Below are 72,089 nucleotides of genomic sequence, written 5' to 3'. Positions count from 1 at the left end.
TCAACAGGTCAGGTAGGCCAATGCACCCCTCTTTGTGCTGTAAATTCTATGTAATTTTTACGTAGTATGGGAGAATAATTTTTTATATTCACGATTAACTAATAAATTTAAAATAATCATTTTGTTTATACATTTCATGCGTAGAACAAAGATGTGAGCACCAACTAGCAGATTGTGCTTGGGAGAATTGAAGCATTTTGTGGTGGGAACATGGAAGTTAAGAGACTGTTGCAACTGTACGATTTAATGGAAGGCAGTGTGTAAAGCAAAGCCAATAGCTATGTCTTTGCACAGTTATTGAAGCCCATTTTCAGTGGGCAGGGTGGGATAACATTCTCCTAAAGTGTTACTGTTTCAGTCCTTACACATGTGTTATATATAATTATTACATCTTTTAGGTACTTGTCAAAAATTGTGTTTTTCTTAAAGAAGGTTTCTGTTTGAAGTTTTAGAGGGTCCAGTAAAACTACAAAGTCACAGGTTTCTTTGGCACTGATGTATCTCTTAGTATGTTAAATACCAGACAACGATAATATAAAATAGAAATAATTCAAAACAAATAATGGTATACATGCAAAAGCTTTTCTATGAACTTTCAGAAAACTTACGGCCAGCAACTTGTATTTCTTATAGAGACAGGAACATATTTTTTAAAAACCCAGTTGGTTTCAAAGAGCTGTAATCCAGAGTGAATTAGATAAAAGGGCAAATAAACATAGTGATCAAACTTTGTACAAGTTAGATACAAAAAAGTGGCTTGCTAGTCTTAGAACTATATAGCCCTTACTTTACTGTTGCTGGGTCAAAATTCAGAACTCCTCCCTAACAATACTGTGGATGTACCTATATCACATGAATTGTAACTAAAGCTCACTACCACCTTTTCAAGGGCAACTAGAGATAGTAATAAATGCTGATCTAGCCAAGGACTCCAGCGTCCTGGGTATGAACTTTTCAAAAAACTTAAGATAGAAAATACCAAATATTTGGTATTAAGTAGGTTCTTAATGGAAAAAAAAAGTGGGCTGAGAGGCTTAAGAAAGGTATTTCAAGGCAGGGAGCCCAGGCAGTCAAGAGGCATGACCACTAACTTGATGAGGTAGGAATTTGGGAAGGTGGGAGCAAAATACATTGCTCTCAGAGTGCTCATTTAATATACAAGGCGAATTTGGTGCTCTAATTGTGCCTGTGAAAGGTTTACTGTCAGTAGGAAATGGAAATTAAGTTGTATTGTAGCGTTCAAAAGAGAAATAACACCGAACAACAAGAAGAACAGCAACAATGTGTGAAGCAACAGCATCTTTTACAAGAAACAGTCAGCAGTTGTCAGTGTTCCCAGATTCTCGGATAGATTTCCAAATTGCTCCTTATTGAAGTTAGGACTCAGATTCTTAATTGTTATGGTTGTCAAATTTCTGATCTCTTGAAAGAAAAGGACTAATCTGAACCAACTTGGTTCACAAAATAATCACAATCTCTGCTAGGAATTTTGCAAGAAGATATCTTTCTGCACAAGCAGAGTTAATTAAGAACAATCCAGATGTGAACGAGTTAAGAATTAGTGACAACCTACTTTAAGAAAAATTGAAAACATCCACTTTGTATGAAACTGACCTTTTGTCCTACATATAGGTGAGGTCGTTCTGCACATGCACAACAGCCATACACCATCTCATTGTCCCTTGTTTGTCAGGAGTTGTGTCCTGCATCTTCCAGAGTTTGAATAGGTGGTGGTTTGGCAAGATCATTCTCACCTACTTCCTAAACATGATGGGAAGCCCGGAGGTGTGGCTCTGAGGTGTAACAAAGTCCTTCACTTCAGAAAGCATGACTTAATGGTGTGAACCATTCTCTCAGCGAGATCGTTCGATCAGGGCAATGTGGCGAGGATGGTCACATGGTTCACACTCCATTTGGCACACATGAGCCTGAAGGGTCTGCCGATGTTCTATAACACATGGTCAGAAATGACTGCTTCAGGTGCTACAAAGAGACTGAATATGACACTTAATATGTCTGCTGCAGATAGGATAAAGCATCCGTTACCCTGTCTGACAACTGGAAACATCGAGAAATAATCAGTGACTAAAATAAAGTTACTTCCATTTACAATAGACAGATTGTTAGTGATTTTGCATGAAAGGACTGACAGAATTTCATGTGGATGTGGAGATTCTCGATGTTGCTATATTTGGTGGCTCTGACGTGCTGACACATCCTCACTTGACTTTTCAGCATTAATGTCACCATTAATCCCTGATCAACAAAGCATTTCACATACTTGTTGTTTCACATATGCACCACGGCCATATGTTCTTGGTGTAATTACAACAAGATGTTCTGGTGGAAAACTTCAGGAACAAGTACTTGGTTTCCTTTGAAAAAACACCTATTAAGAAACCAAACTCATTTCTGTTTGGGATACTGAATACTGATAGAGCAAGCTGAACAAAGAGACTTTGGAGTGCAGGTTCATAGTTCCTTGAAAGTGGAGTCGCAGGTAGATAGGATAGTGAAGAAGATGTTTGATATTCTTTCTTTTATTGGTTAGAGTATTGAGTACAGGAACTGGGAGGTCATGTTATGGCTGTACAGGACATTGGTTAGACCACTGTTGGAATATTGCTTGCAATTCTGGTCTCCTTCCTATCAGAAAGATGTTGTGAAAGTTGAAACGGTTCAGAAAAGATTTACAAGGATGTTGCCAGGGTTGGAAGATTTGAGCTATAGGGAGAGGTTGAATAGGCTAGGGCTGTTTTCCCTGGAGTGTCGGAGGCTGAGGGGTGACCTTATAGAGGTTTATAAATTCATGAGGGGCATGGATAGGATAAATAGATAAAAGTCTCTCCCTGGGTTGGGGGAGTCCAGAAATAGAGGGCATAGGTTTAGGATGAAGGGGAATGATATCAAAGAGACTAAGTGGCAACTTTTTCACGCAGTGGGTGGTCGTGTATGGAATGAGCTGCCAAAGCAAGTGGTGGAGGCTACTACAGTTGCAACATTTAAAAGGCATTTGGATGGGTATATGAATAGGAAGGATATTGGAGAGATATGAGCCAGTGTTGACAGGTGGGACTAGATTGGGTTGGGATATCTGGTCGGTGTGAACAAGTTGGACCGAAGGGTCTGTTTCTGTGCTGTACATCTCTATGACTCTATGACTCTATAAGTGTTTTATACCTTAGCTTGAAATAATTGGATTGTGTGTGTGATAGATTTTCAAATCTGAATGCAATTGGTTTAAATCTTGCATGACACCTGATCGTAGATCTAAAATGAAATGTTGACTTCCATAATAGTCCTTCTTCCTTGAGCCAAACAACTATTGTGCAGTTTTCTGCTGACAACTCTTGTTCAAGTCTTTCAGATCTAAGTTGATTCTCCCCCTGCTATACACATGGTAATTTTTCTTTGGGAAGCACTCTCAATGAAGATACTTTGTCAAAAGAGTTCAGACCATAGGGTGCCAAGAAGTTGAAAAATCCAACATATCTCTATTGGTCTTCTTTGTCTTGTGAGTTAGGCATGTGTCTTATTTCTTTGAATTTATCTGGTCAGGATGGGTTCCTGAAGATATAGAGAAAAAAAATGATGTAACTTACATTTACCTGCCATTCATCACAGTGAGTTGATGCGCTTCTTTGGTTTTTCCCATTCTCACAATACCAAGCATTATAATCCTGTCCAAACACTGCTCAAATAAATCCTGACCAACAGATGAACCAAAAGATAGTCTCTAAAAGCAATGCCTTCGAAATCAATTTGTGAAGATAGTGACTTCCTTAGATTCCTTGACTAAGTGAATGTTTGGCATCCAGATTGGAAAGAATTTCACTCCTGTGAATTAGGGAATACAATCCCTCTAACGTAGGATCTTGTGTGGCCCTCTCTTTAAGGAGAGGTTTAGATGTCTCAGATTTATACATGTGCCATTCTTATTTAATATGCACTTCATTGAACTACACCAGTCTCTATAGTAATCAGCATAATTGTTCATGCCATTGCAGTCCGGATGTGAATGTTGCACATTCTAGGAAGGTTGGTTAACAAAATTACACACTGCGATACTGCATCACCTTTAAAGCTTCCTTTAGTGTTAAAGCTATTCAAGTACAACGAGAGTCTTATTAGTCTTTTCTGCTATTATAATTAACATGGTGATTATTTTTATTTGTTCAAAGGATGTCGGTTTCGCTGGCTGGGCCAACCTTAATCAAGAACCCATCTAATTCTGCCTTAAATCCACTCAGCGACTTCACTTCCATTGCCTTCTGTGGCAATGAGTTCCACAGATTCACCACCCTCTGGCTGAAGAAATTCCTCCTCATCTCGAGTCCTCAACCACACCCCATATGACAAGCCCTTCATCCCCAGGATCATTCTTGTAAACCTCCTTTTGAAGTCCATATAGATCATGACCACCACTCTGCCCTCATCAATCCTCTTTGTTACTTCTTCAAAAACTCAATTTTGTGAGACATGGTTTCCCACACACAAAGCTAACTATCCCTAATCAGTCCTTGCCTTTCCAAATAGATGTAAATCCTGTTCCTCAGGATTCCCTCCAACAATTTGCCCACCACAATGTCAGGCTCACCAGTGTACAGTTCCCTGGCTTTTCCTTACTACCTTTCTTAAATAGTAGCACCATGTTAGCCAACCTCCAGTCTTCCTGCACCTCACCTTTGACTATCGATGATACAAATATCTCAGCAAAGGGGCCAGCAATGACTTCCCTCACTTGTCACAGAGTTCTAAGGTACATCTAATCAGATCCTGGGGGTTTATCCATTTTTATGCATTTCAATATGTCCAGCACCTCATCCTCTGTAATATGGACACATTTCAAGATGTCACCACCTATTTCCCCACATTCTATATCTTCCATGTCCTTCTCCAAAGTAAACACTGATGCAAAATACTCATTTAGTATCTCCCCCATCTCATGAGACTCCACAGATAGGCTGCCTTGCTGATCTTTGAAGGGCCCTTTTCTCTCCCTAGTTACCCTTTTCTCCTTACTGTATTTATAAAATCCTTTTGGATTCTCCTTAACCCTATTTGCCAAAGCTATCTCATGGCCCTGATTTCCTTCTTAAGTATACTCCTACTGCATTTATACTCTTTTAAGGATTCAAAGTTTGTGAGAAGATTTGTAGCTCGGGTGCTCTTTGTTGTGGTTCTGTTCGCCAAGCTGGAAATTTGTGAACTACAAAAGCAACCACCCCAACACACACAAAAGAAGTTGCATCAAGACACTGTTCCAAAGGGCCACAACATACTGCAGTACACGAGAACTGCAAAAAGAGGAAGAAGAACACCTATACAATGTATTCGCCAAAAACAGATACCCCTGCAATTTCATCAACAGATGCCTAAGGGAAAGACAATGGAATGAGGACTAGCCAAAGGACTAGCCACGTTACCATACATCAAGAACATTTCTGAACTGACAGCCAGACTACTATGACCACTAGGATTCATTACAGCGCACCAACCAATAGCCACTCTCAGACAACAACTCGCTCGGACAAAGGACCCGATACCCAGCATGAGCAAAACCAACGTAGTGTACAATATCCCATGCAAGGACTGCACAAAACACTACATAGGACAAACAGGAAGACAGCTAATGATCCGTATCCATGAACACCAACTAGCCACAAAACGACACGACCAGCTATCCTTAGTAGCCACACACACAGATGACAAGCAACATGAATTCGACTGGGACAACACTATTATTATAGGACAAGCCAAACAGAGATCAGCCAGGGAATTCCTAAAGGCATGGCACTCATCCACAGATTAAATCAACAAACACATTGACCTGGACCCAATATACCGGCCACTGCAATGGATAGCTGGAACTGACAACCGGAAGCAGCAGAGACAAACCACAATAAATGCTGGAGGAAACATCACAGAAGCACTTCACAGGAGGCTCCCAAGCACTGAGGATGTCACCTAGACAGGGGACAAAATGTCTGCAACACAAATTCTTCTAAGGATTCACTCAATCTCTCCTGTCTATACCTGACATATGCTTTCCTCCGATTACTATTAGGTTAGCTTTTATTCCAGACTTGTGACTGGAATACTTCAAACTGGGATTATTAGTCCAGTAACATTATCAAAACGCTGCCAACAAGAAGAATAAAAAAAAACTTAAATATTATTTAAATGGAGAAAGACTTCACAAAGCTACAGCACAGAAGGATTTGGAGTCCACATGCATACATCACAAATACTATACAGGTCCAGCAGGTAATAGGGACAACAAATGGAAGGTTGGCCTTTATTTCAAAGGGAATGGAATATAAAAATAGGAGCGTTTTGCTAAAAGCACACAAAAACTTGTCAGAACATACCTCTAACTGTAAACAGTTTTGGTTGGCTTATTCCAAGGGAAGCACTTCAGAGAGTTCTGGAATGGAGGGATTTTCTTTTGAAGATAGGTTGGATCTGTATTCATTGAAGTTGAAGAAAATGACAGGTGACCTTATTGAAACATACAAGATCCTTATGGTACTTCACAGTATCAATCAATCCTGAAAGGTTGCTCCCCCTTGTGGATAAATCTTAGAGCAGGCAGCATAATCTCAGGGTAAGGAATTGCCCAGTTAAAATAGAGATCAGGTTGAATTTCATCTCACAGAGGGCTGTGCATCTTTGTAATTCTTTACTACGGAGGATTGTTGAGTTTGGGTCATTCAGTATTGAGATGGACAGATTTTGAATCAGTAAGGGAATCAAGGCTTATGGGATAAGATAGGAAAGTGAGTTGAGGATTACCAGCCATAATCTCATTGAATTGGAAAGCAGACTTGATTGGATAACGAGCCAACTTTCTGCTCCACATCATAACATTTTAACAGCTAGCTCAAGGAAAGCTTAGACGAATGAATGAAGAAGTAATATTTCTGAGGATGAGCCTGATTCCAATCAGGGATTTGATTGAACTAAGAATCTTTACTTTGGATCTAAATTTACTGAGGTTGGAGTTGAAAGGGGTTTTGCCTCATTTGAGAAAGTAACTGGATAAAAGAAGTGGCTGAAACAGATTTGGTCCATAACGTTACAGAGTGTTTTGTTACATACAATTATGATTTTGTTTGCCAGTTTATCAGAAGAACAACTGAAGTGTACAAAGCTGTCAAACAAGAAATACTTGACGCTTATGAGCTTGTGCCTGAAGCTTATCAATTAAAATGTAGAACTATATTAAAAAACCTAATCAGACATTAGCAGAATTTGTAAGGGAGAAATAAATTTTGTGGGATCAGTGGCTTAGATCGCTCAAGCTGGGGAAAAGAAATGAGATTAAAAAGGAAATGATGACTGTGGAAGAATTGAGTAATAGCAGTCCTGCAGTTTAAAAACCCATCTGGATGAGCATCAACTGTTAAAACCTGAGAAGCAACAGTTCTGGCATTCTCACACACAATATCTCACACAGGCAATTATAAACAGGGAGATGGTCATGTGTAAATCAATAAGAAAATTACAGGAATAGAAAACGTGAAGATGGAAGGGGTACTATTTTCAAAAATAACAGACAGACACCAGAGTAATAAGGGACGAATGTCAGAACTAAACTGTGATGCAAAAAAAAATACCAAACCCAACTTCTGGAAGTTAAAAGGGAGACTGCCTGTAGTAGTAGTAGTAACATGTAAGGAATCCTCAGATGATATCAGGAAAGGATATAAGCTTTAAAATTGTAATGGTAGCATGAAGGACATGTTCCCTCAGAATGCACTAAAAGGAACAGATGACTTAGGACAGTCATGAAAATCAATTTTCAAAAATTGACAAGGAGTATCAGACCACTGGGAATTCTGAGTATTTTAATTCAAGAGTGGAGGTATTTTCTTATACTTTGAACATCCCAGAATATAACTGGCCCAAGCAGACAAATGTCCATGGCCAAGCCCCAGGCTATGTATGAACTGTGCCCATGATTGATGGTCCCATTGACCAACTGCGCTCCCTTCCTTCCCCCTTGCCCTCCACTTGACTGGACTGAGGACTACATCTACCCACTTTTCAATATGTCCATTTGGTTGAATAAACAGATTGAATTTTGCTGTGCCAGCAGCTGCCACATGCTGTAGTTGATGTCACAGTTTGTTGTACAGCAAAAATCCTCCTCTCTCCATTGGGATCAATCCTGATTGACAAGTGTGACAAGCAGCCTGACTATGTGTTTGCACAAAAAAGTATTTCAATATGGTTTTCCTGGGAGCCTTTGATATGCCAAAGCACTTGTTGCAAGCATTTGAGCAGGCACACAAAGTGTCCTGAATTGTAGCCTGGTCCAATCCATGAGCTGGGTACCAATCCCAGGGCACAAACTAAACTTCCTTGAAACAGCCTTTCAATGTCAGTCACTGCTGCACCCTGCAACATAAGGTCTGTACTTCCCAAGCTTCAAGTGGGTCAAAAAGATGCCATAGTGATCCTGTAGAGATGGCAATTATCATAGTTCAGTGTCTGTGGACAAATGATATATATTGTTAGTGCTCAAGGACCATGCCCTGAGATACTATTTTGTGCTCAGCAACATGGAAGAGACTATCAAACTGAATAATGGGAATTGGAACTAATAATCAAGTCAAACATATAGATGTGATAGAGAAAGGCATTCTCTGCCTTTGGAAAGGGCACCATAAAGAGATACTGTTGGAATAGATGGAAGGTTGCATTTTTACTGTATTTTGAAATCTTTCCAATTGTATTACAGGGAATACCACCTATGGGACCAGGAGTGTACTGACTGAACAAATGTTCCGGTTGATCAAGACCTCTACATAATCAATATAAAAGCACACACTAAGCAATAGAAATATAATACAGTCATTACACATATCACTATTATACTTTGTTTGCAACATGAGCCACTTGAACAATAATGCAACTTTGCCTTAAATAAAGCTTATCAGCAAAGAGCTTCTCCATCATACCCTCAACTGATTGCTCAAATATCATGAAAGTCACAATAATATATCTGATAATACAGTGAATTTGTGGTATTTGAGGAATATAATTTATGCCATTTATATTGAGAGCTGGTTCTTTTCTGTAATAAACTTCTGTTTTACTGTTAAAACTGAGGATCAGTATTGACACCCTTGCTGTTTGTGGTATATAAAAATGATTTAGACTTGAATGTGGAAGGGTTGTATGATGTAAGTTTGTGGATAATACGGAAATTGGTGGGGGTGGTACATATTGAGGAGGATAGCTTTAGATTACAGGAGGATAGAGTCAGAGTGATCAGATAAGTGGCAAGTGGAATTCAGTCAGGATTAGTGTGAGGTGATGCACATGGACAGGACAAACAGGCAAGGGAATACATGATGAATGGTGGGACCCTGGGAAGCATCGAGGATCAGGGCAACCTAGATATGGGATACTTGCCTTTATTGGCTGAGGCGTAGAGTCTAAGAACAGAGAGGTTGTGTTGAAAATGTATAAAAAGTTGGTTAGGCCACAGCTAAACAAATGTGTGCAGTTCTGTAATCCACTATACAGGAGGTATGTGATATTCTGGAAGTTGACCAGGATGTTGCCTGTATTGGAGAGTTTTAGTTAAGAAAACAAATTGGATAGACTAGGGTTGTTTTCTTTGGATCAGAGTAGACCGAGGGAGAAATGGTTGGATTGTGTAAAATTATGAGGGGCATATTCAGGATAGACAGGAAGGGATGTTTCTCCTTGTTGGAGGGATCAATGACAGGGGGGTTTAGATTTAAGTTAAAGGGCAAGAGATTTAGAGATGACGTAAAGAATTCTTTTGTCACCCAGAGGGTGGTGAAAATCTGGAACTCACAGCCTGTCAGGGTGGTAGAGGCAGAACCCCTCACAACATTGAAGAAGTATTTAGGTGCATACTTGTGATGCCTCGGAATAGGGTATGGGCTAAGTGCTGGAAAATGGAATTGGAATAGTTAGGTGTTTGTTTTTTATTGTCTCAGGTTCAATGCACCAAATGGAGGCCTTGTTTTTTGAAGTAAATCTCTATTACGGCATAACTAGATCTGCAACATTGCTTGTATTTCAGAACACCACCTCTGAAATAAAAAAAGCACACACAATATCAAGCTAAGTATTATAGTGGGATCTAACTTGGCCAGTAATAACATCAGCTGGGATTATAACACGATGCTAGTATTGTGATGGGATATAGTGACTGCCAGATCGTGAGACATTGATTCTTCAGCAGAGGTTTGAAATAACCATGATCTTTCTCCATAGATAGTTTCTGGATTCTTGAAAAGCAGATTGATGGGATGAAATAAGGAAGGACAGTCCACAGTAACACCACTTGCAGCTTGCACTTCATACCTAAAAGCAGGATCAAGATGAGGTGGGAGTTGAGAAGAGTCAGAAGGCAAGAAAAAAAACATCATCCTGGATATTCATGGTGATTCTGACACAGTGGCATGAAACCACATGATGCATTTTATGCAGATGACTCAAATAATGCATGCTCAACTGTCCCACATTCGTTCTGGCCAGGTCCTGAAGATACAGCCCCCTTGTGCTGCAAGAGAAAAGGAAGAATGTCAGTGAGTATATTTCACTGTATTCAGGTGCACATCATAGATGAATAGCTGGGCAGTAAATAGCAGAGTGTGCCCCTCTTTACCCATTGATTTCAGTTTTGTTAGGGTGTCTTGATGCTATACTTGGCCAAATGCAGAGTTGATGTCAAGGGCTATCACTCCTAGCTCACCTCAGGAATTCAGATCTTTGTCCATATTTAAACCAAGGCTGTAATAAGGTCTGTCACTGAGTGGCCCTGGAGGAACCCAAATTGGGCATCATTGAGCAGGTTATAGCTGAGCTGATGCTGTTTGATAGCACTGTTGATGAAACCGTCCATCACTTTACTGATAATCGAGAGTAGACAATGAGGCAGTTATTGGTTAGGTTGGCTGATGTGAAAGAGACTATGTATCTAGGTCCTGCAGATGGATGAGCAATAGAGGCATGGCACACTGAGCACCATGAGATTTTGGTGAAAACACTATGTAAAGATCCATTCACTGACTGTGACTACTTGTACAAGCCATTGTACTTCATCCAGTACCATAGCCAGGTTCTCAGACAAGACTCATAGAATTGATCTTGCTGGACGGTTGCTCCAGTCCTCTCCAAGGTTTGCCTTGAAAGCCTCCCAGATTCTCAAAGAAACATGCCATCTCTCCTCATTTCTCAAGTGCCACATCAGTAAACCCAGGAGTCTATTGATACTCCATTTGCCGAGTATTTGCATTGATCTGAATCAACCAAGAAAGTCTGCAGCAGCTTTCATACAGTTAGTACCAACTTCCCTTAAAGATGTGCAAGCTAACTGAAACATATTCTTGACACATATCCTGTTGGAACCTCTTTTAAGCATGCAGTTTGTCAACAGTACATTCTACACTCTGTTTCTCCTTAAAGTTAATTAAATTAGGAGAAATATAAAGCTTTTGTCTGGCCTGCCTCAATGTGATAGGGTGCCAGACAATTGCACATTGATGTCCCTACACTCAAAAATGGGGCTTCCACAATATTTTCATCCTAACTCTACTAATTACTTTAAAAATACATGAAATTGGGACTAATTTCCAGAAAGTGCCCATACAGCAAGCAACTCATTGTTGAGAACATTCTTTTAAAATATATTTTTATTGAAAAAATAGACTTTTTAATATTACAACAAACACCAAACAATACAATTCAAAACAGTACAAAAAAAACACAAGTTAAAAAAACCCACCCTCGTTTACAAATGAGAGGTGGGGGGGGAGGGGGGAGGGATTGGCGGGGTTGGTTTGGATATCCAACCTAGCAAGATATTCTTTCTTGCGTGGAAACTGAGGATATTGAAAAGTTTTTTCTTATGCGTGTCTGCAGGGAACAGGAAGAAGAGAGATAGGGTCCTTCTCCACCTAAAATCCTCTCCATTGCACTCTAATATGTTTGGTGCCTACCACAAGACCACAGACAATAGGTAAGAGTGCCTGTACAGACCTTTCATTTGGGACATGTTGAAGATACCCTGGTTTAAATTTTGAAAAACAGTCTGAAGCCAAGTGAACCATGTGGAAAATCTTCAACTGTAAGGCACGGATCCTATTGCAAACTGATATATTTCTTGAATTTTCCCAAACATCTTCCCATGCCTCTGAGGAAACTTCAACAATTATCTCTCTCTCCCACACCCTGCAAAGTCGATCAAACTCATCTGAGGGGGCACCTCCCAATTGTTGATATAAAATACTGACAGAAAGTATATTCTTAGCACTGAGCACCCCCCCTCTCTATGTCGGATTTGTAGGGATCAGTCAAAAATGTAGTTTTTTTAAATAAAATCCCTGACTTGATAAAAACAAAAGGCGTCCCTATTAGATAGCACGTATTTCAGTACTAACTGATCAAAGGACATCATTACGTCTCCCTCAAATAAATCGCCCATGCAAGACACACCCCTAGCTGCCCAACATTTAAATCCTGAATCTATCACCCCTGGTTGAAAACCTGGCATACCCACTAAAGGTGTAAACGAAGATGTTTTGCCAATATCGCCTTCCCTCTGCCGAGTTGCCCTCCATGCTTTAACAGTATTGATTACTATTGGGTTATGGCAATATTCCCTAACTGTCTTCATTTATCCAAAAACAGTAAATTGGTAAGGGGGCACCCTGCCTATGACGCTTTGATATCTAGCCATATTGAAAGAGGATCCTCACAAGCCAGTCACTCATGTTGGATAAAAGCAAGCTTAGTTGGTAGGTTTTAATGTCTGGAAGGTCCACTCCCCCCAATTTGTGAGGCAGTTGCAGTTTGGCTAATTTAATGAGGGGTCACTTATGATGCCAAATAAAGGAGCTGAACTCTCAGTCTCCTGAGAGTTTGTTTATTGAAAATCAGGGGGAGCATCCGTATAGGGTATAGCAAACGGGGGAGAATATTCATCTTAATAAGCAGTATCTGATCCAACCACGAGACTGGAAGTGCCTCCCATCTTTGAAGGTCTTGTTTAATTTTGTCAAATAATTGGACAAAATTGGCTTTAAACAGATGATCCAGAACTGGAGTAATCAATATGCCCAAATACAAAAAACCCCGCTGTGACCACCTAAATGGGAATCGATATTCGCCCCAAAGACCGAGTTCCTTCATAAGACCACCCATAGGCATAGCCTCTGATTTCACAAAAATAGTCTTGTACCCTGAAAAAGCGCTAAACAAGGAGATGTATTGTATCAGGCGAGGCACTGAAACTGCTGGGTTTAACAAAAAAAATTAGGACATCATCCGCACACGAAATCTTACGTAATTTTGACCCCACTTCTGGAGCTGATGTATTGGGATTCCCACGAAAGGCCTTTGCCAATGCTTCAATCAACAACATGAAACTAATGGTGAAAGGGGACAGCCCCGTCGACTGCCCCTAAAAATTTTAAAATTGTTAAAATTGCTTGATTGTACCCCATTGGTGATGATGACCACCGCAAGAGGGCCACTGTAGAGGACCTTTACCCATCTTATAAAGACTTCGCCCAAACCAAATCGCTCCAGTGTATAGAAAAGGTATGGTCACTCAACTCGGTCAAATGCCTTCTCTGCATCTAGAGAAATCACCAGTTCCTGTATTGACTGTTGTTGTCATGCATGAATTACATTAAGCAGCCTCCCAACATTATTGAAGGATCTGCAGCCCTTTATGAAGCCCATCTGATCCTCTTTAATAATAGAAGGTAACACAGTCTCCAACATTAACGCAAGAGTCTTAGAGAAGATTTTAAAGTCCACATTTAAGAGTGAAATGGGCCTGTACGAAGCACAACCCCCATGACTTTCCCTTCTTTAAGAATAAGGAAAATATTGGTCTCTCCTAGAATTGGCGGGAGACAATCATGACTGTATGAATCATTAAACATATTGAGCATCGGGCCTGACAGTATGTTTATAAATTCCTTATAGAATTCACTGGGAAGTCGGTCACTGAAGCTGCCTCACAGCTTATTGCACTTCTTGCTCTGAAAACGGGGCATTGAGAAAGGACTCTTGTTCAGGGGTCACGCCCAGGAGCTTCAGATCCTTAAAAAAGATTCCATTTTAGCCTGCCCCTCCCCACAATCCTCGGAAAGGAATAACTTAGAGTAAAATCTCTGGAACGCCACATTCATCTTTTTAGAGTCACATGTTAGGTTCCCAGACTCTTCCCTGATCATCGTAGTGGCTTGTGGGGCACTCCTTTTCCTAGCGAGATATGCTCAGTATTTGCCTAGCATGTCACCATGCTCATGTAACATTTGCTTTGCAAACGTCAGCTCCTTCTTTGCCGTCTACGTGAGCACAGAATTCAGTGCAGACCAGCGCCGTAATCCTCTGTAGTTTGACCAACGAGGGTCTGTCAAAGTAAGCCTTCTCGGCTGCCTTCAACTTTGCTGCAAGGGGACGTTGCTGCTCACCCTTCTGCCACTTCCTATTGGCGGAATTAGAAATAACTAACCCCCTAGCATTGGCTTTGGCAGTTTCCCAAAGCACGGATACACTACCAATTAAACCTGAGGTAATGTCTAGGAATGCCCAAAATTCCCTAGAGAAATACTCCACAAACTTATTATCCTTGAGGATAAAGGGATCCATTCACCAGTGCCTCGAACCCACTGTAAAGTCCTTAATCTTAACCATAAGGTACAATAGAGTTTGATCAGAGTGGTAATATACCAATCATACAAGATGCCACCAAATCCAGGATCACTGCAGGGGTCAGAAAAAAAATCAATCCTAGTGTGACATGTGTGTGGATTGGAGAAAAATTTAAAATCCCTGCCTGTACAGTGGAGATGCCTCCAGATGTCCACCAACCCTAACTCCACACACAGACCCACTAACTGTTTAGTTTGTACAGAGGGTATCGAGGGACCTTTGGGCAACCTGTCTACTGTGGGATCCATGAGACGGTTAAAATTTCCCCCTATAATGTTATGCCTGGACTCGTGACTTATCAGTTTAGAAAATGCATCTACCCAAACATTTAAGAGGATGAGCTGGAGGGCAATTAACATTTAAAACACCATATTCTTCCCTATTTATCAAAGCTCTAAGAATTACAAACCTCCTCTGTGTGCCTTTAACACACCTTAGTAACTTAAATGGGAGATTCTTCCTAACCAATATAGCCACTCCCCTACTTCTGGTATGATATGATGAAAAGTAAACTCGGTCAAAGCCATTCTGCCTGTAACTTCAAATGCTCCCTGTCATCCAAGAGTGTCTCCTGAATCAAAGCAATATCCACCTTCTCCCTTCTAAGACTCAAGAGTATCTTCTTCCTCTTAATTGGTGAGTGACTTCCCTTAATATTCCAGGTAAAATATTTAATCAAGTCATTAGCCATAACCTTCTGCAGTAACATTTAAATTCCAGAAAGGAGGAACTCAAAAAACAAATCGCTGAGCCTTAGTGTCACATGATCTGCAGAACATAAAAACTACATAAACAAAGACCACTACATTTAGTAAACCTACAAAACTATTAAAAATTGAAAACCACAAAAAACAAAAAACAAACCAATATTTAAAGTACCAAAGGCGCTGAATAGGGGAACTCACCCCCCTCCCCAGAGCGGGCATCTACCCATCCCAAACTGCCCACAAGTAGGCATCTAACCATCCCACCCACCTTCACTTCTCCCAGCTAGAGCTGCAACGTGACCACAAGCAGCAAAGAAAGTAAACATACCATAGAATACCAAAATGAATAAAACAAAAAGCTTTTAAAGAAAAAAAAGGGGATAAATACCGCACCCATCCTTTGGTATATCTTAACTTAGAAATTGAAAATACACAACTCAACTGCTGCCAAACATAGTTTAAACAAAATTATTATCAATAGAAAAAAAAGAAAACTCCAACCAGACTTCCTCTGTCTCTTTTACAAAACGACAGACATACTCAAACAACACTACTATCCATATATACTAAACTGTTCATAATTAGGTTAATTTGTCTAGAAAGTCTCTTGCCTTCACGGATGTGTCAAAGAGATGTGTGGCTCCATCTAAGGTGAACCAAAGAACCGCTGGATACCTCACGAATACTGAATCCCTAGCTCCCTCAGTCTTTTCTTGACACCCAGTCATAAGATTTTCTTTTCTGGATCACCGCTGCTGAGAAGTTTTAGAAGAGCATGATCTTTGAGCCCTCATAAATTAGGGCCTTTGGATCCTTCCCCTGAATTCTGGAAGTTTCCATGATTCTCTCCTTATCGCTGTAGTGATGGAACTGCACTAGGAGAGGATGAGGATGTTGACCCAGACCCGATCTCAGCACCGTGACCTGGTGAGCCCTCTCTATCTTCAATTCTCTCAAGCCAGCCTTCAAGTTCAAGAATTTTGTCAGCCAGTCCTCAATAAATTCCGCAGGCCACTCACCTTCCTTACCCTCTGGCAGACTGATGATCTGAATGTTTTTTCTCCTGCCCCTGTTCTTCAGATCATCTGCTTGGTTATGCAAATTACAGACCTGAGACTCCAGAGCTTGGATCTTAACCTTAGGTGAACTGGCATCAGCTTGCATCAGAGAGGAGGATGGTTAGATGCCTACTTATGGGCAGTTTGGGATGGGTAGATGCCCGCTCTGGGGAGGGGGTGAGTTCCCCTATTCAGTGCCTTTGGCACTTTAAATATTGGTTTGTTTTTTGATTTTTGTTATTTTCATTTTTTAATAGTTTTGTAGGTTTACTAAATGTAGTGGTCTTCGTTTATGTAGTTTTTATGTTCTGCAGATCATGTTCCACCCTGTGCTCAACCTCATCCGTCCTTTTTTCCAGGTCTTCCAGCTGCTGCTCATACTTCTGCAGCATGATAGAGATTGGAGCCAGCTTCTCTTCTATCTGTTTCCCCAACACCTCGCGAGATATCGCGAGCTCGTTCACCAGGGCCTGGAAAGTAATCGACTCTGATGACCCTGCAGGCTGGGCTGCAGACCTGGCCTCGGATGCTCTTCCACTCTTTTTCGGCATCTTTGGATGGCTGGAAACACAGGTAAGTTAACTTTTAGAAGTTTCTTGGGACTCCTAGATCGCCGCCAAATTTGGATCCCCTATTGAGAACATTTAACCATTACAAAGCTATATGATCAAAATGTCATTGAAAACATGTTCCATTGTTAAGTTCTTCCAAAATATTTTTACTGATGAAATTTTCAAACTTGGTTTCTTCTTTTGAATATTCAACTGTAGATTGCTTGTTTTAGCCATTGTTTTTTCAGCAGCCGATAGTACTTTAATCAATGCTTCCAAATGACTGCACAGTTTTGTATTTTGCTCTAATGTTATGAATTGCATTTTAGTCAACTTCCATTAGCAACTCTACATTTGGGTTGGGGTATGACAACTCATTAACTTACAGCTTTGCATTTGATTGTACCTCTTCAAGTATGTATTAGAATCATGGAGTCATAGAGATGTGCAGCATGGAAACAGACCCTTTGGTCCAATTTGTCCATGCCGACCAGATATCCCAACCCAATCTTATCACACTTGCCAACACTTGGCCCATATCCCTCTGAACACTTCCTATTCATATACCCATCCAGATGCCTTTTCAATGTTGTAATTATACCAGCCTCCGCTACTTCCTCTGGCATTGCATTCCATACAATCACCACCCTCTGTGTGAAAAAAGTTGTCCCTTAGGTCCCTTTTAAATATTTCCCCTCCCACCCTTAACCTCTGACTTCTAGCTCTGGACTCCCCCACCTCAGGGAAAAGGGGTGTTTACCTTTTCCACACCTTTGCGAGTGGCACGGTGGCACAGTGGTTAGCACTGCTGCCTCACAGCACCAGAGACCCAGGTTCAATTCCCGCCTCAGGCAACTGTCTGTGTGGAGTTTGCACATTCTCCCCGTGTCTGCGTGGGTTTCCTCCGGGTGCTCGGGTTTCCTCCCACAGTCCAAAGATGTGCAGGTTAGGTAAATTGGTTGTGCTAAATTGCCCGTAGTGTTAGGTAAGGGGTAAATGTAGGGGTATGGGTGGGTTGTGCTTTGGTGGGGCGGTGTGGACTTGTTGGGCTGAAGGGCCTGTTTCCACACTGTAAGTAATCTAACCCTAACCTCTCATGATTTTATAAACCTCTATAAGGTTACCCCTCAGCCTCCACGTATTCTTGGAGAATATTTCCATTCTCAAAAACAGCAACCATGAGGTCCTAAAGACAAGTAAAATATTTTCTCCATAATTTAGAACTCATGCCTGAACATGTAATACAAATTTTAGGAAATTCCAGTTTGTACTGTAATGTTGGAATTAGTCCATTCCATTTAGAACGTGAACTTTCTGAAACCAAATCCTGCAGTTTGCATGCTATTAAACACAAGTAGTACATCTGCACTTCACAGAAATGCTCAAACTGAGTGAAACATTTTTGTGCAAGTTTTAAATATGCTAAAGCCGGAAAGTGGATATTTAGAACCAAGCCATTTTAATGGTACAATAAATGATCTTTAGAAGTGGATTTACTGAGAAACAGAAGAGACTAAAGTGAGAAATGTATTTCTTCTCCAAGAAATAGAGTTCATCAGAATTCAGTTCGTCTGGAGTTGGATGCACTACTTACCTTGAACACAGAACACAGAACAATACAGCGCAGAACAGGCCCTTCGGCCCTCAATGATGCACTGACTTGTGAACTAATCTAAGCCCATCCCCTGACACTATCCCATCATCATCTATGTGCTTATCCAAGGACTGTTTAAATGCCCCAAATGTGGCCGAGTTAACTACATTGGCAGGCAGGGCATTCATGCCCTTCCCACTCTGATTAAAGAACCTGCCTCTGACAACACTGAACCATGGGACGTATATATACTACTGCTAATTTTAAACTTCCAGTATTAATTTATTAACATATTATGATGTGTCTGTGTACACAAAAGGTAATACATAGCAAAAATATTTATCATTTTCAGGTGACACTACCTTTTAAAATTTAGGGAAAGTGTCTCTCTTGGGTGTGTCTACAGTTGTGTGGAGTACCGCAAATAACAACATTTGAAACTCACTCCTACGTAAGGTTAAACTTTGTGTATATTGTGATGTAGGAGGACAAAGTGAGGACTGCAGATGCTGGAGATCTGAGCTGAAAATGTGTTGCTGGAAAAGCGCAGCAGGTCAGGCAGCATCAAAGGAACAGGAGAATCGACGTTTTGGGCATAAGCCCTATATTGTGATGTACCTGACCCTGAATACCAACTCTTTCAGTTTTCAAATGCATTTGATCAGATTTCAGCCATCAAAACAGATAATTAGTTTAATCGAAAACTTGCTCCCAAATTTTCCCATGAAAGAGTTGCAGCTATTAATCTCAATTTGTATCTCAGTGGTATTTAAAGCTTTTCCTTTCTCTCCACTCTGCATACCCATCCCTTTCCCTTTGAGTAAAGCCACTGTTTCGACTCAAAGGATACAAGAATGAAAGTTATTAATTGGCCATACCTCCTCTGGATTCCCTTTCCCTTCTTGTACTGTTTCAATTGTTTGATCCGGATTTCTCCTCAGAGTTAGCTGCCCCCTCTTTGAATGTTTGATCCAATCAGTCACTGGCTGTTTATAGACATCCAGCTGATTATAAAACACACGAGGAGTTATGTGCTGAAACAAGGACAGGTGTTGTGGATTGTCACTTTTGCAATGCATGCACTGAATTAGGGTGTCGTGTGCCTACCTATGAGCCAAATGGCCGAGGTCCAAGTTCTACTGCTCCAGAGGTGTCTTGTAATAACTCTTGTAATAATTAGAGAATATCTGCATACACTGAATTAGTGAAATATTTAAAACCATCACACTTTGTCATGCTTTAAAAACAGCAACGTTCCCAAAAGCAAATATGATTAATGAAATAACAGTGGATGTTGAATGAATATTCTAATTGCATGTGCAGATAAAGTCGCCTAACTCCTCTGACCTAAACAGTATGGAATCTTTAAAGCACATCCAAGAGAGCTTTCTGTGCCAGTACGTGGATAGTCCACCTCAAGATGGGGCAGTGCTATATCTAATCTTCAGGAATGAAATCAGTCAAGTAGTTGCCATTTCATTGGGTGAGCATTTTGGGAATAGTGACTGTAACTGTGTAGGTTTCAAAGTCATTGTGGAAAAGGATAGTGCAGTTGTCAAGTGTCCAAATTGGGGAAGGCTAATTTCAATTTCGTTAGATAGTAGTAAACATAGACTGAGAGCAGTTATTTGCAGGTACATCTATATCTGAAAAGTGGGAGTCTTTTAAAAGTATTATAGTGAGAAGTCAGGACCAGCGTGTTCCTCTAAGAGTGAAGGGTAAAGGCAGCAAGTCAAAGAAACTCTGGCAAGAAAGCATATGTTCAAAAGTAGAAAGGGTGTAGAAATTTTCTTAAAAGGAAATTAGCAGGACAAAGAGGGGTCACAAAATCTTTGTGGCAGATGGGATCAAGAAAAACCTAAGGCTTTTTAAAAGTATATTAAGAGGATTACCAGGATTATCAGAGACCAAACAGACAACTTGTATGCGGAGTCAGTGGAAATGGGTGAGGTCTTAAGCAAATATTTCTCATCTTTATTCACAAAGACCAAAGATATTGGAGCCAGGGATATCGGTTGGAACAGGGAAGTTCCAGAAGACCTTAGATTTAATAAGGAGGGGGTATTAGATGTATTAAATAGGCATGCAGGTGCATTAATCCCCAGGCCCTGATGAGATGTATCTTAGGCTGCTGTGGAGGCATGGGAGGAGATTACTGTGGCCCTGGTGTATATATTTAATCATTTGCTGGCTATAAATGAAGTGCCAGATGACTGCAGGATAGCTAATGTAGTTCCTTTGTTCAAGGACAGGTAATGACAAACCAGTTCGATTGACATCAGTGTAAGGAAATTGTTGGAACAAATTCTGAAGGACAATCAATTTTGGAAAGGCAGAAATTAATCAGGGATAGTCAACACAAATTTGTTTCAGTGAGATTCTTTATAACTAATTTAGTTCAGTTTTTTGAAAAAACGATAAAGGTAGTGCAGCTGATGTGATTTACTTGGACTTCAGTCGGGCCTTTGAAGAAGTCTCATGTGAAGGCTGGTCCAGAAGGTAAGAGCTTACAGGGGTCAAGGCAAGTTGGCTAACTGGATCCAAAATTGACTTACAATAGGAAGTTGGGCAGCTGTTGCTTATGCCCAGTTCTTGTTGAAAATGTGTTTTAGAGCAGTTTCATCTTTGCTTTTCGTTTTGAAGAAGGCCTTAAAACAAACACTCAGCTAGCATTCTAAGAAGGTGAGTGTGGATTTCTTTTTTCACACCATTCAGACAGCTTTCCTGCTCCTGGCACTTCTACTCATGAAAAGCAAACGTTTAAAGAAAAATTGGAGCTCCCATTTTTCAAGTGTTCAGACACACCAAACCAATGATAATAGACAATTAGACAACTTGACTTCATTAACTGAAGTATAGACCATAAGAGCAGGAACTGCATAAATTATTAGTTCATAGAGTACTATTTGCAGCTCCAACCACTGCACTCGCAGAGGGATGTGATTTTATGAGAGGGTATAGATATTTGCAAGTAGGTTTCCAGGACTGGAGAATTCTGGTTATAAAGAGAGATTGGAGAGGCTAGGGCTGTTTTCTTTGGAACAGATAAGATTGGGGTGACCTAATTTAAGTATATAAAATTATAAAAGATTTTAGGAGGAGTGATAAACCTTACTTCCTTTGGTTGAGGAGGCCATAACCAGAAGCATAAATTTAGGGAAGGCGGTCAGAGGGGCTCAAGGGGATTATTTTTCACACAGAGTGGTGATAACCTGGACCTATTGTTCCTGGAAAGGCAGAAACCGTCAACATTTCAAAAAGTACATGGATATTCACTTGAAACACTGTAATGTCGAACAATATGGGTATGATGATTCTGAGTCTATTCAAATAGAAGGCTCTATTCAATGCAGTTAAAATATGTTCAAAAACAAGTATGTTTTAATGTAACTATAAAGCAAAAATTGCAAGTTTTTAATAATCTCTAAATCAGAAAACAGGTATGCTGTTTCAAGCCTTTAAGGTCATTTTAAAGCACCCACTTTGCAATAGCAATGACTGGTTGTGTATTTTGAAGGTCAGAATGGAATACCCAAAGTTTGCATGTCATTTAAGAAAGGTTGTTGAAAAGGGGACACATCCTGCTTTCAAGATCCTTCCCAAGTGGAAATGCATAATTAGAATTCACTTGCACACTGCTCACAACTTGCTGACTATAAAATGAAATGCTGAAATGGTTGAACAACCAGAAGCAGAGGCAGTGTGTGCCCAATTTCCAGTCTGCACTGCATAGCCTTGCAAAATGACGCAGACGCCTCTATATATTTCAAAATACTGGTGAATTGGAAAGCCATAACTATGAAAAAGCAATCAAAACTTGATGAAATATTTTATAGCTATTGATATGACACATGTGAATTCCATGGGACAACTCAAATGTGCCAGTCTGCTGATATTTCCTTGTAATACCCATCCAAATACTCAATTTCTTTTCCTGTTCTGTCAACTCTATTATGCATAACTCAAACCAGTAAGCACTTTTTTTTTAAACCCTTTTCCATTCTGTTCAACATAACTACACTTGAAAGAACAAGTTAGTGTATCTCTGTTCAGCTTCTGTAGAAGAGCCATACAGCAACCAAAAACAATGTTTTCTGTACTCCAGTATTCATTTTTAAGAGCTGTTAGGATCTGGAAGATAAAATAAAAATCCAGATTTCAAAGTGAACATCTGTAGATGAAGTTAATTTACGACACCAATAAAAAAAAAGGAAAAAGAATCCATGTACATTTTCTACTGAGAGTAGATTTATAGCAGCTCCTGAAAAGACTTGGATGAAAGATGGTAGTAGCGTGTAGCCCTGACAGTTAAAGGTACTTCCAAAAACTTCTGCCAATATTCTCAGGACCTGCACGGATGAGAAGATATGCATTGCTTTTTTTTTTGCTGAATAATCTCTTAAGACATCATTTTTAAAAATATGTCATGGTCTGTATTAAAATATGTATCACTTCTGCTCGATCACTACTAAGCCTCATAAACATTAATGAATTTAATAATTTAGCCATGGCAAAAGTATGCTTTGTATTGTTTACAAGGTTTTACAGATGCATTTTGATAATGATCCATATTAAGTTCTTTGTAAATAATACTGATCTACATAAATAAACCAAGAGTAAGGCAAATAATCCCTGTCAACATTACTTAAAGAATTTCCTAATCAAAATTCTGGTCAATTGATCACTTCTTGCATAAAAAGGAACATGTTATGTGGGGACTGAGTCATATTTAGATGCTTGAGTTCAAGTTCAGCCCAGGATAAAAAGGAAATCTTTTATCATTCTGACAACTATCAGCAACCTGAATTATATTCAAAAAGCATTGCTGTGCTTTTGTCATTTTTGGCAAAGTTGACTTTATGGCTATCCTAAAGGGACTGGAGAATTATCCATTTTGAGATGACTGGAGTCATGTATGTGCCAGACCAAAGAATAAAGCAAGTTTGCTTTTCTCAAGTACAAGTGAGCCAGTTGCATGTTATCAATGACAATGATCCAACAGTTAACTGACATTATAATTCCAAATATTTTTTGAAAATGAATTTTAAATTCTGAAATTATCCTTGTAGGGGTTGATAAAATATTGTGCAGAGTATTAGTCCTCCAGTTTACAAATTCTGTAACTTAAACACAACACCCCATATTCCAACCAAGGCTAAGTAGTCTAATTCCAATTTCAATGATGTTTGTCTAAAGTTATTCATTAACTTGTAAAATATTTCTGTAGTGATTTATTTGAGAAACAGTTTGAGAGGGCTACTTTGGCAGCATAACTCGTCTTTATTTGTTTTTAAATTTTATTACCTAGCAAGGTAGGCGATTGTAGCTCAAGGTTTCTGTTAGCACTTCCTGGATTAGAGATTCTTTTTAGCCTAGAGGGGGAGGTTTATTTGTTTCAGTTTTACTTTGCTTTGGGTAGTACTGTGCTCATGAGAAGAGGAGAGTATAATAAAACTAAATTACATTAGAGTAAGGAGTTTGTGATAGTCCCAGTCGGAAAGTATTGGGATAAAACCCTGAAGAGGGCTTTATTGAGTTTGTTTAAACTCAGTTGGATGATGGTCTCAGGAATACGCCCATCAGAGGTTACAGTCCAGGAGTTTGAATCAGCATTTCCTTCGATCTATCGAGGTGATAGAGAAAGGAATTCCATTTGGTGTACTATAGAGGCATTGCTGTTGGATACTACACAAGGGATGTTGATTTTTAAAAATCTTATAATGGAATGTTTTGGGATTATACTTTGTGTGTTTAAAAGTCTTTTAATTTGTACCATACGCAAATAGATTAATTCATTCTATTTTATTTTATTTTTGCTTAATAAACTTGTTTTACTGTTAATACAAAATCTGCAATATTGTGTGCTCCTGTCTTGGTGAGAAACCACCTTGTAAAAATCAAACGAAAACAAAACATAATCTAGCAAACTAGATTTCAGTCTGGGATCTGAGTTGTCCAGTAATAACATCAGCTGGGATCATAATCTTGTCATATCCTGCTAAAACTATACACTTTCCTAGAGCTTCAGTCCCATCAAAATCCTGTCTAGTTGTACTAGTGATGAGAAGGTGCCAGTGTAGGACTGGGATGGACAAAGTTAAAAATCACACAACACCAAGTCATAGTCCAACAGATTTATTTGGGAGTACTAGCTTTTGGAGCGCTGCTGCTTCGTCAGGTAGCTAGTGGTGCAGGATCATCGGACACAGAATTTATAGCACAAGATCATTGTATCATGCAACTGATACGATATATTGAACAAACCTAGATTGCTATTAAGTCTTTCATCTTTTAGAATCAGTCGCAAGTTTCGATTTATTAGTATCTAAATCTTAGAATTTCTTTCACGTCACATTCCCGAGATAACTTAAGGTTTTATTTAAAAAAGGCATTAAAGGTGTGAGGTTAGAGTCTGTCTGTGTTCCAATCTTGAGTCAGAGTAGTTCTATTTCCAAAGTAGGAATTTATAAAATGTCACATGGATTGACTGCTGACAGATTGTGTGCTTTTTGAGCAAAATAGAATATATCTGCAAATAAAATTCTGCAAATGCAAATTTACCTCATAGACTTATATATATATGTGTGCATGCATGTGAGGGAGAGAGACTATGTGGGAGATAGTGTGAGTGCATGTGTGTGTCCATGCGTGCGTGCTTGATTGAGTGTGTCTGTGAGTGTGACAGAGTATAAGCCTGTGAGAGGGTGTATGCTTGGGTGTGAGTATGGGGGTATGTGTGTGTGTCTGAGAGAGCATGTGTGTGAGAGAGGGTCTGCGTGAGTGTGAGTATGTAAGGGTGTGTGTGTATGCATGCTTGTGTGTGAGGGTGTGTGAAAGCGTGTATTGTGTAGTCGGGTCACCTTTAATGTGACATGAACCCCAGGTCCTGGTTGAGGCCATCCTCATGAGTGTCGAAGTGGGCTATCAGCCTCTGCACAGCCACTCTGCATTGTTGCATATCCTGAAGTCCGCCTTGAAAAACGGTCACCCGAATATCCGAGGCTGAATATCTCTGACCGCTGAAGTAGCGTTTCCCGACAGGGATGGAACATCCCTGTCTGGCAATTGTTGATGTTATCCATTCATCCATTGTCATTGCGTCTGCTTTGTCTTGCCAATTTACCATGCCTCGGGGCATCCTTGCCTCCAGCGTATGAGATAGACAACGTTGGCCGAGTCACATGAGAAGCTATGCATAATGGTGGTATCCATGATGACACTCTGACACGTTTTGCAGTGGTTGCTATGACAGGGTTCTAAGGTGTCATGGTCAATGCTGTCCTGAAAGCTGGGCAGTTTGCTGCGAACAATGGTCTGTTTAAGGTTTGCCGGTTGTTTAAAGGTGAGAAGTGGATGCGTAGGAAAGGTCTTGGCGAGGTGCGCATCCTCATTGATAATGTGTTGCAGGCTGTGAAGAACATGTGCTATTCATTCTGTGTTTTATGATCCTGCCCCACTAGCTACCTGATGAAGGAGCAGTGCTCTGAAAACTAGTGCTTCCGAATAAACCTGTTGGACTATAACCCGGTGTTGTGTGATTTTTAACAGTTGTACTAAGGTTTCCCTACATTTATACTCCATCACCCTTACAATAAAGGCCAACATTCTATGTCTTCTTAATTATTTGCTGTATCCTCATACTAATATTTTGTATTTCATGCATGAGGACACTCTAATCCTTCTGTAATGCTGCATTCAGCATGCATTGATTGCTTTTTCTTTCATTTTGTTACAGATTGTTATACCTTCAGAGAATACTCACAAATACGTCAAATGCAAGTTTTATTTTGTAAAACTACTGTTCGGGCTGCTCATAGCTGAAACAGCACAAAATGGCTGAAAGTGGGTATCAGTTGACTTAAAATGGCGAAGGAAGAGTTTTAGCTGAAACAACAGCTTCAATAGTCTGCTGTTTGAAGCTAAAGTATAAACAAAAGCAATTGTAACCTTCATGGAGGAAGCATATCCAAGGTTACAAGATCAAGATAACACACAATGGCTCTTGTGAAATACACACAATGAACTCTGGTTAAACTGAAGTAGATGCAGCTGCTTGTATCGATATGGTTTGATAAGGTACATCCTTGAGAAATGTTGATAGAAACTCCTTTTCAAGTTCATCCAAAGTTTAGCATGGGATAGAAAGAAAGAGACTGACCTAATTACTTCAGAACTTCAGGTATACAAGCATTAAATGATTTCCTGTGGATATTCAGTCGAAGGCAGCTAGAAAAGGACCTTTCCTATGAGCAGAAATTATTGCAGTGGCCTAAAGTCTGGAAAGTAACTGAATACAATGCATTGTGAAGGCCCAAGGGTAATGAATAAGGGTGTCTGTTAAACATCATGAAATCATAAGATGAGCTAAAGATGAACTGTCAAATAATTAACCTGATTGAATCAATTAATAATACAATTGGTTTGTATCAGCCAAAGGCAGTCTAAAAGTAAATCTATAACAAGTGTATATTTTCATTTGTTCAGTGGAGAAGCCCCTCGCGTGCACAGAGATTTTCTCCCCATCGATGCACAACAATAAACACTTTGATGCTGGAAGTGAACCTGGGTGTCAAATGATTGATTTCGCCAATCTGACCCAAGACTATATTCACATTTACAAATTAACAACCTGTGTTTGGAGTCAAAAGATATAGCTGAGATTTTAAATAAGTGCTTTGCATCTGTATTCACTGTCGAGAAGGAAATTAGGGCGAGGGACTGTGATATTAATTAACACTGAGGGCGAGGAGAGATTAGCATTTTAGCAGACTTGGAAATGGATACACCCCCAGGTCCATACAAGATGTATCCAGGCTGCTGTGGAAGGCAAGGGAGAAGATTGCAGGGGCCCTGAATTAATTTTCAAATCCTCTCTGACCAAAGGAGGAGTGCCAGAGGACTGGAGGACAGCTAATGCACTACTGTTATTCAAGAAAGACGATAGGGATACATCAGGAAACTGCAAGCCAACAATTGATTGCAGCAGCTGTGCTAGGGAAACTATTGGAAAAATTCTGACAGACTCCCATTTGGACAGACAAGGACTAATCAAGGAAAGTCAGCATGGTTTTGACAAGGGGAGTTTACGTCTAACAAATTTGACTGAATTTTCTGAGGAGGTGACAAAATGTGTAGGTCAGGGAAATGCAGTTGATGTAGTCTACATCTTTTTGAAAATTGATTAAGAAGCTAACAGTCCAAGGGATTCCAGGCCATTTGGTGAATTGGATGCAAAATGGGCTTAGTGAGAGGAAGCAGAGGGCAATGATAAAATCTTGTTTTTGTGACTGGGCGCCTGTGTCCAGAGGCATACCACTGAGTTCAGTGCTGGGTCTCTTGTGGTTTGTTGTTTACATTAATGATTCAGACGTGAATGTAGGATGTACATAAGTTCGCAGATGACACAAAAATTAGTGGTGTGACAAACAGCAAGGAAGAAAACCTTAGACTTCATGATAATATAGAAGGGCGGGTCAGATGAACTGAACAATGACAAATAGAATATAATCCTGAAAAGTATGAGGTGATGGATTTTGGGACGACTAATAAAACAAGGGAGCACATGTTGAATGGTAAGACCCAAAATTAAAACATAGCACCACCTGTGCTTGGCCAAAGATTCTTGAAGGCAGCACCACAATAGACAAGGTAGTTGAGAAGGCATTTGGAATAGCTGCCTTTATTAATCAAGAGATTAAATACAGAGCACGAAAGTTATATGGAGCTGTATGTGCCATTAGTTAGGCTGCAGCTGGATTACTGTGTGCAGTTCTGGTCAGCTCACTATCGAAAGGATATGATTACCTCAAGAGAGTTCAGAAGAGATTCACCAGGATGTTGGCAGGGCTTTACCGATTTAGATATGAAGGGAGATTTAAATAGTTTGGGATTGTTCTCCTTAAATAGAGAAGGCTAAGGTGATGTGTACAAAGTTGTGAGGAGCATGGAAAGAGTAGAATCATTTCCCATAGTAGAGGGGTTAATAACTAGGGGCCACAGTTTTAAGTTAAGGGCTAGGAAGATTTGTGGGGATTTAAGGAAAGAATTTTCACCAAGAGAGTTGTAGATATCTTAAGCTAAAACAGTGGTAAAAATAGGAACCCTTAAGACAATAAATTATTATTTAAATGAACATTTGAAATATCACATAGAATAACTAGTAGCCATGCTGAGAAATGGTATTACAACAGATGATGTTTGATGATTGACATTGACATGATTGGTCAAGGGGCCTCTTCCTGTGATTAGAAACACTATGAACATCAGGTGCAAGCAAACCATGTGACTGATACACATCCTCCTCCATGGTGCAATGGCAGCAGGGTGTACTTGTACAAAACTTTTTGCAGCAACTTGCCAAGATTCCGTTGAAAACACTTTCAAACCCTGTGACCTCGAGAATATTGGAAAACAAGCCTAATCAGTACAATCCCCTACAAGTCAGATGTAATCATGACTTGGAACTATACCAATGTTCTTTACTTGCATTAGGTCAAAACCCTGGAACTCCCTTGGAATTCAATATGGCAACTCTTGAACCACATTCTCAAAAACAATTAGGAATGGGCAATAAATGCAGGTCTTGTCAGCAATGCCCAAAGCTCATAAACAAGTATTTATAAAAAAACACATTTAGAGGTCTTGCTTAGTAATCACATGTTCTTCTCATTTCCTTGTCCTGAAAGCTTGAATAAAGCCTCTGCCTGAACAGACTGAATTATGTCCATCACCACTCTCCTACTCCTTCATTAAAATAACAATTAAACTCATTGGTCTGGGTGTTTTGGATGGTGGGGTTTCCCACCCTGCTGCATAAACATTCAACAAGGAATGTCTTTCTGCCTCGCAGCCATACAGGAAGCATTAATTGTCAGGAGACAGGATTTCCATCAACAGTTAACAGGGAGTCTTGCTGCTGCCAGCCAATCAGATTGGCTAGCAGCTATGTGCTCTGAGAGCACTGGAATACTACTTGGCAGGCATGACAAGCAGTCCCCAGATCCAAAGCCCCAGAGTCCAGGACCAGCTAAGCGCAACTGGCCTCAAGGTGGGATTGGAAAGTGAAGCCAGAGGAGGTGGGGAGGGAGAGGTGAGTTTCTTGTTGGAGGGAACAGAGGTGAAAGGAGAATCAAGGGGGGGTAGAGGTCGGGAAATGTGGAAAAGAAGCTGGTGAGGGAGGCACCTGCACTCTTTCCCAACTAAAGAATAAACAGGATGAGTTGTTCCATTTCTCCACCAACCCTAAACTCTTTGTGATAGCCTCAAAAGCGAGTGCGGCAGGAAGCAGCCCATTAATGTCCAGTAATTGCCCTTTTAAAGGCCTCAATTGGGGTCAGGGTAGGTGGGTTGGCTGAGGCTATGTCCATCCTATCGTAAAATTGTGGGAAGGTGAGGACTGGGGGACGGCAGAAGGGAGGGTTTTAGCGGCTTTCCCCTACAATTCTCCATTTACCTCTGTTCCCTCCAACAAGAAACTCACATCTCCCTCCCCACCTCCTCTGGCCTCACTTTCCCATCCCACCTTGAGGCCACTTGCATTTAGCTGGTCCTGGACTCTGGGGCTTTGGATCTGGGGACTGCAATCTGATTGGCAGGCCGATAAACCTGCTAGACTTTGACCATTAGTGTGACTTCTATATCAATAATAAAGTTAAAAATCACACAACACCATGTTATAGTCCAACAGGTTTAATTGGAAGCACTAGCTTTCAGAGCATTATCCCTTCATTAGGTGGTTCCACCCGGATGAAGGAGCAGCGCTTTAAAAGCTAGTGCTTCCAATTAAACCTGTTGGACTATAACCTGGTGCTGTGTGATTTTTAACTTTGTTCACCCCAGTCCAACACCAGCATCTCCAAATCATATCAATAATAGGCTGGCATTACATTATCATCAAGTAAGAATGTGTGGAACTGGAAATCAAGTGTACCAGGGTTAAGTGACTTGAGACTCTAATTTATTCATTGGAGAGAGTTTATAAAACCGCTAAATAAATTAACTTTAATTTTTGTGGAGCTAGAAGGAATAATAGATACCCTCTCCTATGTCCATGAAATGTCTTCTGGCTCAAAGCTGCCTACTTAGAAAATGGCTTCCCTCTTAAGACCTTGACCTGCCACCCAACACAATAACAGTATGAGCCAATATCTTATCAGCAAACAGTAGCAGTTTACTATCAGCAATTGCATGAGGTCCAAACCCCAAAATGTACATCAGTGTCCCATATAGAGGGTCTATTAAATGAATGAACAGGAAATATATTTTGACCAGCAACTGATTCAGGGAAGTACATTCATCAAGGCAACAGGAAAACACATCAAATTAATGAAGGAACCTTTAATGTGCATCAAAGCATTCAGTTACCATCTTATTAACCACTTAGCACCAATCTGCACTTTCAGAGCAGCACTGTTAAATTATATGCTCAAATCCTTGATGGGGTTGACCCTACAATTTTGTCACTCAAAAGCAAGTTTGCTACCAGCTGAGCCTCATTCAAGATTTGTACTAATTTCAAGATTAAATGACAATTTACAGCAATTGAATTTTAAGACATCACATACTTTTCAGCAAAATCCTACAGAGATAATTTGTAGAACAACTTTCACTTTAAAAGGCTAACGCGATCTTGCATTCAGTATTACATTTAGTGGGACAGCCAATTACAATTTGTAATGGCAATTTGTAATGAATAACTATTATGCACCAGATGTAACTTCTGACAATAATGCTATAAAATACACTTTAAAAACAAACCTAACTCAGTTATTAATCTATTTATTAAAATCACAATTCCTTTTCTTAGCTGAGATGTATGAAAACAACAAGTTTCAATTGTTATTGGAATCTAGTATCTTGAGAAGAATCACTGACACCACAATCAGGACAGGAGATAAATAAAACAAAGACCTAACTAGAAACATCAATGTATTAATTGCAGTGATCTGTAAGGTATAATAAAATGCATTAAAAAGATTACCAGTTACACCTGCATTTTGTAATGAATACATGGAATTAATTCCAAAAAATCATACTTTACTACATTAAAGCAATATAAAAATAGTTCATGAAAACAAAATCATAACTGTCAAATAACATATACACAAGCAAGTTAATGAATGTTTTCTGAAATAGGAACAAAACTATGTTCATGGAATTAAATCAGATTGTAAGCACTTGGTTACAATTTTATTTTGCATCAAAGCTTACTGCAGATTCATCACTTCATATTACAAAACTTCAGATTCTGCTGGACAATCTGCTCTAGGAAGCTCATTACCTGAGTTTTGCGGCTGGGATTGAAAATCCAGCCATTTTGCATTTGTAAAACTGTTGAGCCGTCAAAAGTCCTGCAACTGTGTCTGTGTTTTGCAAACTTACCAAGTGGGCTGCACCTCTGAGTGCTGTAGACTGTAAGGAAAGTTAAATGGAAAATCAGAAATCAAAATAACGAAGAATTAGAGCTGGCACAGAGAATCAACATCACTAATATAGCTTGTATAAACCCTTACTGCAATTAGAATTATGATTCAATTAGAGTCATAAAGTTGATTTTCAATTTCCACCTGGAGCTGGGTTGCCCACTTAAATATTCCAATAAGATTAAAACCTTCACATTCAACCTGTTTGCAAGATACTGTAGAATGTAATCATAAAATCGATATAGCACAAAAGGAGGTCGTTAAGGCTGTTGTGCTACCTCTGCAACAAGAGATCAGTAACTCCCAGGTTTCAACCCTTTGCCTCGTGACCAGGAATTTTTTTTCTCTTCAGGTCCTTTTTCAGTTCCCTTTGGAAAATCTACTTGAACTTGCCTCCACGACTCTCAGATGATGCATTCCAGATGCTAAATGCTCACTGCATGAATGATTATCCTCATGTCACAATTGCTTCTTTTACCCAGCAACCTCTGTTTCCATTGGTTGAAGGATTGAGAAACAGTCTCCCTATCCACACTGTCCATATCCCTCATAGCTTTAGTACATTATCAAATCTCCTCTCAGCCTTCTCTTCTGCAAGGAGACAAATCTAAGCTTGCATCTGAGGTTTCTCAGTCTCAATGAGGACCAGTCTCATTAACGTTTCCTGCACCATCTCGAATATATCATTCCTAAAGTGCAGTGCACAGAATTGGATGCACTGGGTAGAATTTCTTGCATTAGCAAGAAAGTTAGGAAAAGATAGCAAAAAATGGAAAATTCAGATTCTTGATACAGAGGAAAAATAAATTCTGATTTTCACTGCTAATTTTGAATCTTGCTATTGAGTGGTAACTACCTTATTTCCAGGCATTTGTTCCTCATAATTAACTAATATCACTTCTTCTATTCAGCTCACAAGTGGCCATTGACGTGAGAAATTAGACGCTGCCAATTCTCATCATGGAAGTCGGAGCAGTTGCCTGGTGACAGCAACTCAGCACTTCTATCTCTGGGCCTTCAGAAACCCACCACCATTTCCCTGCATGCTCTATGGACACAGCTCCTTCCATGTTTTGTCCACACAAGTTGGCATTGCCAAACTGCCAACCTCATAGAAAATGAGGACTGCAGATGCTGGAGATCTGCCAATCTCACCACATCTTCATGGCTGCTTATGGACTAAATCATGCACTTTAGCCCTTCAGGATTTCATTTTGGAACTCAAGAACACTTGTAACTTATATCCTGAGGGAATGTTTAAGTTAAAGGGAGTAATTCAAGGTAGAAGAGTGGGATTTCATAGAGTATTTGGGGGAATCTGCAGGAGGAGTTCTCACAAGTGACAATCATTCTGGCCTCTACATGGAGAGAGTGGATGACCAAAACGGCATGGTAATTTGCAAAGCCATGAACTCTGAGAGTAAGTTGAGGACAAACTAACCATGATGTAAATGGAATAAATGGCAAGTGGGATGGGAAAAAGGTCAATGGGAACCCAGGAGCAGCAACTCAAAAGAGAATACGAAGGTGAGGAGATCAGCCTGTACCTCAGGTGGAGCATGCAAGTCACTCACATAGCTGAAACCTCACTGTCTTTTATTCAACTTCAACTCTGTAACAACAAGAGAAAATAGCTGCCACCATATGTAGAGAAGACAATGTAAATCAGGGATTATCTTTGGAGATGGATTGCAATTCTTTGAAATATGTGACCCTGTCGGGGAAACCCTATTCCTATGTAGCCATTGATTCACTCATGCCACCCACCTGATATTAAATTGTAATTCATCAGCAATTCATCTGTCTGCAACAATGAACATAGAAAATTATGACCTCAAGCAATCATGGCTATTAAAGAAAATTGCATTCCTTATCATGTCAAATAAATAAATGTAATCAGATGTTGTCTTAAAAGCTGTCTTCCTTGTGACCTTGGTGCTCAGGTGAAAACTGTGTTGAAAGAGGGAGCAATTACAACATTATCAGTAAGCCCAGTAGGAAGAGCAGCGTCCACTGAATGCTGCATAACCTCCAGAGAAAAAGGCAGCAGGTGAAGCTCCCCGGGGGAGGCAGAGGGGAATAAATAGATGCCTCATATACTGACTTTGCTGTAATTTTCTGCAGGAGGGTCTGTGCTTAGAAGGAATGACTGGTTATCCCATCCTGTGGCTATCAAGGTTAAAACTTCCTTTCACTTTTATGCGAGCAGCTTGATCAAAGGAGCAACTGAGGACCTGCGTGACATTTCCGAATCCTTAATTCCTAAACCATCAAAGATGTCACCAATGCCGTTTTCTACAGATTGTACCAGTTTATATCCTTCTCTTGTGAGGATTCTCCAACATTGCCACAATCCTCTAGAGGTTGGGCACTAAAGACTGCATCCATGTTGCTTTGAGAGCATCCTTGCACTGATCTATAGCATTCTTAACAGAAAATGGGGATGGGGTAGGTAAAAAGCATTGACATGTTTGATCATTCATTATCACATTCAATGGTGGAACAGGTTGAACAGGCTGATTGGGAAAATCGGCGTTTCCGGCATTATCCCTTCGTTGATTTTCCTGCTTCTTGGATGCTGCCTGACGTGCTGTGTTTTTCCAGCACCACACTCTCCACTCTAATCTCCAGCATCTGCAGTCCTCACTTTCACCTCACTGCCACCTGAACGGGTTGATTGACCTGCTCCTGTTCCTATGTTCCTAAAATGCTTCCATTCTGCCAGTGTTGAGCCACGTGTGATCATCAATGCCAGATTTTGGAGGAGTCCACCAGATACTCTCGGTGCTGCCATATGTGTACATATTGGAGAACTCATAGGTTCCTGCTTATTTCAAAGTTCCTCAGGCTATATTGGGATGGCTGCTGGCCAACAAGTGGCATCCTCTCCAAACATGGCTTATGATGTGACAAAACCCTTAAGGGGAAGATTTTTCCAGGACCATAGTGAAACAGACACCTAGCCTCTGTAGAATGAGTTTCAATACCCAGACTGCTCTGGGGGGCTTTTGCAGTATCGCCCAGAAATGGTGTGCTGTGTCATTCCGGCACGTTATACTTTCATAACTTGTGTCAACAAAGTGAGATGTCCCAGTGCAGAGAAAATGAGGGTCTGCAGCAATCTTCTGAGGATGAAAAATATAAGAGTTAGAGCATGGGATGTGGAGACTATAATAGAGCTATGCGTTGTCAATCTCAAGAAGTCAGTCAGAGCCCATTGAAACCTGGATCCAGGATGAATGTGCTATATCTGGGCTTCCTTTCATGGTGTAACCTTCTGTTGGATACATGGCAAACAGCCTCTAGTCCATTCAAGGTACATGTGGACCTGGAGTTAAACTAAAGCATCAGTCAGAAAGATATATGAATGTTGTTCAGTGAAGTGTCTTCCATAACAGGCAGAAGGATGGGAACAATTCTGAGGGATCTTCTTCTCATTCTTCCACTGTTAATTAACTTTCAGTGTTTCTGAGTTCACTGGCACTGCTGCATTGCCCTGAAATACTCAAGCATCCTGTTGGTCAGCATTTAACGTGAGAGAGGAAGTGCTTTCTGCAGCTCCTCTCAGCACATCACCTCACTAAGGGAGAATAGAGATTTAAACTCCCCATTATATATCCGTGAGCCTTGAATGGCAGTGCACTCTCTTGAAAAGCCAATAGACAGAATGAAACTTTGCCTGCAGAGATGTGTGAAATCATCACTGATTCCATACTCTCACTCACAGGCTAGGTGGAAGTGTGGATCATTTGTTCTGCACACATCCTACTACGACTCCTGCACATTGCTTTTAGTCTCTGTGTAGTTCACATTAAAGCACAAGCATGTATGATGCTATTTGCAATTAAAGAGTTGGCTCCTTATGAGAAATGAGCAATGCTGAACCATGACAAGCACTCTAATCCTCAGGATATTTGGAGAGGCTGCTCAACTCTTAGATGGATGTAACTTCACCAGGTCCAACAGTGACAAAGACACTAAAGCAGACACTTGAAGAGTGTAAATGAACCAACATCACCCCGTTTCACCTTGTCATTGATGTCAAACACCTAAGGCTATAGTGATGTAATGCAGTATGAGTATGCAGTGTTCCTCCATTTATGATCTTCACCAACTGGGGTTCCTTCCTCACTATAGCGTTTTGAACTGACTGAGTACCATCACCATCACCATCACCACCCTCTGCTGAATGATGAATGAGTCTTCGTTCTCACTACCACTCCTTTTCATACTTACTGGAGACTTCCTTTGGTGCCCCTCACTGACTAGGGATTCTCCCTCATTGTATTCCCTTTAAAGTACAACTCTGTGATAACTGGCTAACTTCTCTGAGTCCTTTGGAATTCATGCAATTCAACTCAGGTGAGCAGAGCATGGGGAGAAATCTTTGCAGCACTGCTTGTGGACGAGGAGTCGTAATCAAAGAGTGAACAACCCACAGGCCTGAGCTCCCAGTAGCAGCTGCAGGTTCCATACCTATAGTTGCAGCCTATTCCTCAGCCAAGGCAAGTCAATCAATTAGAACAATGTCCTGAATGGGGATTCTGTCAAACAAATAGGCACATATTGTGAAATTAGAATCCACATTACAAGAAAATCCACACACATGGTTTAGCCCTCAAAGTCCATCTGTTGCTCATCAAATCCATCCCTGTAAAGATAGAAACCATAGAATCTTATTTAACAGAAAAAGCTTCTGTAAAGAAGTTCCAATTTAGTTCTAGAATCCTATTTTCTCCCAATAAGCCTGTAAATTGCTTCTCTTCAAGAACATGTTTAATTGCCTTTTGAAAATTAAGAATGAAGCCGACTTCACTGTGCTTTCAGTTTGTGTTTTCCAGATCATAACAACCATGTATATGAAATTAAAAACACACAACACCAGGTTATAGTCCAACAGGTTTAATTGGAAGCACACTAGCTTTCGGAGCGCTGCTCCTTCATCAGGTGATAGCGGACGACACTATCACCTCCACTATCACCTGATGAAAGAGTGGTGCTCCAAAAGCTAGTGTGCTTCCAATTAAACCTGTTGGACTATAACCTGGTGTTGTGTGATTTTTAACTTTGTACACCCCAGTCCAACACTGGCATCTCCAAATCATGTATATGAAGATATTCCTGCTAATTTCTCCGCCTTGTCCTTCTGCCATTTTTAAAAATCTATTGTCTCTGATTATTGATCCACTTGTTTGAGGAAAGAGGGCAATTAAGAAACATCTTAATTAAGAACTTATAATTTTGGTTACCTTTATTAAGTCAACCCTTAACCTTCTCTGCTTAAAGGAGAACAATTCCAACTTCTACTATCTCATCACGTAACTGAGCTTCCTCAGTGTTGTGGTTGTTAGATTTTACTTTTACAATTTTTGAATTCGACCAAATGCAATAGCAATTTAATAGTAATTACAAGCTGGAAATTACTATCAGGCATATTGACTAAAAAGTACTTAATGCAATTTTGTGGCATCCTTCCCATCACGAGCTTTAGACAGGTTTCGATACATTTAAATTTCAGTGCTAAAATAGCAAAGCTTAGTCAGTGTTCACTTGTTAATATAACAACATGATTTCTAAATTTAGATTAGTTAAATTGTCCAGATAACTAATGCAGAAAGACAATTTAGCAAACAACACATTCCAATGTTCTTGGCTTTGAAATTGTTCCTGGAAAACCATATCAAAAATACACCGATGTATTCGCTGGCATTGAATTGAAAATGAAAGCTTAAGATCATAGAATCCCTACATTGTGAAAGCAGTCCATTTGGCCCATCAAGTCACCATCACCCCATGAAGAACATACTGCTTCGCCCCACCCCCCACCCCCCTGCATTTCCCACAGCCAATCCACATAACCTGCACATTTTTGGACTGTGGGAAGAAACTGGAGCAAACTCACACAGATGTGGGAGAATGTGCAAACCCCACACAGATAGTCACCCGAGAGTAGAACCGTACAATGGTCCCTGGTCCTGCAAGGCAGCAGTGCTAACCACTAAGCCACTGTGTTAATCCTGTTTTAGTAATTTTCTTAATCTCTACATTTTTAATTACACTTCATCCCAATTTTAATTTAGGGTGCTGTCTTGTGTCTCGACGTATCAGCAAAGAAATTAAGAGATTTAGTGTCATGCTCGTCAAAATTTACTGGACTGGGAGATGTAAGGTCGACAACTCAAGAGGATATTGTAAAAAAATCTGGCAAGAAAACTAAGTCAACTCCTTTCTGCTCAAATTACAATTTTTTATGGAAATATAGAATAATATGCATATGTATCACAAAATTGCATTAATAATTCTATTTGTAAATACATTTACCCACATTATTTTGCAAAACTTGCATTCTGAAGGTTGAGTTTCACTTTATAGCTAGTGTATTAAGCTTTTCAATCTGTGTTCTGTTATTTCACTGGTAGTCAAAAAAATGAAAAGTAGAGGATATTAAAATATACAAGACATAACTAAGTGACTTTTGGATTCAGATTTCCTTGTTTTAAGATCAAAATCAAATACATATTAGCATGTATGATAGGTGAGGACTGGAGAAAACTTAAACATTTTCTTAGATGTTGACACTTCAGTTCAAGAAAAGCACTTAGTCCACAAAAAATAGATTTGCTTCTCAGAAATATGAGCTAGATAAATTATGCAAGAGTAACATAGCTTATGCTAATGATGAAAGAAATTATAGCCTAGAGTTGCAGACAGTTGGTCTGCAATAATGTTGGTGAACACACAGTTTGATGTCAAAATTCTGGGTGTAATCTGGGTAAGTAACTGATGTACATTGAACTTTATGTATTGAAAAGCATGCATTTTCTCCTCATATACATAAATGTAACAAAAACTGTTTTTAGTCTACAGAACGAAACCTTATAATATTGATTAAATTCATGCAGAAGATGCTATAGGTACATTCTTATTAAGACATTTATTTAAATAGGTCAAATCTAGTGGACAGAGCATATGTTTTAGTGAATTTGTTAGTTTTAATTGTGGTTTTTGCCACTATTCTAGGATTCTCATCCATAAATTCCATCTTTCTAAATTTTGCTGCTTTTGAACCTTAGGCAGTATCTTGATAGAACCAAAGTACCAAAAACTGCACAATGGATTCACAAGCCTCAAGACTGGCAAATTGAAGGTGGTAAGACAAGCGAGGCAAGCAGTTAAAGGGCTAATGTGAAAGCTTGCAAACTTCTCTGTACTGGGTCTGCTCCAATGTTCCAAGGAATCACAATGCAAGCTCAAGGAATAACACCTCATTTTTCACCTAGGCACTTGACAGCCTTGAGGTTTCACTACTGAATTCAGTAATTTCAGAAATTGGACATGTTATGTCTGTACTCCGTTTTTCTTCCATTCTCTGCTCCCCCCATCATCCACCCAATACACTGACAACCTTGTCTAGTTTGTGTCTTGTTTACTTTGCACATACTACATTTTGTTTTCTTTCTCCATTAGCAATCTTTTTAGGTTTTTTTTGCTCTAGGTCGCTGCCTCTGTCAATAGAGTAAAAACAAAATTTATTTTCCAACATCTTCAGTTCTGAAATGAATCAGACTTGAAAGGTGAACTCTGTTTCTCTTCACAGTTGTTGTCAGACCTACTGGGTTTCTATGTGTTTGTCAGCATCCACAGACATAACGTGTTCAATTCTGAACTTATTGAACTCAGTATTGAAACATTGAGGCTGTAAAGTGACTAGGTGAAAAATGAGGTGTTGTTCCTTGAGCTTGCATTGCACTTCCTTGGAACATTGCAACAGGCCCAGTACAGAGAAGTCCACATGCAACAGTATTTTGCCTTTATTTAAGCAATAAGAAAGAGCTGGAAATGACATCTTGCAGTACCATCAAACTTCAGTCAATAGAGAGGGGACAAACTCCTTTAGCCCTGAGAATTACTCGGATATAATCTGTTAACGACCAATGCTAACTCAAAAATTGAACAGTTTTGAGAGTGCATAAAAATGTGCATAGCAGGAACTATTGAATAAATTTTGTAAAATATAAGCATGCACAATGCATTTGAAAATGTACCAGTAAAAGGTAGCCTTTAAATTATATGATGTAGAAGCAGAAACCAGCTATTCAGCCCATCGAGTCTGTCCACCATTCATTGAGATCATGCCTGACCTGATCATCTTCAACTCCACTTTTCTGTATAATCCATATAACCCTTGGTTTTCCTACTGATTAGAAATCTGTCCACCCTGGCCTTGAATAAATATAAAAGACCAGCCTCAACTTGACAGATCAACCACCCTCTGAGAGAAGATATTCCTCCACATGTCTGTTTTAAATGGGTCACCTTTTACTCTGAGGTTTCACCCTCTGCTCCAAGAATTCCTCAGTAGAGGAAACAAACTCTCCATGCCTACCCTAACAAACACCCTAAGAATCTTACAAGGTTTCAATAAGGTCTGCATTCATCCACAAACACTGAAAAGTACAGACCCAAACTATGCAACATCTCCTTCTAAGATAGTCCCTCCATATCCAGCATCAACCCAGTGAACCCACTTTAGATTACCTCCTAGTATATCCTTCCTTAGATAAGGAGACTATGACGCTTCATAATCTTCTAGGTATGGTTTCACTGATGCCTTGCATAGCTTTGCCTTCCTACTTTAATACTTCATTCCCTTTGAAGTAAAGGCCAAAGTTCCATTTACCTTCCCTATTATTCCCTACTTGGCTGCTAGCTTTTTTATAATTCATGCATGATGTTCTCCAAATCCATCTGTACTGCAACTTTCTCCATTTAAATAAAATTCAACTTTTCTATTCTTCCTTCCAAAGTACAAAACTGCACATTTTCCCACATTATGTTATATCTGCTAAGTTTTTGATTTTATCAGAGGAACACTGTTAATGTATACAATTTGGACAGACAGCAGTTCATTAAATACAAAGAAATTTCTCTGCCATCTTCAATGATTTATGCACCCTAGGTTCTACTCTTCCTAAACCCTTAGAATTGTGTCTTGTATTTTATATTGCTTCTTCTTGTATTAAATTTCAGGTGCCATGGGTCTACCCGTCCAGCCTAAGTCCACCCACAGTTCATAATAGTTAAGTTTTATATTATGTGTAAACTGCAAATCCTATCACTGAAACAGCCTTATATCCATATGCTAGAATTTATTATAAAAGTTGGGATACATTGACTCCTAGTTGATAATTATCTAATTAGACATTGTCAGTGTGGATATGTGAATGGCAAATCATATTTGACAAATTTGTTGGAGTTCTTTTTTAGATATTACTAACAAAATTCCTAAAGGAGAGCTGATGGACATTGTACTATTCAACTTTTCTGTTACAGCTTCATAAAATTAACCAATTTTCTTGGCCATTTTAAAGGGCACTTAATAGCCATTCCTGTTGCTGTCTGGAGTCACATGTATGTCAGACTCAGTCAAGACTCCAGATTTCCTTCCCTGAAGGACATTAATTACCAGATATGACAATTATTTTATGTTCATTGCTTGTGAGAGTAGCTTTGTATTTCAGGTTATTAATTAAGGGTAATTTCCCCTGTCATTAACCTGCCACAGTCAGGTTTAAATTGTTGTCACCAGACTATTGGTTCAAGCCTTTGGATATTGGTCCAGTAAATATTATCACTATTCTAGCACTCGTTGCCATGCTAACTGGAGCTTACTCGACCAAGCCAACACTGCAGTTATAGTTTGTTCACTCATTAAACTTTGACATGGAAGTGTAAAACTCAGCCATATTTTAGATATTTTTGAGCCAAATCCTTGGTAGAGTTTATTCTATAACTTCAGTCAAAACTGCAGGTGCACATTTGCTTTCCCCCTCTTCCTTTCCTGCATACCCACCAGCACCTGCACATTTTCTTAAGTTCTCTTGCTCTATGAAGATCTTAGCCATATAGCACTCACTAATGTAATTGGATCATGCTGAGTGACATTTAGAACCTTTGTTTGATCAACGGATAGTGATATAATAGAGGAGAGCTATAGGAGAAGTGACCTTTTTCTCAATAAGATGCTAAATGATTTAGCCAGTTTCATTTGCCTTACCCACAGATCCCAAGTTTGCTAATGGACAGCAAAAGTGTAATATATCAGGGTAGGTAGCAGTTTCTAATTCCAACTTCAAATTATTGTCAGCTTTATTCTCCTATAATTGTTTTGAAGTTGGTTCATATATTCACACATCATTCATTCCAACAGTAGTTACATTGATAGTGGATTGTGAGTAGAATTAAACAATGCAACTCTGCAAACAATAGACTGATTTTTGTCACAAAACTACTTAATCTGAAGAGTTCAGAATAGAGTGTGCAGATCCATGGGTAGCAAATCAGTGGATAATGAGGTGTGAGTGCATTGGAAATTTGGCCTTTTAAAGTCCGCAATTAAAAGAAAGGAAAAACTGAGAGGCCCAAGAATTTCTTCAGCTGGAGAGAAGGTTTCAGAGCGAAATCTGTATGCAGTGTATATAAAACTCAAATATAAAACTAAGAGGAAGAGTTGGTTGCTAAACTCACAAAGAATAAAATTTAAAATATCATCAAGAGTGATGGATTATTATTGTTATTGTATCCAGTCCAGAAGCAGAAAAGAAGGTGGAAGTGTAGTGATGTAACAAGGTCAGCCAGGTTGACCTGATGAAGAGTCATCTAGACTCGAAATGTTAACTTGCTCTCTCTCCATGGATGCTGTCTGACCTGCTGTGATCTCCAGCATTTGTGGTTCTAATAGAATATGAGTTCCCCAGTTGGGATGTTAATCAGATTCAATCAGGGACCCTTGACAAACAGATTAAAAGGAGGATTACCAGCGATTCAGGCACTCTGCACGTTGACTCTGACAAAGCTGTGCCAGAGTCAAAGACTTCCCACGTATAAATAAAGGATGTTTTGGTGATAGAAAACCGGCCTCCGTAGAATTATTTTGGTAAGAATTGTTTTCTAAACATGAAAGCAGTATGCTATACTGGATGGACTTGGGCATTGTAGAGAAATGCACTGAGATAAAAGGAAGGGCTTGCTTGACATGGAAGTAAAGAACCTTCTTGGAAGTAACTTCTAACAATGGAGGAGATAGGAGAGCTCCATTTGAGACTAGGAAGTTGAAAAAGACATTTGATTGAGGAAGAAGGAATACAGGCATCAAAGGGGTAATAATTGGTTAGATTCAGAACAGTTTTAGCAGTAGATTTTCAACCTATGCCTGGACAGAAGAGTGATGGTGACAATAGCTGCACATTATGCAAACTACAGTAATTTTAGTTTCCATTCCAAATTTATACTACCAGCTTTACTCCATACGACATTAAATGTTTACCTCAAAATCTTGAAACAAGTTTAAAAAAACAAGAATTTCACTCTTTCATTGTTCATACATTGGCAGAAATCAAGATGTGCCTTTGATGTGAAATCATGATATGAGACTCCAGGTTGCGATTATGATAGAAGTTACAAATTTTGAATGGAATCATCACAAAAAAGTAGGCAACACTTAATAAAGAACAGTGGTGGCCAATGATATTGGAAGAATGGTATTCTTTCTCTGGCTAGGATAGTATTCATTGCCCAACCCTAATTGCTCAGAGAGTGAAGAATCAATCACATTGTTGTGGGTCTGGAGTCATATGTAGGCAGGAATAGGTAAGAATGGAAGTTTCCTTCCTTAAAGGATGTTAGTTGGCTTTTCCTGACAATGATTTCATGGTTATCATTAAAATCCTAATTCCAGGTATTTGTTGAATTCAAATTCCACTATATACCATGGCAGGATTTAAACCTAGATCCATAGAACATTATAAGTGTCTCTGGATTAATAGTCTAACGATGATACCACTAGGTCATCACCTACCCCTAAACTAATGGACATGATTCAAAGGAAACACCAACTTTATCACAGATTGCATGGTTTGAAAGGAATTTAATGGATCATTAACATAACTTTCATTAGTGATCACATGATAAATTGTTTATGGGGGTCTATCAGGAGCTTTGAAGATACAAGTCATTTTTCCTCATTTTCCATGCTCTTCAGCAGGAATTGCATGCAGAGAATGATTTGGCAGAGTTGCAGAGATTTGGAGAGATGAACAGCTGTGCTCACCTTCAGTACTTAGATCATTGACTGAGGGGTCATTGAACCTCCTCTCACATTAAACAGGGCTGATGCTACTTACAATGACACTCTCAGTCACTTCTGTTCCAAAACCTAGAGAACAGTCTAACTGGAGATCATTTCCAGAACCTCTTAGGTGGCATTAGAAAATCTAGCGACAGCCTTGTAACTCCTAATTCACAAGATAGTAGTGTCTACATTTTTCCTGGATAATGTCTTCACAGTTCCAACAAACTGAGGAAGCAGAAGGGCATACAACTGAAACATATGTATTGCCATATTAAATACTAGTGGACATCAATGGCAGGAGTAAATTTATTATAACAATTGCCCTCCAATATATCCTTGTATACTGTTTGTAATATAAATGGGAATATTCCTGAAAATTTATTATAAATAGAGCAATTGCATTGACAAACTAATTTTTGTCTTTTCTGGACATAACAGTGAGGTTAAAGATGAGATAGTATATTGTCATGAAGACTTACCCTGCTGACTCCCAGTCTATTTCAGCCTTTAAGATACCTGCAGAGTAATCGTGGCGATATCAGATCATCTGAACATAAGAAACAGGAAGAGGAAGAGGATATTTATCCCCTCATGCTTGTCTCACCATTCTATAAAAACATGGCTGATCTGCTCCAAGTCTCAACTCTTTCATGTCAGCTCTTCACAGCCCCCAACTCCTCTGACTTCTTGATATTTCAAAAATCTACCTACTTCCTCTTTGAATACTTCCAGTGATCTTACCTCCATGACTCTCTGGGACAGAGAATTCCAGATATTTTTACCATCTGGGAGAAAGTTTTAAATGAATGTCCATTGATTTTGTAATTATATCCCCAGTTTGAGGTCCCCCCATTAGTGGAAACATCTGCTCAATATCTACCATGTCAAGACTCTTCAGAATTTTGTATGTTTCAATAAGACATCCCTCATTCTTCCAAACACTAATGAATAAAGGCCTAAGCTGTTTGGCTGTTCATGATAAGTCAACCTCTTCCTCCCAGGAATCAGCCTTGTGAATGTCTCTTTTGAACTACATCTAGTGCTAGCATATCTTTTCTTCAACACAAGAATGAAAACTGTGCACAACACTCCAATAGCCTCACCATCACCCTGCCCAGTTATACAATTACTTCCTTATTTTTAAATTTCAACCCACTAGCACAAAGGTAATGGTTTTTTTGACTTCTTAACTACTTGCTGCACCTGCATGCTAATGTTTTGTATTTCATACAGAAGAACACCCAGATCCCTGGGTGTTGCACTTTTTGGAATTTCTCCCCATTTAAGTAATAGTCTGCCTTTAGATTTTTCTAAGTGCATGATCTCACACTTTTTCTACATTAAACTCAATCTACCAGCTTTTTCGCAGTCACTCAACCTATCTATATTCCCTTGCAGATTCCTTATATCCTCACTAATAAAGATCTCCCACCTACTATTGTATCATCAGCAAATATCGAGAAATTAAACTCTGCCCCTTCTCCAAGTCATTAATATAACTGGTAAATAATTGAGGTTCTAGAATTGATTATTGTCGCAATCCACTTAAAGTCTAACTTTAAAAAGACCCATTAATGTTGTCTTGTTGTCTTTTTTTGTGTTAACCAATCCTCAAACCATGCTAAAATATTACCCTCATTAACATGAGGTCCTATTTTATGCAATAACCTTTTTATGTGGCACCTTATGGAATGTATTTTGGAAAACTAAATTTACCATCTCTAATTTCCCTTTATCAGCTCTTACTTATATCTGCAAAGGTCTCTGGCTAGTTTAACAAACATGATTTCTGTTTCACCTTTCTGTGTCGTTGCATTAAGCTTTTCTAAATGCACTGCTATTTCTTCCTAAATAATGGGCTCTGGCATTTTCCCAATAATAGATATTAGACCTTCAACAGTGCTGTAACAGAACCCCTTCATTAGCTCTATGCTGGGCAGCCAATAATTCTTACATGTCAAAAGGAACTCAGAATGGAAAGTTGGAGCAAGGTGAGAAGCAAGATGTTTGTGGTCACACAACATGCAGCTGGCTCAATCTGTCAGGTAACAGGATGATGGTGAGCTGCAAGTGGAGGAGCATATAGGGCAGGAATATACCATCATCAAAACTCTCAGCAAGCCTGCCTTCCCATTCTGTAAGATCATGGCTGATGTGCTCCAGGTCTCAATTCTTCTTTCAAGTCAACTCCTCATCTTGCCAATTATTTGTCCACTGTTAAAATTAAGCCAAATACTGGTTCGGAAGCACCCAAAATATACAAGAAGATCAAGTTTTCGTAAATTATCCAGCTTTTTACTGTGATGCTACCACGAAAAAATGTTTTTAAAGAGCTCTGCTTTACTAATTTTTTGTACATTACTGACGCAGTCATATCTCTGAAGGATTGATAAATCAAATAGGAAAACAAATCCATAGACAGTTTAAACCAAGTTCTGGATTGCATCCCCAAACTATCTTGCAAACAGATTCTCAGGAACATCATTGGCCACAAGGTGAAATGGAGCCTAACTTCGTCTGACAACCGTTGACCCCACTAACTGTTATCAATTCTACTTGTCCAACAGGAGGGTTGCTTAGAAATAAGTCTTTTTGCATGCAGTTCATCCTATGTTTCCAATGCGTATAAAGGCAGCACTATAATGTCAAGAGAGGTAAAAGTCATAACAAATCAAAAATTTCAAATATAACTTAGGAACAGGCCAAGAAAATAGCATCTGTTTCAAAGATGTAAGCTGAGGTCTTTGCTATATTGAAAATAGAGATCATGACACTGCATGAGAAACACAAAGTCACAGGTGAACCATGATTGAGTGAAACAGCATAATATATGCAGCAGCTGGATTAATCCCTCAGTGAAAACCAAAATCCTTAGCTGGTGAAAAGATACCTAAAGAACATTCCTTTCAACTGCCCTTCCATCACCATGTTCACAAACTGATATTGGCCCAGACAATATCCAATTTTTCTACCTGCAAAGAGATGGCTAGATTGAAAATGCCTTCAAATGAATTCATGTCAGGTTGTATTGAAAAAACAAGGAAAGGATCTGTGAGCAAAGATTATTAGACAAGTGTTATTTGATCTTCTATAGAAATCCAAATTTGGAGTTGTGAACAAGTGTAGTCATCAAGTGAAATGGCAACGTGAGGTGGTGGAATAATTGAACCAGAATTCATCAATGTAATTCAAATTGCATTTTTATAGTCGTGTGCTGCATTCTTCTGAAATAAAAGCAAAATGCTGAACATATAGACAAACCCATCAGGTATGACAGGATTCGTGGGCAGAAAGACAGAGGGTGGAATCTTATAGGGGCCTGGGCTATGGCAAGAAATGTTGGAAAAGCATCCAAGAAGTCCAGCAAGCCCTCTCAATGTCAGGAGTAAGTCGCTGCATCTTTATGCATCACTTTTGTTGTCGAGACAAGTTTCTCCCTAGGCAGCAGTCAGTTGCCTATTTAAGGGGTTTACGGTTTCTTAATGAATTTATTCATTGCACACCTCACGTCATTAATAGGCAGCTTTTTATCCAACAACTGAACATGAGTTAACGAGAGATTTCTCAACAAAGAAGTCAGGGTGGGTACCCAGTGACTTTATTTCTCACCGCTGGCTGTGAAGAACCTCTATATTGGTCACCACGCAACAGTATCACAGGGTATGATCCAAGGGCACCAGCCCCTTCGTCAACCAACACTGGCATCCAGTCATTGCCAACACATTGGGGTCCTCATGCCACCTCTCCAATCCATTTGCAGGTCATTTAGGAAGCAGAGTGCTGGATTGTACTGAAAGACTGCTTCAAGGAACTACATCAAGTTGCCATGTCGACAAAATGAAAAATGATTTTGTTTTTCTCTTTATACTATAACTTCAAGATCATTGCTACGACTTTGTTAAAGTCTATTGCAGATAGGATACTCACAATGAGCCATCACAATGCCCTTTTACAGCAAGTGTACTTTACTTGATACCATATTTGTGCTGATAAAGTAGTTTACCAAAGCTCGTTTGTCGGAATCACCACTCTTTTTAATGATTTGTGTGTACTGTCATCCCTAAACCTGAAGCAGTAAAACTCAAGTTTCTTAAGCTGCAGTCTGTATTATTTAAAAGATCAAAGTGACATTTTAATCAATTTACTTCACATACTATTGGTGTGCATCCACGAACCAACACAGTGCAATTGCATTAGTCTGTGATTAAAATATTCATGACTAGGCTGAAGCTTCTTGTAAATAGGACGGTTCCCTCTTTCTGAACAATATCACTATCTGTCCTATCAAATTTTCTGCATCATTCAAAATTTGGAACAATTTACTACAAAATGATATTTTGAGTTGCATAACATTTCTGTTGACCATACCTCAGGTATTCCTGGGATTTATCCTTATGTCATATTCTTCCCATTCCCTGTTGTATATTATAATTACCAGAGGTGTGTCTATCCTCATGTTGGAACTCAATTGTTGGGATTTGAGTCAAAATGCTCGGATGCAGAGAGGATGACAATTGTGAAGAGGGCAACTCAGTATATGGAGGGGGCAGAAATATTGGAGGGAAAGGTATTATGCAAAACAGGTGGATGGTAGTCAACCAGAGTAACACCCTGGCTTCCAGGGGAACAGCTCATTCCCAGACTTGGCATGTCCAACTGATTTGCCTGGGGCTGGGAGGGAGGGCAAGTGGCAGTAGACTCATGTAGACTGGTCGGATGTGGACATGCGGATGTGTGCTATCTAGAGGAGTAACAGAAAATGCTACCAGGAAAGGGATATTTATACTTAGGAATGCACCCAAGCAAAGCCTGGAACTTACTGTCTGAGGAGAGCCCAGTGTTGCCTCCCAGCATCATGTAAAGCATAAGGGCACAATGGAAATGAAAATGGCTGTGATAACACCTGTGGTAAATGCTTCTTTCTGTGAGGGAGGGGGCTTCAAGTCTGTGCAACGTGGGGTCCTTCAGAGGAAAACACCATTTGGTACATACCCATAGAGTGAAGGTGAAACAGACCTGCATACATTGCATTCCTTGTGACTCTCAGGCAAAAGCCGACAGTGCATAGTTCAACTTCTCAATCCAAGCCCCTGACTATTTCACATAGAACAACAATTGAAGCCCTCTCAGATCTGGGATGCAATAGCAATGTCTGTACATTTAGAGAGATAGAGTCTGGTTACCAAGGTCATTATTATCTAAGATTTACCCACTGCCTGGAAATGGTGGAGGAGCTGCTGACTGCACATCTTGGTCCATGGAACATTATCTCAGGATAAGGGTAGATGGGTTCATAACTATCAATGTTGCATTTGCAGCTAGATAGAGACTTGCATACACAGTATGAGACGTACATAATGAGAGAACAGAACATCACTTTACAAAAGTGAGAATGTCTTTACAAAGCGGTGACACCCGTGCTAACATTGTCTCTTTTCTTTCCCTTCCAATATGTCTCAGTGCAGACCCGGGTTCTGCAGCTGGGGTAGAAGGAGCCTGCCCTACAGTGGAACCTGTTTACCTTGGAAGTTTGGTTGGGCAAACCCAGAGGCATTTGTGCTAGAGAGTTCATGTACACCAGAGACAAGTTCACCCTCCTCAGATTGACCTCCCACAGGGCTGACGGTGGCAGGCAGCTTACAAATAAAAGGCCCATTCGTCTCTGAAGTTTACTATGAGGAGACTGCTGGGTGATGTTTGTGTGACCTCACCTCTGGCTGGATGCCAATTTGCACTGCCCTGTCTCCTTGGAAGGAAGGAGCACCTAGATCCTTTTCCCCTGTCACCTTGCTAAAGCGATGGCATTCAGGGTCACTGCATATATCCAGCAGATACGGAAGGTACTGGATGTGGTCCTAGAGTGGCAGTCACCAACCTGTCCAAGCTTGAAGCAACAGGGTCCCAACTGCATTGGAGCAGCCCTGCAGCCATTGTTATCTAGTGCCCCTGATATATCTGTCTGCTCCTGTATCTGCTTGTGTATTTCAACAAAGTCACAAATCGCTAACATCATAGCAGTCCTCAGAGTGCCAGCAGTATGGGGCACTTCTCCCTCCACCAGCTGCAGAGACATAGCAGTGATGTGCTCAGCAGCAGCTCCCAACTCCAATCTAGATAAAATACCCACTAAGATGTCAGTATTGGAGTTGGTACAAGGTGTAGGAGCCAGTGTTGCCAATGCTTCCTCCAAGGCATTTGTGCTCTCTTCCTCCCTCAAAGGTGGAGAAAAGGAATCTTCACAAGCCAGCTCACTAAAACACAGCCACCGTGAACATGACACTTGTACCTGAAAGAATGGCTCAACCAAGCAGCACCAATTGTGATATGTTGAGATTAAATGCACAGTGTGGGGAATGGGAAAGTAGCACAGCAGTGGTTACTTGGTTGTCAGGACATGGATGTTTCAGCATCTCCACAGGAGTGGTCCTGGTGGTCTCCTGCAAGAGCCAACGTCCTATCTAAAGGGGATGAGGAGCCAAATGTTGAACATTCCAGCACCACGTCTGGCCCTTTCTTCCCTGTTAGTGGCCATTTTCTCCTGGAATGAGACAATTGTGTGTGACAGAATGAGATGAAAGTGTGTGGCACAGCTGGCAGTGTTGATACAGAGGGGGAAGAGTGGTGATGTGTCCTGAATAAGTGAGTATGGCATACAGGCACCATGCAGGATAGTAATTTGGGGAATCAGGATAGGTAAGAGCAAGACAGTGACTTTGGTACAGCACGGGCCTTGGTGGGAGATGCATACAGCAGAGATTGAGCGAATGTAAGGTTGCAGAATGAAGATGGTAGCACTTACCCTAGTGAAGGGGAGAAAATTATTGACCTTTTGCTTGAACTGCTGGGTTTTTTTCCAAACAGTAAAGACCACACTAATCTAAGTGGCTATCTTTGTCCAAACTGGCAGAGGCCGGTGATGTGTCCTCTTCTGGCAGTTCTGGGAAAGAAGAATGGCACCATCCCATCCACTGGGATCTCCAGGTCTCTGTCCGGGAACCAGGTGCCATGTCCAGGATTAATGTGTACAGTCATGCAGGGCAATTCCTGAAAGCCACTGCTTGACTGGGTGCACTGGCATTTTAAAAATGGCACAAGAATCAGGGCCAATTCTGGAAATCCCAGAGCGATGTGTACCTCCAGCTATGATAAATTTTGGAATCAGGCCAGCATTAGATAACAAAGGATACCAGTGGTTGAGAGAATAGTGTGAGAAGACTCACTAAGCCTCACAAAGTGAAACCATTCATGAAACTCAATGAAAATGACAGTTATCCAAAATATCGTAAGATTCAGCCCTGAGAGTTCTTTTTGTAGAGAAGATTGTAATTGGAGTTACAATGGAGAAGACTGGCTGAAATCAACTGCAAAGCATTTTTGTGAGATAGAATAATTAATGTGGTCCATGGGAAGTGTTGAGATATAACTTTTCAAAAGTGTTTCATAAGTCTGAACTTTATGATCAATGGAAAATCACTTCGAGAACACAAGCTACATTTTTACTGAGCACTGTCTTTCTCTCATCCCACAGCTTCACAGACCACAACATAATATTGCTATACATTAACAGCACAGAGGTGGAACGAGTGGAGAGTGTCAAGCTCCTTGGAGTGGTCATCTACAATAAGCTTTCTTGGAACTCTTCATGTGGACGCACTGGTTACAAAGGCCCAACAACATCTCTTCTTCCTCAGGCAGCTGAGGAAATTTGGCATGATGGCGAAAACCCTTGCCAACTTTTATAGGTGTGCTCTCGAGAGCATTCTGTCTGGATGTATAACTACCTGGTATGGCAACTGTACCATTCAAGATCGGAGACAGTTGCAGAGAGTGGTGAACTCGGCCCTGACAACCACACAGGCCAAATTTCCATCTGTAGAATCCATCTACCAGGCCTGCTGTCAAGGAAAGGCCACCAGCATTCTCAAAGATCCATCCCACCCTGGCAATGTTTTTCTACAACCTCTTCCACAGGGGAGAAGGTTCAGAAGCCTGAACACAAGCACCAGCCAGCTTCGCAACAGTTTCTGCTCTACTGTTGTTAGAATATTGAATGGACTCACAAACTCTTAACATTCAATTCTACCTGTGTTTTTGTTTTTCCCACTGTTTACATACTTAACTGTGTGATCTGCCTGCATTGCTCACAAGACAAAGCTTTTCACTGTGCCTCGGTACATGTAACAATACATTCAATTCAATTTAATTCAATTCAATTCAATACTTGCTTTACACAGTGCCCAATGTGGTCAACCACATGCTTTCTCTTTATTAGACATACAGCCAAAAAATACATGATTCAGGCTTCTTCAGTAAACAAGAATGATTAAGTTATAAAACTGAAATTTATTCAATGAAGATGCAGAATCGGTTAAAACTTTGCATTTGATTTCAGCCATTTTTCTCCAAACAACATCAGTTACAACCTTCAGTCTGAAATGAACTCAGTTTCCAATCTTCACCTTTAGGCAACCACCTTCTACTACACAGAACCCGGTGACACCTTTTCTTTGCGGATAAAGTTTATTAACTACTCAGTTTTATAGCTCCAACTATTCACCAGTCCTTTATATCTGAGTGAATCAAGTAATTCCAATGACTTGCTTAATTAATAAATTATATTAATAAATATTATATTGGATATTAATGCTATATTAATAAATCTACCTTTGCCTTAAACACATTCAGTGACCCTGCTTCCACCACTGTCTGGGGTAAAGGTTTCCAATGTCACACAAAACCCACACAGAAAAGAGTTCGCTGCTCTGTACAACAGAAGCAGGCAAAGAGTACACGTGATGGATGTTGAAGAGCTGGGAAAGTGACAGCAGTCTCCTAAGGAAAAACATCACCTTCAGCATGATAGAGTGGTGTGGCGTGGGGTGTGACAAGCTAGACATCCAGGTCCAATAGATGAGAGCTGGGGGATGCAGTGATTGTTTATTGATCATAAATTTGCTTTTGTTTAAAAAGTAAGTGGCTTGTGTTTATTCCCAGAAGCAAATGCAACATTTTGTTTGTTTTCTTCTTTGCTTTTACTGTTGTTGAATGGAACTTAATGTTTTCAACAGTTTGAAGGCTTTCCAGTACTATAATGTCCCCATATTAAATAATGAGAAGATATTAGACTGTGCTGGACACTAGGGAAAGAGCAGAACCTCCTTAGACAGGGTCCTAAGATGGGATGATGTTACAGATGGAAAACCTGGGTAGCTTGATTCTTGTCGCTGCAGTTATAATGATTGTCGATCAGAGAGGTGGTGATGTAAAGTAGCAACATATGTTTGAATCTAAGTTTCTGTGTACAATGAACTGTCGTCCCCACAACCTATGAAATAGAAGGCTTCAGGAGCACTTCTTTTTTGTTTCCCTTCCTCTATGAAATATAAAGGGCAACTCCTGGCTGGCAGCACTTGGCCAAGTGCACAGTTGTCATTTAAATATGGTGCCAGGACCAACAATCTTGGGAGGTCCCAGCAGTGGCAAGTATTCAAGCATTGCTGAATGGACAGTAGCATAACTGGGGTGCCAAAAGGCAAGGTGCACACATAATGTGACACATTTCAAGTGAACTGCTTGAAATACCTTGCTTGAGTTCAAGGAGAGAAGCCCTCTAGAAAACATATTTTTCTTCAATTTCTAGCTAGCTCACTCTCATACTTTAATTTCACCCCCTTCTTAATCTTTTACTCATTCTTTGCTGTTCTTCATATTCCATCAAATCTTCTGACTGCCATCTATTATTTGCAGAATTATATGCTTTTTCTTTCAGTTCGGTCATATCTTTAATTTCCTCAGTTAAGCAGAATTTGTGAGTCCTTCCTCTTCTTTCCTTTTCACTGGAATGTATCTTTTCTGATTATTTTGCAATATCATTTCATATCTTTCCCACTGGTTAGTAGCCGATCGAGCATATCCTGTTGTGTAATCATAGTGTTATTTCAGTGTAGAAAAACTGCAGAAAGCTGCAATACAAATAGAGTTGAGGCTAGTTTTGCAAGAAAGCTAGCACATCGGTGCAGCAGGAAATCAGAAAGGCTAATAGAAAGGTGGCCCTTATTTCAAGGGGATTGGAGTATAAGGGCAATGAAGTCTTACAGCAGCTGGTGAGACCACATCTGGAGTACTGTGAGCAGTTTTGGTCCCCTTATTTAAGGAAAGATATGTCATTGGAGGCAGTTCACAGAAAGTTCACTAGGATGATCTCTGGTATGGAGAGACTGTCTTATGAGCAAAGTTTAAACAAGTTAGAACTCTATTCACTGGAGTTTAGAAGAATGAGAGCTAATTGTATTGAACCAGATAGGATTCTGAAAGAACATGACAGGGTAAATGTGGAGAGGATGTTTCCCCTCATGGAAGAGTCCAGGACATAGTAACAGAATAAAGGGGTATCAATTAAAGACTAAGATGAAGAGGAATTTCTTCACAGCACAGAGAGCTGTTGGGGAACAATCACTGTGTATACATAAGACTGAGATAGATTCTTCATCAGTGGGGGAAATCAAGGGTTACAGGGAAAATACAGGAAAGTGGACACGAGGAATGTCAGATCAGCACTGCTCCTTTTGAATGGTGAACCAGGCTCAAGAGGCCAAACAGCCTACTCCTGTCCATATATCTCATGGTCTTATGAAATTTCTGTGTTTCTTAATTCTAAGCAAGTAGATTCATACCTGAGCTGCTGTACCAATACTATCACCCATCTCCTTTCTCTCTTGCCCCATCTTCCCAAAACACTTTGTATCCAGGAGTATGTAGCACCAGGCCTGTGGAAACTAGATCCAAATATCACTACAAACTTCAACAGACACACAGACCCAGCATTTGTCAACCAGAAAATAATGTTCATTTTGATTAAACAATGTTTCAGCCTAAGCAAATTTCTTGGGATTGGAGGAAAAAAGTGAAAACTAGTTTCTCCAAGGTTGAAACACAATTCAGAGCTTCTGTTTTGTAATCTCCAATCATGGAAGAGCATTTTCTCTAACATCTTGTCTGAATTAAGTTGATTTATAGATAGTCACTTGGCTGGATTAGGACTATACATTAACACAGTCATAGAGTCACAAGATGCATTTAGCAGAAAATCAACTCCATCAAAAATTTAACATAAATCAATATAATCAAATATTGAGATGAAAAGCTGCTTCTTTGATTGATAATTTTGAAAGATAATACAAGCAAGGAATGTATATTACGACAAGGGAAATTTTAGGATAATAAGGTTTAAAAATTCAAGCTACAGCTGGTTAACATGCCAAATTTTGACTGAATCCATGATTCAAAAAAATGCATGCATCTAATTGCCAATATAAGGTCTGAGATTTTCACCTTGGATAGGTCATTCTGTCCACGAGATCAAACTTCTGAGAGTATTTGCACTGATTGCAATTTTTAATTCTATTTAAATTCAGCTGACAAAATTAATTTACTTATAAAAAGCTAAATAAGCTGACAGCTACTTCACAAAAAGGATTTTGTTTTTTACTCCATGCTTTAGGACTCTCAACAGAGGTCAAAAATGGAAGAAATATGATCCAAGAGTTGAATTCCAACTCACGTCATTATATTCAGAAGAAAAATACTTTAACAAATGTTACAATTTACAGTGAGCAAAGGGAAGTAAACCCATTTTAGCCAGAATACATGAAATATAGAAATACAGAAAATAGGAGCAGGAGTAGGCCATTCGGCCCTTTGCACTTGCTCTGCCATTCAATACAATCATGGCTGGTCATCCATCTTTGGTCTCAACTGCTTTCTGTTGCAGAGAATTCCACAGAATTCCGCCACTCTCTGGATGATGAAATTTCTCCTCAGCTCAGCCTTAAACGACATATCTCATATCCTCATATTGTCCCTGGTTCTGATCTCCTCAATCATCGGGAAATCCTTCCAATCTTTACTCTATATTGTCCTGTTAGAAATTTATAGATTTCGATGAGAACACTGTCATTCTTCTAAAATCCAAAGAATATAGTCCTAACTGATCTAGTATCACTGCATGCATACGCCTCACCATTCCAGGAATCAGTTTGGTAAATCTTTGTTGCTCTTCCTCCATAAGCAGAACATTCTCAGAAAAGAAGGCCAAAACTGCACACAGTATTGCAGGTATCATCTCACCAAAGTTCTGTACAATTTCAACAAGACATCACTGTTCCCTATGAAGGCAAACATACCATTTGCCTTCTTCACCACCTGTTGCATCTGTATACTTACCTTTAGCGACTTTTGTACAAGAACAACTAGCTTTCATTGCCCCTTTCTCCTTTTCCCAACATATCACCATTAAGATAATAATCTGGCTTTCTGTTTTCACTATCACTTTAATGCACATCATAGTTCTACTGCCATGTATTTTCCCACTCGTTCAACTTGTCTAAGTCACACTGAAGAACTCCCAATGAGAGAATTTTCCTTTGTCTGCATCCAGCCAGCCATGATCAAGATGATTGGGTGCATTTTGGTAAACAACTTTATCTGATTGTTCTTGAGTTCTTGAGTGATATAGCACAAATCCGATCAACTTACTACAAAATAATTTTTGTTTTGATAACCAGCAAATCTTGGTTTCCAAATGCATTGAATGCAAATCAAGGGAAAATTGCCCCTCATTTCTAATCAAAACATTATCTTTCATTGTAACTTTCTATATTACATGCTAAATTTCTACACTACAGAAGCAAATCCTTTGACTCATGCCAATCAATACAAAATAAACTATTGGATGAACTATAGTGTGACACATTTGGGTAGCAGCCCCAATTACTTTACATACAAAAACATGAAAATGGTGAAAACCAATTAATTTGAATAAATGATCCAAATAAAACAGCTCAGTGGTTAGCACTGCTGCCTCACAGTGCCAGGGACCTGGGTTTGATTCCAGCCTTGGGTGACTCTCTGTGTGGAGTTTGCTCCCCATGTTTGTGTCGGCTTCCTCCCCCAATCCAAAGATGTGCAGGTTAGGTGAATTGGCCATGCTAAACTTCCCATAGTGTTCAGGGATGTGAAACTTGTTTGCATTAGTCAGGGAAAATGTAAAGTAATAGTGAAGGTGAATGTATTTGAGTGGGACACACTTCAGAGAGTTGGTGTGGATTTGTCAGGCTAAATGGCCTGTTTCTACTGTAGGGATTCCATGATTCTACAACAACTTATGAAATTCTGTCCCATTGCATTGAAAGATCTCTAAATTCACTTTCCTATAGTTACTGCTCAAACATCATTGCAATCACATGCATTAGGATGGTTTATTGTTCATCTCAAATGAAAATAACTTCAGTGACAGACAACTGCATCTAATGTTTAAATGGAATGTAAAAAAAAGTACATCCTAAGAAGAGAGTCCCTTTTACCAAAGTCATAAAATTTGGACTCCAGACTATCCAGACTTCCTGATGTTTTATGTAAATACAGAGCTAGAATCTTAAATTCTCTGGTTATGGTAGCAACAGCGATAGGAAACCAGACCTGAACAAGAATAGTCTGTTGAGAAAAAGTATTTAGATTTATTTCTGCTTGATTAATACTGAAAAAACCCTCAGTCATAATGAAGACTGTTCAGTTCATTTTAATTCACAGAGTCTCAAAGTTTGAATTTCATTACTGGTTTAAGAGTCAGTGTCGTTAAATATTCAGCAAGTTTTCAATGTATCTGAAGTGCACAAAATATGGTGATTGAACACAGATTGAGTCATTATTGCACCAGTCCTTACAGCCTGACATTATAAATGCGAGTGGGATAAGAATAGCCATTGGATTCCAACCTATCTTACCATTCGTGCTTTCAAATTACAGTATGTTTACAAGAGGCTGAAGTCATTCAGGTCATTTTAATGGCCTGAACAGTGTGAAGAGGAGCAAATTTGCCACTTTTAAAATTGACCTCTAATCATCATTAACATTTCTAACTTAGCCTGCTGCCTCTGCCTCCCCAGTGTGGCATGAGGATGAGGGTGAGGATGAGGGTGAGGATGAGGGTGAGGGTGAGGATGAGGATGAGGGTGAGGGTGAGGATGAGGATGAAGATGAGGGTGAAGATGAAGGTGAGGATGAGGGTGAGGGTGAGGGTGAGGATGAGGATGAGGGTTAGGATGATGATGAGGATGAGGGTGAGGATGAGGATGAGGATGAGTTTAGGAGGGGAAGAGGGACAGCAGTACCAAACTTGGAACAAACACTTACTTCCATTATACTAACCGCCTAACCCCAAAGAATTCTGACAGGATCAGGTATCGAGATTGAATAAGAAGCAGGAAAAACAAATTTCAATGTAGTTTGTCAACCAAAACATTTCAGATCTGTATTCTCAAATGTAAAAAGAAAATTTCCACAAGGAATGATGCTTCCTTCAGGAATGGCTTTAATACGGACAGGTAACTGTCCATTGTGTTTCTGCAGTAAAACAGGATTTCAATTTACTGTCAGATAATGCTACAATTAAAGAGAATCATACCGTATTGCATTGAATATGCCAGTTGTACAATGTCTACTTCACTTAACAGGTAGTGCATGAATGTACTGTGGAAACAAATTTTAAGCTATCAGTTCAGATTCAGGGAGGTCAGGATTTAAAAAGATAAATCAATCTAAATTTGTTTTGCAAAGAGTTTCTCAGATTTTTGTAGATTTTAGTAAACTTTTTTTTAATCACTGAAAATTCTCACCTCACTTACATGCAGTGTTTATGGAAGCCATAATGCTGCGATAGATCAATATGCTCCAACAAATGGGTTTCTGTTTCTGAATCAAGTCCCAAGACTTCACTGAATGTGGTAATCATTAACTCTAATAATGTAACTTTGACAAAGTTTTTAAAAAATCAGTATAAATTCTGGATTAAAGGAATAATACAGGGACAGTACTTGGTGCTGAGAAAGATTATTAAAATTCCAAAACAACAATCCCCTGTTTCATATATTTAACAAGGTCACATCAAATTCAAACTGAAAGAACTGCAGATGCTGGAAATCAGAAACAGAAAACAGGTGGGGGTGGGAGAGGGTAAGGAGTAGACGATAGGTGGAAATAGAGCCCACAGAGAGAGAAGAACAGTTGGACAGACAAAGGAGTGGATAACAATCAGGCTAGGAATCAGAAACGACAACAGAAATTGCTGGAGAAACTCAGCAGATCTGGAAGCATTTGTGGAGAGAAACTCTCCTACCAGCTTCTATGTAAAAAAAAATCATTTTCTGAGCTATCTTCAGTTCTGAGGAAGGGCCACTGGACCCAAAACGTTAACTCTGATTTCTCTATACAGGTGCTGCAAAACCTGCTGAGATTTTCCAGCAACTTTGTTTTGCACATCAAGTTCAAGGTGCACACATACTGATTAGCACTGAAGCATGAAATCATATTCCTCAAATTTACATCCCTGGATTTACAATTTTACTGTGAAACTAACACAACAGGATAATAAGACCATAAGACATAGGAGTGGAAGTAAGGCCATTCGGCCCATCGAGTCCACTCCACCATTCAATCATGGCTGATGGGCATTTCAACTCCACTTACCCGCATTCTCCCTGTAGCCCTTAATTCCTTGTGACATCAAGAATTTATCAGTCCCTGCCTTGAAGACATTTAGCGTCCCGGCCTCCACTGCACTCTGCGACAATGAATTCCACAGGCCCACCATTCTCTGGCTGAAGAAATGTCTCCGCATTTCTGTTCGGAATTTACCCCCTCTAACTCTAAGGCTGTGTCCACGGGTCCTAGTCTCCTCGCCTAAACGGAAACAATTTCCTAGCGTCCACCCTTTCCAAGCCATGTATTATCTTGTAAGTTTCTATTAGATCTCCCCTTAATCTTCTAAACTCCAATGAATACAATCCCAGGATCCTCAGCCATAAATGGGAAAGACGCATTCTGTATCCTGAAAAGGATGTATTTGCAAGATTGATAAGATCACTCACCCATTCTAATAATCTTTCTAAAGGACTAATATTCTACAATTTTAATGTATCGCCATCCTTCCTCATGAAAGACAGACTGCTTGGAATGGAGCTCATAGATTTGTTTGGCTTGTTGAATCTTTTCTTCTTTTATGACTGAACCTGTATAAGCTTTATTAACAAGAACATTTGCTTTTATATCAGGGTAAGATCCTAAAGGGAGAAGGTTCTCTAAGAGATAGATACCCTCAATATGAATTAGAAAATTCACTGAATGCCAAAAATAATTCATAAGACAGGACACGTAGTCACAGGGTGCTTAAGAAAAATTGAGCTTTTCATTAATCAACTATTAAAAATCTAAATAGAAACTTCTACATTTCGGCAAAAGAAAAATTATTACTATAATATACTCAGTAGTGTAAGCTGCAATCCACTTCAATTGTATTGCTGTGTAATAGTTCATTCCATATATGTAAAAGTAATAACAAGAGGGGTTGTAGGAAGAATAATAAATCTCCTTTACCCTCCCAAATCCCTGGAGCTGTTTTGTTGCAATTGCAAATGGAGATTAGGCTGTAACAGCCATAGGATTTCAGAAGATCATGACATTAAGCTATTGATGCTGATAGGAAATTGGGACAGAGACAAGCTGCGACTGCAACTTATAGATGAAACACAAATGACTGCATCATAAATCACCGCAAAGTCTTCTCGGGATGGGGGAATGGCAGTGGAACAACAAAACTTAAAGGCTGGAAACAATTTTTGAATGTCAGCAAACAACACGTGGCAAAATAAAAACACAAAGTGCAGGGAATTCTCAACAGGTTATGCAGCACCCTTAGAGAAAAAAAGAGAGTTAACAGCACAAATTTAATCCAGCCTATCATAATGGGAAACATAATGGGTCCAGTTAATCCTGGGAGAAGGCACACATCTGTTGTCTAGCAGCAGGAAAATCTCTTGCAATTAAACTGGATGTGGGAATGGGCCAAGGTGAGAAATTAGTCGATCGTAGTGGAATGTCATTTTGGTACATTAGTGACACGACTTAGCCCTGAACCCATCAGAATTTATGATGGCTCAGGAAGAACGTCTGAGCGACAGAGCCCCCAATTCCTCAGTGAAGTCAGCCAGGTAAAAAGTATTGTATTTGCCTGTGGCTGCCTTAAAGGGAGGAGTGGGGATCCCCTTTCCAAGATAAATATCGTCTGATTGAGGGACTTGACATTGGGAAGGGGGTAGCTACAGAGTCACCCATGTTCCTTTGCCTCTGAGCTCTCATCCCCAACCTTTTCACCCCAGTGATCCCTTCCCCAAGACCAACATTCTGCCCTCAGTCACCCGAGTTTAAGGATCCTGTGGCAATCCCTGGTGACGCACCCAGTGGCAATGTAGGCAATGGAGAGGTGTCGACCCCAGGGTGGCCAGTAACCCTCAGGGATGGCATCTCAGCTGTAAGGTTCCTAAATCATCAAGAACATCTGATACTGAACACTTGGGCCTCTCACATGGAAGCTACATGGGGGTCCCATCAATTCTCCAACCACTGGTTGGGACTCACATCAAAAACATTAAGCTCTGCTAACATTCAGATCTGCAATCTTTCATCAGAGCTCAGACATGAAATATTAATCTTCTTTCTTTCTCCATGAATGTGTGTGTCCAGAATTTTGTCTTTATTTCAGATTTCCAGAACTTGCAGTTTTTTTTTGCTATAGCATGTTACAGAATCCTTGTTTCACCCAGGGGGTTTGAATACAGCTCCTGTTAATATTGCATATGGCCTTACAAAAACAATATAAAAATATAGCTAAAAATCAAGGATAACTTTCAGTGAACTTGGGCTTGTCAAGGATGTGTTGGATTGCATCCTGCTTCCTAGCCGGCACATAACAAACAAAAACTATAAGACCAGAAGTTATATTAAATTGTGATTGGTTGAGTCAAAGATTTTTGCTCTTGATATTTTTAAAATCCTTGGTCACCAAATATTTTACCTCATAGATACTTCTTCAGAATATACTGTAATCCAAAGAACACAATTTCTTTGAATTCTCTTCTTTTCAACATTCAAAGCAGGATCAGATTTTATCGGTAACCGGATGGAAACTGTTTGAGATGAGTAACCTGATGAACCAAAAAGGTCTTTAGTACCTTTAGCCAATAATTTTAAATCCCAAAATAAAATTTTCCCACCTCAAAAAGAAATATAGAAGTGGCAGCACTGTCATCTCTCACAAGCTTTTTGAAGATCAAGTTATTACCACAGTGTGCAGGGGGAAAAAAAGAAAAACTACAAACAGGAACAACCATTAGAGCAGAGAGCAGTGGAAAAGTACAGAGAGGGCATTCGTATGGGAGGACCAAAAGGGAAAAAATGCTGTACTTGAATAGAAAAGTAATATACCCAGGATTAGACAGACAATTAGGAAAGATCAATTATTTCAATTTTCTTCAAATATAAATCTATAATTTTCTTAGTGTTATCTAGCAGCTATTGTTGCTGGCTACAAACAATTAAAAAAAAGCACAGGTGGACTCAATATTCATACAAAATTGTGGCACTTGTATAAACTGGCAACTGTAAAAATCAAGGTAATATATTTATTTGAATGACCAAACAATTCCAGTCACGACTGGACTCAAAAGGGCGTCCTGCTGACAGCGGATTGCCCTTCAGTTTGAAGCACCAGAGTCTTCCACAATGGAAAGTGAAGACCAATAATGGTCAAGTCACTGACAACTAAACATCTAATTTCTCAGCTGCCCAACCTTACATCCAACGTTAAAGACAAGGCTGAGATGAATCTGATGGAAGTGCAGAGAGACTATTCCCACTTATGAAAGGATGAAGAACAAGAGGGTGCAGATTTCAGTAAAAGAAGTATAAGTGATGAGGGAAAACTCTTTTCACTCAGTGAATGTTTAGTGTCTGGAAGGTACTGCCTGCAAATGTGTATGGAGGCAGGTCCCATCGAGGCATTCAAAGGGAATGAGATAGTTATTTGAAAAGGAAGAACGTTCAGGTTTATGGGAAGAAGTCAGAAGAGTGGCATGAGATGAGATGCTCATTTGAAGAGCCGGTGCGGTGTCATAGCTCACTGAGGCAGTGCACTGGAAATCAGACCCCATTATTCCAGGAATCATCACAAAAATTAAACTTTTATCAAAGTACGCCAAAAATCCACAACTTAATTGTCAGATTGGACACAGAGAGATGGAAAATATGGTCTAGGTTTCGGTATTTAACAAGAGTTAAATACCTTTTCCATTAGGTTTGCAGAGATGATCCTTTTGATTGCTAGGACTTGTTGTTCTTCAGTCATCAAGCACTTCTCATTTCATTACAGCACACACAGAGTGTTACAACACGGTGGTGAACCCCTCTGTTAATTAAACCAAACATCCAGAAAAGCTCAACCCATCTTGTAATCTGTTAAAGTATGAGTAATAGAGAACTTCCAAATTCCACTATTTAACTAAAATAACATCAATTTATTTTTTAACTCTAAAAGTGAACATTAAACAATAATTCACAACTCTAAGCCCCCCTTTCATTTAACTGCTTATTATCTGCCTCCAGCTCTATAACATTATGTTGCTCCAATAAGACATTTATTAAAATTACATGAACTTAGTTTCAAACCACACAGCTGCTCTCATCTTCTGTGTCTTCCTTCTTCCAACTGAAGGTCTCCCTGGGTCTCCTTCTTTTTTTTTATTGGGAGAATGTTACATATGAAATGGTACCTTTGATAGAAAATGATACCTAATTTCTTGGAGAGCAATATGTTAGCTCTCCATGCATTTCTGTCTCAATGGCAGTTGCTCTCTGACCAATTTTCAAAATGCCCACATATTATACCCTGCAACATCAGATTGTCTCAATAGACAATAGACAATAGACAATAGGTACAGGAGTACAGGAGTAGCCATTCTGCCCTTCGAGCCTGCACCACCATTCAATATGACCATGGCTGATCATCCTTAATCAGTATCCTGTTCCTACCTTATCTCCATAACCCTTGATTCCATTATCCTTGAGAGCTCTATCCAACTCTTTCTTAAATGAATCCAGAGATTGGGCCTCCACTGCCCTCTGGGGCAGAGCATTCCACACAGCCACCACTCTCTGGGTGAAGAGATTTCTCCTCATCTCTGTCCTAAATGGTCTACCCGATATTTTTAAGTTGTGTCCTCTGGTTCGGCACTCATCCATCAGCGGAAACATGTTTCCTGCCTCCAGAGTGTCCAATCCTTTAATAATCTTATATGTCTCAATCAGATCCCCTCTCAGTCTTCTAAACTCAAGGGTGTACAAGCCCAGTCACTCCAGTCTTCAGCATAAGGTAGTCCCGCCATTCCAGGAATTGACCTTGTGAACCTACGCTGCACTCCCTCAATAGCCAGAATGTCTGTCCTCAAATCTGGAGACCAGAACTGCATACAATACTCCAGGTGCGGTCTCACCAGGGCCCTGTACAGCTGCAGAAGAACCTCTTTGCTTCTATACTCAATCCCTCTTGTTATGAAGGCCAGCATGCTATCAGCCTTCTTCACTACCTGCTGTACCTGCATGCTTACCTTCATTGACTGGTGTACAAGAACACTCAGATCTCTTTGTACTTCCCCTTTACCTAACTTGATTCCATTTAGGTAGTAATCTGCCTTCCTGTTCTTGCCACCAAAGTGGATAACCATGCATTTATCCACATTAAACTGCATATGCCATGCATCTGACCACTCACCTAACCTGTCCAGGTCACCCTGTAATCTCCTAACATCCTCCTCACATTTCACCCTGCCACCTAGCTTAGTATCATCAGCAAATTTGCTAATGTTATTACTAATACCACCTTCTATATCATTAATATATATTTTAAAAAGCTGCGATCCCAGCACTGATCCCTGCGGTACCCCACTGCCTGCCATTCCGAAATGGAGCCATTTATCACTACTCTTTGTTTCCTGTCAGCCAACCAACTTTCAATCCAAGTTAGTACTTTGCCCCCAATACCATGCACCCTAATTTTGCTCAATAACCTCCTATGTGGGACTTTATCAAAAGCTTTCTGTAAGTCCAGGTACACTACATCTACTGGATCTCCTTCGTCCATCTTCAGAGTTACATCCTCAAAAAATTTGAGAAGAATAGTCAAGCATGATTTGGTCTCATTGGTTCTATGTTGGCAAAACAATTAATTCAAACTCAACTGGATTTTAGTATCCTGGGGTATAATTTAAATTGCTTGGTTAAACTTGAATTGTTGTCAAAACAGCAACCAAAACTCAGGTATCCGTTTCACAGCCAAATGTTACATATTTTCAATTTTCCAGTATACTCTCGGACTGCCATCTAGTCACATACACAAGTAAGTTCATAGTTCAGACCAGCATTCGCTCTTGTCTTAAAGGTACAGTACACATCTTCAACTTCATAACATTTCTTCCCTTAAGAAAAGACTATACCATCATAATGAAAAAATGGCTTCAATCTTTTTCCACTTCTTAATCCCATTACGATGAAATACATAGGTCATTAATCTAAATTATATGTTCCAGATTAACTTCTGCACATATATATTACATTGGAATCTATGAAATCTTATCTATATTTTCCTTTAAATCCACAACAGCACATATATTATCACATTTTTACGACTCACAACATGTACAATTTGTGAATTAAAAGTTTGTAACTTAAGTCCACCAAAATCGTCTCATATTTTTGTCTTTTAATCTTTCCAAGAAAGTAAGAAATTTGTGGTCAGTGTACACAACTGTTTCCAATACATTATTCATCACATAAACATTAAAATGTTGTGAGGCCAGTACCAATTCCAATAATTATTTTTCGATGGTAGAGTACTTTTTCTGGTGGGTGTTGAGTTTCTTTGAAAAGTAGCCAATTGGGCATTCAATTCCATTATCGTCTTCCTGTAGCAATACAGCTCAAATTCCTACATTGCTAGCGTCAATTGCAACTTTGAAGAGTTTCAAAAACAATTGCCGAAGCTAAAGCTGATGTGGTGGATAACACTGCTTTTAAGTTCTCAGGTGCCTCCTGGTATTGTTCTGTCCACTGAAATTTTGTATTCTTCTTTCGTTAGTCTGTTACTGGTGCCACCACACTGCTGAAGTTTGGAACAAACTTAGAGTCATATAGTTATAGAGATGTACAGCATTGAAACAGACCCTTCGGTCCAACCCATTCATGCCGACCAGATATTCTAACCCAATCTAGTCCCACCTGCCAGCACCTGGTGCATATCCCTTCAAACCCTTCCTATTCATATACCCATCCAAATGCCTCTTAAATGTTTCAATTGTACCAGCCTCTACCACTTCCTCTGGCAGCTCATTCCATACACGTACCACCCTCTGTGTGAAAAAGTTGCCCCTTCGGTCTTTTATATCTTTCCCCTCTCACCCTAAACCTATGCCTTCTAGTTCTGGACTCCCCAACCCCAAGGAAAAGACATTGTCTATTTATCCTATCCATGCCCCTCATAATTTTGTAAACCTCTATAAGGTCACCCCTCAGCATCTGATGCTCCAGAGAAAACAGCCTCCGCCTGTTCAGCCTCTCCCTATAGCTCAAATCCTCCACCTCTTGTAAATCTTTTCTGAACCCTTTCAAGTTTCCCAACATCTTTCTGATAGGAAGGAGACCAGAATTGCACGCAATATTCCAACAGTGGCCTAACCAATGTCCTGTACAGGTGCAACATGACCTCCCAACTCCTGTACTCAATACTCTGACCAATAAAAGAAAGCATACCAAATGCCTTCTTCACTATCCTATCTACCTGCAACTCCACTTTCAAGGAGCGATGAAGCTGCATCCAAGGTCTCTTAGAATCCATTTAGTCCCAAAAATCGAAGCACCTCTTTCTTCGAGGATGGTCATGGAAATTCCATAATGTCTTTCGTTTTCACATTCCTTGGGGTCAAACTTCCATGACCAATGTTATGTCCCAAGAACATCACCTCTGCCTTAGTGAATTCTGTTTTATTTAAGTTTATTACCAGTTTTGCTTCTCATAATCATTCAAAGAGCTCTGCCAACTGTATCATATGATCTTTCCATGACTTGCTAAAGGTCACTACATCATCCAGATATATTGCATAATTTGTTAATCCGGCCACAACTCTGTTCATGAGTCTTTGGAATGTGGCTGGTGCGTTCTTCATTCCAAAGGGCATCACTTTGAATTGATATAGCCCATGTGGGGTTACAAATGCAGAAATTTCTTTTTCTTTCTCTGACAAAAGTACCTGCCAATAAACATGCAGTAAGTCCAACTTTGTGATATAAGTGGCTTGTCCAACCTTCTCTATACAGTCCTCCAAACTTGGTATTGGATGTGTGACCAATTTTGTTATGGCGTTAACCTTCTGATAGTCCACACATTGAGCATCCCATCCACTTCCTTCTGGACCTGTGTGGTTTTGAGAAGATTAAGTCTATAGGAGTGTTGTTTATCAAATAGCATGCACAATAGCATTAGTCCTCCCTATCTTATTCCTGCATATGTCCCCATATAGCTGCAATAAACCTTTCAACTAAGGTCTTTGCTCCTGAGACAGATAACTCATTAACCTATCCCACTCCTCAAGGATTCCTCATTATTTAATGTATTTTGAGGCACATCAAACTCCACGACATCTGGATTTGATTCCTCACCCTACAGGGCAGTGACTAACATCTGTTTCTCCAGTTCCCTGTCTCTATTATAGTAAAATTTAAACATATTCAGATGACATACCCAATGCAGTTTTTTCTATGTGGCATCTTTACCAGATAGCTTACCTGACTCAACTTTTTTCTCAATTTGATAGGAACCACTAAACCTGGCTTTGAAGGATCTCCTACCACTGGTAACAATACTAGTACTCGATTAGTGGTGCTAGAAGAGCACAGCAATTCAGGCAGCATCCAACGAGCAGCGAAATTGACGTTTCGGGCAAAAGTCCTTCATCAGGAAGAAATTCCTGATGAAGGCCTTTTGCCCGAAACATCGATTTCGCTGCTCGTTGGATGCTGCCTGACCTGCTGTGCTCTTCCAGCACCACTAATCCAGAATATGGTTTCCAGCATCTGCAGTCATTGTTTTTACCTCAACAATACTAGTACGTCATCCCATGGCAAAATGTCAGAAATTTTGAGTTTTCATCTGCCATCTTCTTCATTCTATGCTGTAGCCACTTCAGGTGCTGTTTAGCTAACTCACCTACCTGATTTAATCTCTCCTTCACCTCCAATACATAATCCCCCCCAAGTGTGAGATCTCCAACTTCAGTCCTATCATTTTTTTCTTTAATTTATTTCAAAGACCATCTCAATTCATGTCTGGATGTTAACTCAAAGGGAGTAAACTCACTGGATTCACTTGGAGGATCTCTAATGGCAAACAGTGCAAATGGGATACTTTATCCCAATTATTTAGGTAATCCTGACAGTAAACGCTTAACATGGTCTTCAGGGTCTGATGCCACCTTTCCAAAGCTCCCTGGGATTCAAGATGGTACGCACTGGATTTAAATTGCTGTATGCCTAAGCTACCTATGACTCTACAGCCTAGCAGTAAAATTAGACCCTCAGTCTGACTGAATCTCTCTGGTAGCCCATACTGTGTAACTAAAGCTACCAACTCCTCCGCCCCGCTTTTTGCCTTAATACTCCAATGGAATGGCCTCTGGGAATCTGGTCAACACATCCATTATGGTTAGCAAGTACTGGTTCCCATTTTTACTTTTAGGGAGAGGACCTACACAATCAATCATAACCTGCATGAAAGGTTCTTTGAATGTGGGAATTGGCAACAAAGATACTGGTTTTATTACTATCTGATGCTTACCTTCCACTGGCATGTATGACATGGACAGCAAAATGTAACCACATCCTTGTGCAGTCCAGGCCAATAGAAGTGCTTTCATACCTAAGCCTGAGTCTTCCTCACATCTAGATGACCTCTTACTGGTAATTAATGTGCTACCTGTTATACTTCCTGTCTGTATGCTACTGGCAACACAACCTGGTGCACTTCCGCCCATTTCTCCTCTGCACTAACCTGCTATGGTCTCCATTTTCATCTTAGGATTCTATCTTTAAGCTAATACCTTTTAGAAATACATTCTGATTCCTTTTCTGAGTATGCATCAATTTATATATCTTTTATTATGTCATCTTTTTGTAGTAAGTCCATTAGCCTTTCACTTCTTCCTGACCCTCTACCTGTTAAAGCTTTTTTCTGCATCATTACTTCAGACAGGGTGTCAGCTAACTGAACCTCAACACCATCACCTTTTGAGGTTTTGCCTCTTGCTGTGACTTATGATAGTGGGATCTTGTTACTGCACAGTCTGAAAAAATTCCAGGGTATTTTTCTTTTAACTCCTCAGTTCACTGGTCTTCCTTTGACTTCTCCACAACAAGGAGTGTCACTCCCACCTTGGATCCTGCTAAATCATTCATAAGAACAAATTGTATTCCTGGAACTGACACTCTGTCAATCACTCCCACTGTTACCTCCCAAGTCTTGATTTGACTCTCCAACCTGATCTTACACAGGGGATTGCTAAATTTCTGTCCATCTATTCCACAAATTACTCTCTTAGGTAACATGTCAGACAGAGTGCAAATACATTCATCTCTTACTATTACAGACTGATTAGCTCCCATATTTCTCAAAATTGTAACTTCTTTCCCTTCATCCCTTGCTCTTCCTGAGTAAACTTTACCCTCAGAGGTGAAATCTTTAAAGAGATCTGGCACTAGCCTCTGTCTAGGCCATGTACTATCCTGCAGCTCCTCAACTTTTCTTGGGATATCCTTTACTACTTTCACTAATCTCACTGGCTTCGCCTCTTTTACCACAACTTTTCCCACAGTACCTTTCTTCAATTGCCAGCACAGTGATTTTGTCCCACCTTACCACAGTGGACACACCTGAGGCCTTTAACCTCCTATTCGCCCTTTGGGCTTCTTTTTTCACTTGTGGTAACCTATTACTAATGTGCTCTACTCTTCTCCCAATTTTTATCTATCACTACGTATTGCTAGTGTTCATCCACATGAATTCTTATCATCTCTGGAAGTGAGTTTTTAAACTCTTCCAGCAGAATAATCTCTCTTAGAGCGTCATAAGTCTTAACTATTTTTAAGGCCCACACCCATCTATCAGAATGACTATGTTTAATTCTTTCAAATCCAACATAAGTCTGATCTGGTTCCTTCCTTATGTTTCTGAATTGCTGTCTATAGGCTTCTGGTACAAATTCATAAGCACTTAAAATAGCCTTTTTGACATCTGCATAATCTCTTGATCTCTCATCTGACTGAACTGCAAATACCTCACTAGCTCTGCCTACCAGCTTAGTCTGAACTAGCATTACCCACAAGTTCTCTGGCCAATTTCTGCCATGCCAATTTTTCAAATGAAATAAAGAAGGCTTCAACATCTTTTTCATCATAATGTGGCAATATTTTAACATATTTGTATACATCACTACCTTCTGTTTTCATCTCCATCCTATTAACTTGACTTTCCTGACTAATTCACAATTTCTGAAGTTTAAATTCTCTCTCTCTTTCGCTTTCTTCTCTCTCACTTTGCTCAGCTAAGAACCTTCTCGAAGAACCTAAGAGCCTTTCTTTATTTTCTTACTCCAGTTGCTTCAATTGCAATTTATGTTTTTCTAACTCTATGCATTTGTCTGTTTCTCTGATACACCTAAGTGTTTGACCAACTCCTTTACAATTTCAGCTTTACTTTGGTCCCTGGTTAAACCCAATTCTAACCTATTTGCTAATTCAAAAAGCAATTAGCTTTCTAAACTCTCTTGGCAAATTTAGGAAGCATCTTCAAACTCCAGAATCTCTTTAGCTATCTTTTGAGCCATTTCCTCACTTTTAATTTAACCAACCACAAGTAACCGTAATTAAGCAAATTTTCTCTCCTAAGTTTTGTTTAAAGACTAGGACACTAGTCACCAAATGTGTAAGTCTGCTGCGATCTTTCATAACCCCAAATCAATTCAAATCTTGTCCAAGTCTGTCCAGATCCCAGACCCGAGCCCCCAAACTGTTATGCCACAGTTGACCCAAACACCCAGAAAAGCTCGCCCCATCTTGGAATCTGTTAAAATACAAGTGATACAGAACCCCCAAATTCCATTATTTAAAGAAAATAACATCAATTTATTGTGTTTACCCTAAAAGTGAGCATTAAATGACAATTGGGAGAAAGTGAGGTCTGCACATGCTGGAGATCAGAGTCAAGAGTGTGGTTCTGGAAAAGCACAGCAGGTCAGGCAGCATCCAAGGAGCAGGAGAATCAACATTTTGGTCATAAGATTCCTGATGATGGGCTTATGCCCAAAACGTCGATTCTCCTGCTCCTCGGATGCTGCCTGACCAGCTGTGCTTCTCCAGCACCACACTCTTGACATTAAACAACTATTCACAATTCTAACCCCCTCTTTCACTTGACTGCTTATTTTCTGCGTCCAACTCTATAACAATATGCTGTTTCAATAAGACACTTACTAAAATTACACCAACTTAATTTTAAAACCACACAGCCGCTGTTGTCTTCTGTGCCTTTTTTCTTCCAGCTGAAGCTCTCCCTGGGTTGCCTTCTTTTTTTTTACTGTGAGAATGTTACATATGAAAAAGTATCTATGATAAAGAGGGATTCCTAATTTCTTGGAAAGCAAGATGTCCATGTGCTTCTGTCTCAACAGCAGTTGCTCTCTGATCAGTTTTCAAAATGCCTACATTTCATACCCCCAACATCGGATCATCTCATTGGTTCAATGTTGGCAAAACAGTAAATTCAAACTCGATTGGGTTTTATCATCCTGGGGCATAATTTAAACTGCTTGGTTAAATTTGAATTGTTGTCAAAAGATTAAGCAAAGCTCAGGTATCCGTTTCATGGCCAAATGTTACATATTTTCAAATTTCCAGTACACTCTGGGATTGCCATCTAGTCACATAC

General features: G+C 39.7%; 1 protein-coding gene across 1 annotated transcript; it reads right to left on the bottom strand.

Moving 5' to 3' along the window:
- Positions 1–18,151: 18,151 nt before the first annotated feature.
- On the bottom strand, positions 18,152–62,154 carry nampt2 (nicotinamide phosphoribosyltransferase 2). Its single transcript, XM_072581692.1, is given in 12 exon segments — positions 18,152–18,217; positions 19,504–19,629; positions 22,604–22,756; positions 22,855–22,974; positions 30,147–30,258; positions 31,905–32,035; positions 50,052–50,427; positions 57,513–57,669; positions 58,451–58,480; positions 58,483–58,576; positions 60,137–60,240; positions 62,082–62,154. Coding segments are annotated over 12 exon segments (1,542 nt in total).
- Positions 62,155–72,089: the final 9,935 nt, after the last annotated feature.

This window comes from Chiloscyllium punctatum, chromosome 12, assembly GCF_047496795.1.
Source record: "Chiloscyllium punctatum isolate Juve2018m chromosome 12, sChiPun1.3, whole genome shotgun sequence".
NCBI lineage: Eukaryota > Metazoa > Chordata > Chondrichthyes > Orectolobiformes > Hemiscylliidae > Chiloscyllium > Chiloscyllium punctatum.
This window is presented reverse-complemented; position numbering and strand designations above follow the sequence as displayed.